At 46.6% G+C, this 72,089-nt stretch overlaps 1 protein-coding gene across 1 annotated transcript; it reads right to left on the reverse strand.

Annotated features, from left to right (window-relative positions):
• Window positions 1–32,610: 32,610 nt before the first annotated feature.
• Window positions 32,611–55,978, reverse strand: LOC134957802 (peroxiredoxin-6-like). Its single transcript, XM_063939973.1, has 5 exons — window positions 55,794–55,978; window positions 38,394–38,550; window positions 33,932–34,078; window positions 33,684–33,830; window positions 32,611–33,186 (listed from the first exon to the last, which is right to left on the reverse strand). The coding sequence occupies exons 1-5, from the start codon at window positions 55,883–55,885 to the stop codon at window positions 33,055–33,057; spliced, it is 675 nt and encodes a 224-aa protein (XP_063796043.1). The 5' UTR covers window positions 55,886–55,978; the 3' UTR covers window positions 32,611–33,054.
• Window positions 55,979–72,089: the final 16,111 nt, after the last annotated feature.

Raw genomic sequence — 72,089 nt, forward strand, 5'->3', positions numbered from 1 at the left:
ATCATCGGCCAAGGTGGCAAACCCATAAAGAAATAGCCAAACAGTTTGCTAAACAGCTGCTCGGCTAGGTTGCTATGCAGAGATCCCCCAGTTCACCGGCTCGGATGAGCTCAACTGTCCATCAGAATGGGCCATCACGTATTTCGGTAATGGCAATCATGCCGTGGGATGAGCAAGCTGAATCATACCACAGATCCAATGCGTATTGGTCTGCATGGAAGCAGAGCACCCAATCTTGTTGGGAGCCAACCGGACAACAGAGCCTGTGTTCCTAGATGGAGCCGTCTTGGCGTTTCAGAACTCTGACCTCCTGCAGAGACTTTTGACTCAGCAAAGGTATCAGTAGCCACAGGCACCACAATAGGTTGGTACATGTGGAAGAAAACCACCGTCGGTAGGAAGTGATAACGAGTTTCCAACTCTGCTCACTCTTCATGAGACATCAAATAAAGTCTCCCGTGAGACCAGGTCTCTAAGTCAGACACTCGCCTTGCGCATGCCAAGGCCAACTTGACGACCACTTTCCAAGTGATGAATGTCAACTCCACCTTCTGTAAAGGTACAAACCAATGTGATAGAAGGAACGGCAACACCACGCTAAGATTCCACGGTGCCACCGGGGCACAAATGGAGGTTTCACGAAAGCCTGAACTTCTGGAAAGGAGGACAATTTTTTAAATTTGTACTTTTAATTGATCCCAACTTTAGGCCGTCATCCACACTAGCTTGTAGAAAATGGAGAAACCGTCCTAGCTGAAATTCTTCCATAGAAGGCTTCTTGGATTCACATCAAGACTCATATATTCTCCAAACTCTGTGGTAACGTTTAGACTTTACTCATTTCCTAGACTGAAGAAGTGTGGGAAAGACTTTACTGGGAACACTCTTTAGGGCTAGGAATCCGGCATTCAACCGCCAATCCTTCAAACTCAGCCGCAGTAAAACTTGATACACGCACTGCTTTTGCTGCAACAGATCCTCTCGTAGATGAGGAGGCCCGGGATCTCCTATGAGTAATTCCCGAAGATCTGGATACCAAGCCCTCCTTGGCCAGTCTGGAACAAGGGGAAAAGGGCCCTAATTTGCACACCTTAATTAGGTAGTGAGGTGCTACTCTGCTTGAGACTTAGTAAAGTGTACAAAGAGGAAAAGTAGCAGGTGCACAATCTCACATTAGCTCTACCTGTAGTAACCAGAGGCATTTAGCATATTCCTGGCCAGGGCTATGAGCTTACCCACCGCATCAAGGTAGCCTCTCATTGGGTAAGTCCCTAACACTAACTATGGGGGTTCAGGTCCATAATGGGGGGAATTCTCTGGGGTGCGGGGCTCCCTGTGCCTGCCGTAGCTGGGTGTCCCTGGGGCATCGCAAGTGAACATTATTTCATCACTCCATGGCACTTAGTTTGTTTTATATATATGTAACACTAAGCCAAAAAATATATACATGTATAAAATTTATAAAAAAGGTTTTTTAATATATATGAGAGTAAAACAAGTTATTTTGCAAAAAAGCATAAAAAGCATAAAAACATACAAACATAAAAGTCAGGACCAAGTATTACAAGGATAAGGAGTTTAACTTAACTCAAAAACAGCAAGGGATTAGTGCAGGAAACCCAACGCGTTTCGTCTCATCAGACTTCTTCAAAGGGTAGGGGTAGAAGTCTGATGAGACGAAACGCGTTGGGTTTCCTGCACTAATCCCTTGCTGTTTTTGAGTTAAGTTAAACTCCTTATCCTTGTAATACTTGGTCCTGACTTTTATGTTTGTATGCTTTTATGCTTTTTATGCTTTTTTTGCAAAATAACTTGTTTTACTCTCATATATATTAAAAAACCTTTTTTATAAATTTTATACATGTATATATTTTTTGGCTTTTAAATTTATCATTTTTTAGCAACACTGAGCGCTGAACCCTATCTCTCCATTTTTCCATACGTCCAGCAGTGCGATACCGGCACTGCATACTTAGGGCTCGGCAGACACCTTTAATGAGGTTATGTGTATTTTATTATGGTAATGTTTAAACAATTGTAATCTTATTTTAGATTATTTTACTGAGATCATACTTCACAAGTGGCGCTATACCTCCCCCCTTGTTTATATATGTAACACCTTCACATAATTTTCTTTTACTGCTCACATTATTCACACATGCAGCAACAGCTGCTCCTATCACTTTAACCCTATAATTTTATCACTCCTGCGTTGCCCTGGGGTTGTCTGGCTGGGTGGCTCTGGGGTGTCCTGCCCCCCGGACCTGAACCCCCATAGTTAGTGTTAGGGACTTACCCAATGAGAGGCTACCTTGATGCGGTGGGTAAGCTCATAGCCCTGGCCAGGAATATGCTAAATGCCTATGGTTACTACAGGTAGAGCTAATGTGAGATTGTGCACCTGCTACTTTTCCTCTTTGTACACCAGTCTGGAACAATGAGGATCACCTGAACCTTTGTTCTTCCTATGATCTTTAGCCCTTTTGGAAAGAGTGAAAGCGGAGGGAATACATACACCGACTGAAACACCCATGGTGTCATTAGTGCGTCCACTGCTATTGCTTGGGGTTCTTTCGACCTGGAACCATATCTCTGAAGTTTCTTGTTGAGGCAAGACACCATCATGTCTATTTGAGGAATTCCTCAAAGACTTGTCCCTTCTGCAAAGACCTCTTGAAGCAGACTGCACTCTGCTGAATGAAGATCATGTCTGCCGAGGAAGTCTGCTTCCCAGTATTCCACTGTTGGAACGAACATTTTTGACAGAGCGCTTGTATGTTTTGCCGCCCAGCGGAAAATCCCTCTGGCTTCTGCCATTTTTCCTCCATTTTTCATTTGTAGAAAATCGCTGTAAATGGCCCTTAAATCTAGACCGTTATTGTGGTGACAAGTTTTCTAACTTGACCCTCTTTCTTGGAAGTTTTCCCCCTGTGTAACTGCTTCCCAGCCTCTGAGGCATGCAGCCGTGGTCACTAGGATCCAGGCCTGGATCCCGACCTTGTGCCCTTTAGGAAGTGAGAGCTGTGCAGCCATCACAGGAGTGATATTCTGGTCTTGAAAGCCAGGATTATCCTAGGTGGGAACCGGACCACTTGTCCAACTGGATCAGAACACCCTGGCATGGAACCTGCCAAACGAATGTCCACGTAGACCGCAACCATCTTTTCAAGCCACCGAATGTATTGATGGATTGACACTGTTGTAGGTCCGACCCGACTCTGGATCCACAGAGCCTTTTCCACCGAAAGAAAACCCAAACTATCATTAGTTCTGTATCTAGTGTTATCCCCAAAGCCGACAACCGCGTTGGTGGGACCAACAGGGATGTTTGAAGAACTGTCAGAGAGAATGCAACGTTTGCACCACTGTGTTACTTGAACTCGCCGTAATCAGGAGATCAGCCCAGTATGGAATAAATGTGACTCCTTACTATCCGAGGAGAACCATCATTACCGCCATCACCCTGGTGACATTGGCAATGACAATCCTGAATTGCAAACCTCAGGTAAGCCTAATGCAGAAGAACACCGTAATTAGACCTCCTTTATCCTTTTTCCAGATTGGAAATCACTGCCCTGAGTGACTCCATCTTGGATTTGAATTTCTTTAAGAAGAAATCTAGAAATTTCAGATATAGGACATGTATGACCGAGCCGTCCGGCCTCAGGAGCATGAAGAGGCTTGACTAACAGCTTTTTTCCCATTGAGACAGGGACACCAGGACAATGACCTGATCCTGACCCTTGCATTGCATCGCATACTACCTTCCCGTCCTGAGGAGAGTCGGTAAGGTCGATCTGACAAATCGGCGAGGGGAACTGTCTGGAAACTCCAGTATGCCCACTTAAGAAATTATTCTTAAAAACCATGGGTCCCAGTCCGTTCCAGGACTGACTGAAGAGTTTTTAGACGTGGACCCACCGGCAAGGGCTACCGCAAGAGAGACCCAGCGTCCTGCTGTGGACGTGGCAGAAACAGAGGATGATAACTGGTCCTGTGATCTTGAAGAGGTTGCTGACCTCTTCCCTCTTCTCCTTCCTCAACTTGCAAAGAAAGGGGGGCCTGTACCTATAATGCCGAAATGACTCCATCCTACAATGATGCGTCATCATCCGTTGTTAAGGAACATAGGGCAAGAAAAGGTAGACTTACCAGCGGCATCCACCGAGATCAAACTAACTCGGCCGTCACCAAACCAGGATTTACCTTCATAGGGAAGAAAACTAAATTTTCTTCTCGGAGTCAGCATTAGCATTCCATTGGTGACTCCATCACGGCCTCCTAGCCGAGACCGCCATGGAACTAGCCCACGAACTCCCTTGTAGTCGCTAAGCAGTAAGTTGCAGTGTCCCAGATATGACCCAACTTAAGGAATAGCCCATCTTTCCCCAGGGTATCTACGTCGGATGACAAGGTAACCGACCATTTCTGAATACTACCACTCCCTCATGCGCATGTAATGGCAGGTATAATTTACGCACGCGTGGACACCTAACTAGAATATAACGTAGAAAATAATAAACACTTGGAATCCTCTTGAGGATTTGAAAACATCTTGTCAGGGCTGACCCAGACTTTTTTCCCACAGAGTGCTCAGCACATGAGAAAGGAGGAGCTTTACCTCAGCATTCATCATAAATGTCTATATATATAAATATATATATCCATACACATACACACCTATACATATATCTATATCCATATATATCACATATATATATATATCTCCTTTTGTCAGGACCAGCAGGGTCCCTAGTGACGTTAGTACGTTCTTAATGTGTATGAACACGTACTGAATGCTGTACATTATATTGTGGATCAAAACAGGAAACATTACGGTCGACATAGGAAACAGTATTCGTGTCAACATCAGGGAGTAGTAATTGGGCAAAATAACCATTTTTGCGACCCCGAGGGGTCTGAGGGAAATATATTCTATGAACATGATCCCTTCCATAAATATTACCATGTCTGTGTCTGGGCCAAAGATTTTTGCAATCACATTATCATGCAAAATGTATATATATATTTTTTTTACCCAGTCAGATATTGTTGGTGCCGACATGGTCACCCACACGTCTGTGTCCCCCATATAGTTTTCTCTTGAGAAAAACATACATCTACCGACATGTTGACACTCTTTACATGTACCAAGTACCATCGGGAGTCGGCGGTGCCGACAGGGTAATTCCCACAGCCGTTTGTGGCAGAGCACTCAGCCTCAGACATGCCGACACACGTGTACCAAACACCCACTGACATTACACTTGCTATAAGAGATAGACCCCAGTAAATTCTGTCAGGGAACCACAGTTTTGCAGCTCAACACCTAGCGCCCATTCTGTATATATTGTGCTTTTTCATTAACTTATATTGCACCAATAAACTGTGCCCCTCCCCCCCCCCTCTTTTTAACCCTGTTATGAACAGTAGTGTGTTTTTGGAAGGACCAGCGTCTCTGTGTAGAGAAAATTGCGCTGATGTGAGCTGTGAGGGCTAAGCCCTGCCCCCTTTATTGGCGCGCTTCAGCCCGCTATTTTTTAGAATATAAATATTTTTTAGAATATTTATACTGGCAGGGGTTCGGATTTAGTGCATTGGCCTTTAAAAACCACAATGCCAGTCTTATATGAGGTTTTTCATGCTGCCCAGTGCCCCCCCCCCCCCCTCCACCCCCGTGCCCTGCACCATGTGGTGCCACTGTGTGTGGGAGCATGGCGTGCAGCGCGGCCGCTGTGCGGTACCTCAAAGTCGTCACTGAAGTCTTCTGATCTTCTTCTACTCACCTGTCTTCTGACTTCTGGCTCTGCAAGGGGGTTACGGCGTGATCTGGGAACGAGCATCTAGGCGTACCTAACATTCAAACCCTCAGGAGCTAATGGTATCCTGTAGCCAAAGAAGCAGAGCCTTGAAACTCACAATAGTAGGTCTGCTTCTCTACCCTCAGTTCCACAAAGCAGGGAGAGTGTTGCCAGCAGTTCTCCCTGAAAATAATAAACCTATCAAAAGTCTTTTTCTGAGAAACTCTGGAGAGCGCCTCAGTGTGCATCCAGTCTCACTGGGCACAGATTCTAAACTGGAGTCTGGAAGAGGGGCATAGAGGGAGGAGCCAGGTCACAACACTTTGAAAGTCTTAAAGTGCCCATGTCTCCTGCGGATCCCGTCTATACCCCATAGTTCTTGATGTTACCCCAGCATCCTCTAGGACGTATGAGAAAAGCCCACAGTGTCTCCAGGATCACAGGAGCAGAAATCAACCTCTTCTTCTGCCAAACCTGCAGCTTGACGCTGGGGCTCCCTTACGGGAGTCCGCTCAGGTGGGGGCATGTCTGAAACTTTTCAGTCACTTCTGGGTTCAATCGGGCCTAGACCCGTGGGTCGTACAACTAGTGTTCCAAGGGTACAAACTGGAGATTCAAGACGTCCCCCCCCCATGCCGGTTTTTCAAATCTTCCTTACCAGCTTCTGTCCTGGACAGGGAAGTGGTAGCAAAAAATTGTCAGGATCAGGTCATTGTCCTGGTTCCCTTGTTACAACAAGGAGAGGGGTTCTATTCAAGCCTATGTGTAGTTCCGAAGCTGGACGGCTCGGTCAGACCAATTCTAAACCTGAAAAATCTGAATCTCTACCTGCAAAGGTTCAAATTCAAGATGGAATCTCTGGAGGCAGTGATTTCCAGTCTGGAGGAATGGGAATTCATGGTGTCAGTGGACATAAAAGATGCCTACTTACATGTTCCCATTTATCCTCCGCATCAAGCTTATCTGAGATTCGCAGTGCAGGATTGTCATTACCAGTTTCAGACGTTGCCATTCGGACTCTCCATGGCACCGAGGGTGTTCACCAAGGTGATGGCGGAGATGATGGTCCTCCTTCGACAGCAAGGAGTCAATATAATTTCTTACCTGGACGATCTCCTGATAAAAGCGAGGTCCAGGGAAAAGTTGGTGCAGAACATTGCACTCTCCCTAACAGTACTCCAACATCACGGTTGGATCATAAATTTTCCAAAGTCACAATTGGAACTGACGACAAGATTGTCCTTTCTCGGGATGATACTGGACACAGAAGTACAGAGGGTATTTCTTCCAGTAGAAAAGGCTCTGGAAATCCAGAGAATGGTCAACCAAAATTCTAAAACCAACAAGAGTGTTGATTCATCAATGCATTCGGTTGTTGGGAACGATGGTAGCGGCCTACGAGGCCATACATTTTGGCCGATTCCATGCCAGAGTATTCCAGTGAGACCTATTGGACAAGTGGTCCGGATCCCATTTACACATGCATCAGAGGATAATCCTGTCTTCCAAAGCCAGAATTTTGCTCATGTCGTGGCTACACAGTTCTCACCTCCTAGAGGGACGCAGGTTCGGGATTCAAGACTGGATCCTGGTGACCACAGATGCAAGTCTCCGAGGCTGGGGAGCAGTCACACAAGGGGAAAGCTTCCAAGGAAGATGGTCAAGGCAAGAAACCTGTCTTCACATAAACGTTATGGAGTTGAAAGCCATTTACAACGGCCTTCTACAAGCGGTACATCTTCTTCAAGATCAACCCGTACAGATCCTGTCGGACAACGTAACAGCAGTTGCATACATAAACCGTCAGGGTGGAACGAAAAGCAGAGCGGCAAGGACAGAGGTGTCAAAGATCCTCCTCTGGGCAGAAAGACATGCAAAAGCTCTGTCGGCAATTTTCATTCCGGGCGTGGACAACTGGGAAGCAGACTTCCTCAGCAGACACGATCTCCATCCGGGAGAATAGGGTCTCCACCAAGAAGTCTTCGCAGAGTTGACGGGCCTTTGGAGAATTCCTCAAATAGACATGATGGCGTCTTGTCGCAACAAGAAGCTTCAGAGATAATGTTCCAGGTCAAGAGACCCTCAAGCAATAGCAAAGGATGTACTGGTGACCCCGTTGGTGTTCCGGTCGGTATATGTCTTCCCTCCACTTCCACTGATACCAAAAGTTCTCAAAATCATAAGAAGAACAGGAGTTTGAGCGATCCTCATTGTCCCAGACTGGCCAAGGAGGGCTTGGTATCCAGATATTCAAGAGTTGCTCATAGAAGTTCCTCAGCCTCTGCCTCTCTGCGAGGACCTGCTGCAGCAGGGGCCGTGCGTGTATCAAGACTTACCGTGGCTACGTTTGACGGCATGGCTGTTAAGCGCCAAATCCTAGCCCAAAAGGGAATTCCCAAAGAAGTAATTCCCACTCTTACTCAGGCCAGGAAAGGAGAAACGTCTAAACATTACCACCGTATTTGGAGAAAATATGTGTCTTGGTGTGAAACCAAGAAGGCTCCAATGGAAGAGTTTCAGTTAGGACGTTTTCTCCATTTTCTCCAGGCGGGTGTGGATGCGGGCCTACGATTGGGTTCCATCAAGGTCCAGATTTCGGCCTTGTCCGTTTTCTTTCAGAAACAATTGGCCTCCCTTCCAGAAGTTCAGACTTTCGTGAAAGGGGTTCTGCACATCCAACCTCCATTTGTGCCTCCTGTGGTACCATGGGATATTAACGTGGTGTTGCAGTACCTTAAATCAGACTGGTTTGAACCTCTCCAAGAGGTCGAGTTAAAGTTTCTCACTTGGAAAGTGGTCCTGCTGTTGGCCTTAGCATCTGCAAGGCGGGTGTCTGAGTTAGGGTCCTTGTCTCACAAGAGCCCTTATTTGATCTTCCATGAAGATAGGGCTGAGCTAAGAACTCATCAGCAATTTCTTCCAAAGATGGTTTATTCTTTCCATATAAACCAACCTATTGTGGTGTCAGTGGCTACTGACACCTTCGCTGCTTCAAAGTCTCTGGATGTGGTCAGAGCTTTGAGGATCTATGTCGCAAGAACAGCTCGGATAAGGAAAACAGAGGCTTTGTTTGTCCTGTATGCTCCCAACAAGATTGGGTGTCCTGCTTCTAAGCAGACTACTGTGCGCTGGATCAGAGGTACGATTCAGCACGCTCATTCTACGGCAGGATTGACGATGCCGAATTCGGTGAATGCCCATTCTACTAGGAAGGTGGGCTCATCTTGGGTGGCTGCCTGGGGGGGTCTTTGCATTACAGCTTTGCTGAGCAGCTACTTGGTCAGGGGCAAACACGTTTGCTAAGTTTTACAAGTTTGACACCTTGGCCGATGAGGACCTACAGTTTGGTCAATCGGTGCTGCAGGGTCATCCGCACTCTCCCTCCCGTACTGGAACTTTGGTATAACCCCATGGTACTGTAGTGGACCCCAGCATCCTCTAGGACTTATGAGAAAACAGGATTTTAATACCTACCGGTAAATCCTTTTCTCCTAGTCCGTAGAGGATGCTGGCCACCCAGCCCAGTGCGTACTTTAGCTGCAGTTGTTAATTTTGTTGAAAATGTTTTCAGCACGTTTGCGGTTATGTTTCATGCCTGTTGGCATGTGGTTTGTCGAATGCCATGTTGTGCGGCATGGTTGAGGTGTGAGTTGGTATGAATCTCACCATTAACTTAAAAGTAAATCCTTTCCTCGAAATGTCCGTCTCCCTGGTCACAGTTCCTATACTGAGGTCTGGAGGAGGGGCATAGAGGGAGAAGCCAGTTCACACTCTAAAAAAGTCTTAAAGTGCCCATGGCTCCTGCGGAACTGTCTATACCCCATGGTACTGAAGTGGACCCCAGCATCCTCTATGGACTAGGAGAAAATGATTTATCAGTAGGGATTAAAATCCTGTTTTTTGAGGAATCCTGGGCTAACCCGGAAAATAAATTTGCTATCCCTAAAAGGTTGCGGGTAGCATAACCTTTCCCTGAAGAGTATAGGCGTAAGTGGGAGTCACCCCCAATGATAGACACCTCAGTCTCTAGGTTGTCAAAGAAAATCATTTTACCTGCCCCGGGGTCAGCTTCATTAAAAGAACCTGCTGACCGCAAATTAGAGACGACTGTAGAGTCCATCTATGTTGCTACGGGTACATTACTCAGGCCCACAGTTGCTTCTGCATGGGTAGGTAACGCAGTTGAAAAGTGGGCAGATAACTTGATTGTTAATATTGACACAGTCGATAAAGATGACATGCTGCAAATTCTAGGTCATATCAAAGACTCTGCAGGTTACTTGGTTGAGGCTATGAAGGATGTAGGCTAACTGGGCTCACGGGCCTCTGCTATGGCGATTTCAGCCCTCAGGGCACTCTGGATCCGACAATGGAATGCTGATGCAGAATCCAAAAGAAATATTGAGGCGCTCCCTTACAATGGTGAGGCCCTCTTTGGAGAGAAACTAGATGCCATGATATCAACTACTACATCTGGCAAGTCAGCATTTCTGCCGTGGGCGGCTGCACCAGCTAAAAAAGTATATAATTCTCATACTATGCAGTCCTTTTCGGCCCAACAAGTACAAAAAGGCTAAAACTACCCCTTTTTTCACAGGAAAGTGGAGAGGAAAAGATAGAAAACCTACAACACCCTCAGGCTCCCAGGAGCAGAAGTCAGCAACTACTTCTGCAAAAGCCACAGCATGACGCTGGGGCTCCCCAGCGGGAGTGCGATTGGGTGGGGGCACGTCTACTATTTTTCAGCCACATCTGGCTTCGCTCAGATCTTGATCCTTGGATTTTACAGATAATATCCCAAGGTTACAAGTTGGAATTTCAGGACCTTCCCCATGCCGATTTTTCAAATCAGCCTTGCCAGTTTCTGCTCAAGACCGCACAAATGTCCTGAACACAATACACAAATTATATCAAGACAAAGTAATTGCCTTGGTTCCTGCCGAACAAAGGAACCAAGGCTTTTATTCAAGCCTGTTTGTGGTACCGAAGCCGGATGGCTCGGTCAGACTGATTTTAAACCTAAAATCTCTGAATCTTTTTTTGAAAAGATTCAAATTCAAGATGGAATCCTTGAGAACAGTGATTTCCAGCTTGGAAGAAAATAAATTTCTGGTGTCAGTGGACATCAAGGATGCTTACTTGCATGTCCCCATTTACCCGCCACATCAAGCATACCTGAGGTTTGCGGTTCAGTATTGCCACTACCAATTCCAGACATTACCGTTCGGGCTCTCCACGGCTCCGAGAATATTCACCAAGGTGATGGCGGAGATGAAACAAGGAGTCAAACAAGGAGTCAACATAATTCCATACTTGGACGATCTCATAAAAGCGAGATCTAGGAACAAGCTACTCCAGAACATAGCATTATCCCTGAAGGTGCTTCAACAGCACGGTTGGATCATCAACTTTCCAAAATCCCAGTTGGAACCAACAATTAGATTATCATTTTTGGGAATAATACTGGACACTGAGGTACAGAGAATATTTCTACCGGTGGAAAAGGCTCAGGAGATCCAGAGCATGGTCAAACAACTTTCGCCTGTTGGGGAAAATGGTAGCGGCTTAGGAGGCGCTACAATATGGCCGATTCCATGCCAGGGTCTTCCAGTGGGACCTACTGGACAAGTGGTCAGGGTCGCATCTCCACATGCATCAAAGGATAATCTTGTCAGCAAAAGCCAGAATTTCGCTCCTGTGGTGGCTACAAATTTCTCACCTCCTGGAGGGTCGCAGGTTCGGGATTCAGGCCTGGATCCTGGTGACCACGGATGCAAGGCTCCGAGGATTGGGAGCAGACACGCAAGGAGAAAGCTTCTAAGGAAGATGGTCAAGTAGAGAAACTTGCCTTCACATAAACATTCTGGAGTTGAGAGCTGTGTACAACAGCCTTCATCAAGCGGTACACCTTCTTCAAGGTCGTCCCATACAGATCCAGTCAGACAATGTAACGGAAGTAGCTTACATAAACCGTCAAGGCAGAACAAAAAGCAGGGCAGCAATGGCAGAGGTGACAAAGATACTCCTCTGGACAGAAAGACATGCAAAAGCTCTGTTGGCAACTTTCATTCCGGGAATGGAAAACTGGGAAGCAGACTTCCTCAGCAGACATGATCTCCATCCAGGAGATGGGGCCTCCACCCAGGAGTGTTTGCAGAGGTAGCAAGTCGTTGGGGCGTTCCTCAAGTGGACATGATGGCATCTCGTCTCAACAAGAAGCTTCAGACATATTGTTCCAGGTCGAGAGACCCACAAGCAATAGCAGTGGATGCACTGGTGACCCAGTGGGTGTTTCAGTCGGTGTATCTGTTCCCTCCACTTCCACTTGTTCCAAAGGTTCTCAAGATCATCAGAAGAACAAGAGTTCGAGCGATTCTCATTGCTCCAGACTGGCAAAGGGGGGTCTGGTATCCAGATCTTCAAGAGTTATTACTGGAAGATCCTCGGCCTCTTCCTTTTCGCAAAGACCTGCTTCAGCAGGGGCCGTTAGTTTATCCGGACTTACCGCTGCTGCGTTTGACGGCATGGCTGTAGAGCGCCAGATCCTAGCCCATAAGGGTATTCCCAATGAAGTCATTCCCACACTTATTCTGGCCAGGAAAGGGGTAACGTCCGAACATTACCATCGTATTTGGAGAAAATATGTATCTTGGTGTGAATCCAAGAAGTCTCCTGCAGTGGAGTTTCAATTAGGACGTCTTCTCTTATTTCTACAGGCGGGTGTGGATGCTGGATTGAGATTAGGATCTATCAAGTTTCAGATTTTGGCCGTGTCAATTTTCTTTCAAAAACAATTGGCTGCTCTTCCTGAGGTCCAGACGTTCGTAAAGGGGGTTCTGCGCACCCAACCTCCCTTTGTGCCTCCTGCGGCGCCATGGGATCTTAATGTGGTATTGCAGTTCCTTAAACCGGACTGGTTTGAGCCTCTACAAGACGTAGAGTTGAAGTTTCTCACTTGGAAAGTGGTCATGCTATTGGCCTTGGCCTCAGGCAGACGGGTTTCTGAGGTAGGAGCTCTCTCACACAAGAGCCCTTTCTTAATATTTCATGAAGATAGGGCTGAACTGAGAACACGACCGCACTTTCTTCCGAAGGTTGTGTCTTCTTTTCATATCAACCAGTTTTGGTGCCAGTGGCTTCTGACACCTCAGCCATCTCAAAATCCTTGGATGTCGTCAGAGCGTTGAGGATTTAAGTTGCAAGAACGGCTAGGATAAGGAAAACAGAATCTTTGTTTGTCCTCTATGACCCCAACAACATTGGGGGTCCTGCTTCTAAGCAGACTATTGCATGCTGGATCAGGGGTACCATTCAGCACGCTCACTCCACAGTAGGATTGCCGTTACCGACTTCAGTAAAATCCCACTCTACAAGGAAAGTGGGTTCGTCCTGGGTGGCTGCCCGGGGTGTCTCGGCTTTGCAAATCTGCCGAGCTGCTACTTGGTCAGGTGCAAACACATTTGCTAAGTTTTATAAGTTTGACACCTTGGCTGCTGACGACCTAAGATTTAGTCAGTCAGTTCTGCAGGAACATTAGCACTTTCCTGCCCGTACTGGGAGCTTTGGTACATCCCCATGGAACTAAAATGGACCACAGCATCCTCTAGGACGTAAGAGAAAATAGGATTTTAATTACCTACCTGTAAATCCTTTTCTCGTAGTCTGTAGAGGATGCTGGGCGCCCGCCCAGTGCTAATTTTTCCTGCTGATTACGTTTATCTTTTTGCACATTTTTCATGTGTTCAGATGTTAACAGCTGTTGCTGTTGCGTTATGCATGCTGGATGGCATGACTTATGTTAAAGGCCATGTTAGCCGACATGTTGTTTATGGATGGTGTGAGCTGGTGTGAATCTCGCCACAAGTTTATTAGTAATTCCTCTCTCGAGAGTGTCTGTCTCCTCGGGCATAGTTCCTATACTGAGGTCTGGAGGAGGGGCACAGAGGGAGGAGCCAGTTCAAACTGTTAAAAAGTCTTAAAGTGCCAAAGTCTCCTGCGGAACCGTCTATACCCCATGGTACCAAAATGGACCCCAGCATCCTCTATGGACTACGAGAAAAGGATTTACCGGCAAGTAATTAAAATCCTATTTTTGGTTTGTGAACCGAAGGAAACCCACACAAGTATGGGAAGAATATACAAACTCCACACAGGGCCATGGTGGTAATTGAACCCATGACCTCAGTGCTGTGAGGCAGCAAGGTAAGACACTGACATTATGTCTAATAGAGTTAGATATCAGAAAAATACATGTAATTTTTTTTCTCTTACGCTACTTCATAGCAGCCATTACTTCTGGGATTGTATCCCATTCCTAACTTTAGACAGGGAGTTTTTTTCAATGAATAGGAACTGCCCACTCTGGGTACATAGCACCGCTCCTTCCCATTCCCCATTAGTCTTTTTTTTCTGTGTCCTAGCTTGACAGGGTAGGAGTTTGTTATTTTATGTTCTGGGCTTACCTCTATATTCCCAGCAAATACGCCTCTTTGCAGCCGTGCTGGAAGAGGGTGGCTCCCTGGGGAGTTTTGGCAAAGTGTGCTTGGGGTGGTCAAGTAAGTCCCCGTTTTATCAGCTTAAGGTTTTCTGCCTGCTAAGTGAGGTGACAGGACTCTCACCCTTCCTTACCGCTGCCTGTAACCATCGCCCCGTGCAGATGCCGCTCCGTTAGCCGCATCGCTCTGTGCTCCTGCTTCCATGCTGGGACTGAAAGTAGGGGCTGGCAGCCGGAAGGTCTGTGGAGAGAAGGGGATGTGCGGCTAGCGGGTGGAAGCACTTGGGGAGGTCAGGATGCAGAGGCTGGCGGGCGGAAGTGCTGGATAGCGGCCGTCCCAGTTTTGCTGTGTGGGACGGTCTGCTCAAGCACCCGTCTTTTTCTATGGTATCAGGGATTTTTTTTAAACGAAAGGCGCGGGGGTGTGACTTGGCTGTTGGAGTGATCAGTCACGTTTGAGTTGAGCTCCGGTTCTCCCTGATTATAAATCACTGTATGTCCTGCACTGATTGTCTTTTCTCTCCCCCTGACCGTCTGTGACTTGCCTGAGCTCCCTTGTGAGATCAGGTACATGCCACAGAATCTGGGAGCACGTCCCGGAGCTCCCGTGGATTGTGGCCTACCTGAGACTCCCAGGCCGGGACCTCAATTTCCAGCTTGGTCCACCGGAGCCGCGGCCGCTGCTTCCTGACTGATCCTGCATCTGGCGGTGACCTAGCTGCCGCGGTGCGGGCGCTTCCTCTAGCTCCCTAGCTCTGCTTCTTCTGCTGGGAGCCGGAGGCACACGCTGGGAAGATTTGGCCGGGTGCACAGACGGAACTGCGGGACGCCCTGAGGCCATCTTCATTCCTCCTTTTACAAACAGCGGCGGCAGCAGCTATCATTAGAGCCAAAAAGCTCATAGCAGACCATCGGTGTTCTCCTTCTCCCAAGGCCTCATAGACGGACAGCTGCAATCCTCTTTGTGCTTCACAGGGTGCCAGTGTGCGGCAGCGTTGGAGTCTGATCCTCTGCACGGCGGCCATCTTCCCTCCTCACTCCATCAGGGCACGTGGAATACCATGAGGAGGGATATACAGGAAAATGTTAGTTCTTGTCCTCAGTGCACACAGCACAAAATTCCTCGTCTGCCTCCTGCCGGATTGCTTCGTCCTTTGTCCATTCCAAGGAAACCCTGGACCCATATTTCTATGGACTTCATTACCGAGTTGCCCCACTCCAAAGGTTACAATACCATCTGGGTGATTGTTGACCGTTTTTCAAAGATGGCATACTTTGTTCCGTTGACAGGTCTACCAACAGCTCCCAAACTGGCTCTGCTATTTATCCGGGAGCACTTTCGGTTACATGGTTTACCTCTGGAGGTGGTCTCAGATCGAGGGGTTCAGTTCACCGCCAGATTTTGGAGAGCTCTCTGTTCTGCCTTACAAATTAAACTCAAATTCTCATCTGCCTATCATCCCCAGACAAATGGGCAAACCAAACGAGTCAACCAGGATTTGGAGACTTTTCTCCGCGTTTATCTCTCTCCTTCACAGGACGACTGGGTGGAACTGTTGCCCTGGGCAGAGTTTGCCCAAACGAGTCAACCAGGATTTGTAGACTTTTCTCCGCGTTTATCTCACTCCTTCACAGGACGACTGGGTGGAACTGTTGCCCTGGGCAGAGTTTGCCCATAACCATTTGTTTCATACCTCCACTGGCGAATCTCCGTTCTTCATCAATTACGGGTTCCATCAACGGGTTCCGGAATTACCAATCCTTCCGTCGGAGGAAGTTCCAGCGGTAACCTCCACGTTACAACACTTCAGTCAAATTTGGAGTAGGGTTCATGCTAGTCTCAAGAAATTCTCAATCCGATACAAATTCTTTGCTGACAGGAAACGGCGGGCCGCTCCTCAATATTAAGTTGGCCATAGGGTATGGCTTTCCACCCGCAACCTTTGTCTAAAAGTTCCCACTATGAAGTTTGCTCCAAGGTTCATCTGCCCTTACCCTGTTTTACAAGTCCTGAATCCTGTGGTCTGCAAATTGGGTTTGCCTCCTCAATTTCGTATACCAAATTCTTTCCATGTCTCTCTCCTTTGTCCCCTCATACTAAATCGCTTCCATTCAGAGCCTTCTAGTTCAACCTCAGTAGAGACTGAAACTGGGACAGAATTTGAGATCAAAACTATTCTGGACTCTCGTTACTATCACAAGAATTTACAATATTTGGTGGAATGGAAGGGTTATGGACCTGAAGAAAGAAGTTGGATAAAGGCTTCTGAGGTCACCGCTCCCCGACTAATTTGGATCTTTCATTCCAGACACCCAACTAAACCAGGAAAGTGTTCTGAGGCCACTCCTAGAGGAGGGGGTACTGTCATGCTGCCACGGCCACCGCGCTTGCCCCTCCGGGTGCGCTGGGCATCCTGGCGGCCATCCCCGCTGGTGGTCCCCGGCTCCTGGTGCTGCGTTGGCACTGGTCCTGGCGGATGTCCGGGGGATGGGCGCCGCGGGTGCGCCCGGTGTCCACGGGGGTCCGATGGGCGGGTGACATCATCGGCGCTCTCCGCCATTCGGAGACAAGCGGAAGGTTAAATTCAGACGCCGGGCAGAGCTCCGGCGCCTGAGTATCATCAATTCTGCTGATAGAAGCTGTGATCTCCAGAGCTCCCGCGTTCCTGCGGTTTCCAAGCATCTCCGTGCCTCCAAGCATCTCCGTGCCTCCAATCACTTCCGTGAATCCAAGCACTTCCGTGCCTCCAAGCATCTCTGTGCCTCCAAGCACTTCCGTGCCTCCAAGCATCTCCGTGCCTCCAAGCACCTCTGTACCTCTAAACACCTCTGTACCTCCAAGCACATCGGTGCCTCCAAGCACCTCGGTGCCTCCAAGCGCCTCCGCGCCTCCAAGCACCTCCGCGCCTCCAAGCACCTCAGTGTCTCCAAGCACCTCAGTGTCTCCAAGTGCCTCCGTGCCTCCAAGCACCCATGTACCTCTAAACACCCATGTACCTCCAAGCACCTCGGTGCCTCCAAGCAACTCAGTGCCTCCATGTGCCTCCGTGCCTCCAAGCACCTCAGTGTCTCCAAGCACCTCAGTGTCTCCAAGCACCTCAGCGTCTCCAAGCACCTCAGTGTCTCCAAGCACCCAGTGCACTTTAGCACAGTTTGTGCCTCCAGCACCGGGTATTCTTCACTGATTTATCAGCGTCTTTCAAGTTTTGTCTTTCAGGAGACCTTCAACGTCCACACGTGCCTCCTGTCTGCCGATCTAATCCTGCATGAGGAAAACTTACATTTGGCCATCCCTGCTGCGGCCCAGTTGCGGTTCCTCTTCCCGGTCACCGGAAGAAACCCCGAGTCCACAACACTCCCAAACCAGGTCAGTGATAGTCTTCAGTAGAGGACGGGATGAGACTTCTTCAAAAGTGGAATCTAGGGGGGTCATGGGTCTGGCTCTCCTGATCGCCAACTCCAGCAGGACTGGTCGACAGTTGAGATATAGAGACCTACATGTGCTATGCTTGTTTGCCAAAACCGGCCTTGGTTAGGCTGGTGGTGCCTTGATAAGATATCCTGCTACGAAGTTTGCTATGGATACTGTGTGTGTTGACTAATGTCATTGAGTTATATATTTTTTATTTTTCTGTTTGTCCTTTTTCTCCAGTTTTGATCATTTACGGGTTATTTAGAGTTTTGTTTCAGGAGTTAAGGACGCGCAGCAGGTCTTACCCTGCTATTCCTGCTGTTGCCATTAGGTCAACCTGTTTATTCTAGAACTTAGAGATTCGCTTAAGATAGCATGTGTATGTAAACTTGCATTTATATGCTCTATATGCCGCATGGACATGTGAGTACCGAGATTCACAATTCTCTGTGGTCTGATTGCAGGGAGGTTGGTCACTAACCCCTCTACCTAGTAGTGTGAGGCGCTGGATGTTTTGGTGCCTTACTATGACTCTGTATCTTTACTGGGTCTGTTTCTATCTTTTCTTTCTGTTGTCTTATCTACTTTTTTCCCATTTGTTTCACTTGTGTGTCTTGTCTCCCCTATGATTTTGAATTTGCTATGTCGAAGATCTCAGGTTACGGTATTCTCCTTGGTTACATTTGTCAGTTTAAGTGGTCAATCTGCCTCCCGATTACTCCATTATGGTTACACTAGTGTCACTGAATGTTAAGGGATTGACCTCTCCACAGAAGCGTAAACTGGCTCTGTCCTCCTTTTATAAAATTAAGGCGGATGTTGTCTCAATTCAGGAAACTCACTTTAGGAAATTAGACCCCCCTAGATTTCATGATAACCGATCCCTACCTGTTACATGGCTAATGGCCCCACAAAAAAGGCCGGTGTAGCGATACTGTTCTCCCTGAACTGCTCTTTCACCCTAGAATCACAAATTGTAGACCCTGAAGGCCGGTACCTCATACTATTAGGACCACTTGAAAACACTATGGTCACTTTAGTCTCATGCTATGCTCCGAACTCTGGTCAACTTGCGTTCTGCAAGAAATGATGCTCTCTAGTACAGAAACATGCTAAAGGGGCCGTTATGATTTTGGGGGATTTCAGTCTGGTTGTTGATCCTCTTCTGGATAGATCTCACTCTACTAGATGCACCTTACCCAGGAATCAAAGCACCCCAGATAGGAAGGCTGGCCTCCGCCACCTACTTGGAGAATATGATCTTTATGATGCGTGGAGGACTAAACATCCCACGGTAAGGGACTATACATTTTACTCTCATGTCCATTCCTCGTATTCTAGAATTGACCTTGTTTTAACTAATAAAGAGACATTTCTGACTATTAGGGAAATACTGATATTACCAATGACTTGGTCCGATCATTCCCCACTACTTGTAGTATGGGACCCGGAGGCCTGTAAATTCTCACCAGGGCCCTGGAGATTGTGAAATTTCCTATTTAGTCACTCTGAAGCTTCCCTCGCCATACGACGTTCTATACAGCTTTATTTGGATACTAATAAGCCGGAGGACACCTCGATATTTAATAACTGGTGCTCCCTTAAGGCGGTAGTTCGGGGATCGGCCATTCAAACAGCCTCTCGGCTTAAACATTCTTAACAAACTGAGCGCTTGCTGGCTGAAAGTGAAGTTGCCAAATTGGAATTGACGCATAAAGCTGACCCCCAAAATTAATCTGTTTTTAAGCTTTTGCTAGTCACTAGGGAAAGGGTGAATGTTTTCTCTCTTCGGGACGTGCAACGTAATATTGCACGACTTAACCAGAGATTTTGTGTGCTTGGTAATAAGGTGGGTCGCCTCTTGGCCATGAAATTACGAGTCAGGCGAGCTAGGGCTTATGTTTGTTCCTCCACGAGATCCAGAGTTTCTGACCCCTATGATATTGCGAACACCTTTGCAGAGTATTATTCCCAACTCTATAGTTTACAGTCTGACCCGGCTACCCCCCAGCCCGTGGGGGCTGAAATTCAGTCTTTTCTGAGGAATACCTCTCTCCCGATGCTGGAACATAAAGGAATTGGAAGCGGCTATTGACGATCTTCCGAGAGAAAAAGCCCCTTGCCCTGACGGCTTCCCATCTAACTTCTATAAAACATTTCCAGACAGAGAGCTAACTTACCAGGGAGCCACCCCCAGGATCTCCCATTGGCACTACAAGGAACAGCATGCCTTCCAAATGCTGCTCCCATTCAATGCCTCATGCTCACAAGCAGACAAACAATTTGGAAGCTGCTCAATCATACCTGGAGATAATTATATATCAGGTGCTGGAAGGGGGAGGGGTCATAGACAGACAAACAAAGAGGAGGAAGGGGGGTGCAAATCCCCACCCCCAAATTCCCTTCCGCACACTGAAAATTACCTGTAACCATCCCTGAATCTATCTGGTAATAAAATTCAGAGAATTTGTCACAAATGTTTGCAAACACATGTTTAAGCTGCTGGCCACTTCACGGCTTCTCTGATACAGCAGTCCTAACTACTTAATAGCAGTGCCCACATTGGGCCATGTAATTTGTCACAGTACGCCTCATGATAAAGGTCAATACTAAAACATTTCCAGACAGAGAGCTAACTTACCAGGGAGCCACCCCCAGGATCTCCCATTGGCACTACAAGGAACAGCATGCCTTCCAAATGCTGCTCCCATTCAATGCCTCATGCTCACAAGCAGACAAACAATTTGGAAGCTGCTCAATCATACCTGGAGATAATTATATATCAGGTGCTGGAAGGGGGAGGGGTCATAGACAGACAAACAAAGAGGAGGAAGGGGGGTGCAAATCCCCACCCCCAAATTCCCTTCCGCACACTGAAAATTACCTGTAACCATCCCTGAATCTATCTGGTAATAAAATTCAGAGAATTTGTCACAAATGTTTGCAAACACATGTTTAAGCTGCTGGCCACTTCACGGCTTCTCTGATACAGCAGTCCTAACTACTTAATAGCAGTGCCCACATTGGGCCATGTAATTTGTCACAGTACGCCTCATGATAAAGGTCAATACTAAAACATTTCCAGACAGAGAGCTAACTTACCAGGGAGCCACCCCCAGGATCTCCCATTGGCACTACAAGGAACAGCATGCCTTCCAAATGCTGCTCCCATTCAATGCCTCATGCTCACAAGCAGACAAACAATTTGGAAGCTGCTCAATCATACCTGGAGATAATTATATATCAGGTGCTGGAAGGGGGAGGGGTCATAGACAGACAAACAAAGAGGAGGAAGGGGGGTGCAAATCCCCACCCCCAAATTCCCTTCCGCACACTGAAAATTACCTGTAACCATCCCTGAATCTATCTGGTAATAAAATTCAGAGAATTTGTCACAAATGTTTGCAAACACATGTTTAAGCTGCTGGCCACTTCACGGCTTCTCTGATACAGCAGTCCTAACTACTTAATAGCAGTGCCCACATTGGGCCATGTAATTTGTCACAGTACGCCTCATGATAAAGGTCAATACTAAAACATTTCCAGACAGAGAGCTAACTTACCAGGGAGCCACCCCCAGGATCTCCCATTGGCACTACAAGGAACAGCATGCCTTCCAAATGCTGCTCCCATTCAATGCCTCATGCTCACAAGCAGACAAACAATTTGGAAGCTGCTCAATCATACCTGGAGATAATTATATATCAGGTGCTGGAAGGGGGAGGGGTCATAGACAGACAAACAAAGAGGAGGAAGGGGGGTGCAAATCCCCACCCCCAAATTCCCTTCCGCACACTGAAAATTACCTGTAACCATCCCTGAATCTATCTGGTAATAAAATTCAGAGAATTTGTCACAAATGTTTGCAAACACATGTTTAAGCTGCTGGCCACTTCACGGCTTCTCTGATACAGCAGTCCTAACTACTTAATAGCAGTGCCCACATTGGGCCATGTAATTTGTCACAGTACGCCTCATGATAAAGGTCAATACTAAAACATTTCCAGACAGAGAGCTAACTTACCAGGGAGCCACCCCCAGGATCTCCCATTGGCACTACAAGGAACAGCATGCCTTCCAAATGCTGCTCCCATTCAATGCCTCATGCTCACAAGCAGACAAACAATTTGGAAGCTGCTCAATCATACCTGGAGATAATTATATATCAGGTGCTGGAAGGGGGAGGGGTCATAGACAGACAAACAAAGAGGAGGAAGGGGGGTGCAAATCCCCACCCCCAAATTCCCTTCCGCACACTGAAAATTACCTGTAACCATCCCTGAATCTATCTGGTAATAAAATTCAGAGAATTTGTCACAAATGTTTGCAAACACATGTTTAAGCTGCTGGCCACTTCACGGCTTCTCTGATACAGCAGTCCTAACTACTTAATAGCAGTGCCCACATTGGGCCATGTAATTTGTCACAGTACGCCTCATGATAAAGGTCAATACTAAAACATTTCCAGACAGAGAGCTAACTTACCAGGGAGCCACCCCCAGGATCTCCCATTGGCACTACAAGGAACAGCATGCCTTCCAAATGCTGCTCCCATTCAATGCCTCATGCTCACAAGCAGACAAACAATTTGGAAGCTGCTCAATCATACCTGGAGATAATTATATATCAGGTGCTGGAAGGGGGAGGGGTCATAGACAGACAAACAAAGAGGAGGAAGGGGGGTGCAAATCCCCACCCCCAAATTCCCTTCCGCACACTGAAAATTACCTGTAACCATCCCTGAATCTATCTGGTAATAAAATTCAGAGAATTTGTCACAAATGTTTGCAAACACATGTTTAAGCTGCTGGCCACTTCACGGCTTCTCTGATACAGCAGTCCTAACTACTTAATAGCAGTGCCCACATTGGGCCATGTAATTTGTCACAGTACGCCTCATGATAAAGGTCAATACTAAAACATTTCCAGACAGAGAGCTAACTTACCAGGGAGCCACCCCCAGGATCTCCCATTGGCACTACAAGGAACAGCATGCCTTCCAAATGCTGCTCCCATTCAATGCCTCATGCTCACAAGCAGACAAACAATTTGGAAGCTGCTCAATCATACCTGGAGATAATTATATATCAGGTGCTGGAAGGGGGAGGGGTCATAGACAGACAAACAAAGAGGAGGAAGGGGGGTGCAAATCCCCACCCCCAAATTCCCTTCCGCACACTGAAAATTACCTGTAACCATCCCTGAATCTATCTGGTAATAAAATTCAGAGAATTTGTCACAAATGTTTGCAAACACATGTTTAAGCTGCTGGCCACTTCACGGCTTCTCTGATACAGCAGTCCTAACTACTTAATAGCAGTGCCCACATTGGGCCATGTAATTTGTCACAGTACGCCTCATGATAAAGGTCAATACTAAAACATTTCCAGACAGAGAGCTAACTTACCAGGGAGCCACCCCCAGGATCTCCCATTGGCACTACAAGGAACAGCATGCCTTCCAAATGCTGCTCCCATTCAATGCCTCATGCTCACAAGCAGACAAACAATTTGGAAGCTGCTCAATCATACCTGGAGATAATTATATATCAGGTGCTGGAAGGGGGAGGGGTCATAGACAGACAAACAAAGAGGAGGAAGGGGGGTGCAAATCCCCACCCCCAAATTCCCTTCCGCACACTGAAAATTACCTGTAACCATCCCTGAATCTATCTGGTAATAAAATTCAGAGAATTTGTCACAAATGTTTGCAAACACATGTTTAAGCTGCTGGCCACTTCACGGCTTCTCTGATACAGCAGTCCTAACTACTTAATAGCAGTGCCCACATTGGGCCATGTAATTTGTCACAGTACGCCTCATGATAAAGGTCAATACTAAAACATTTCCAGACAGAGAGCTAACTTACCAGGGAGCCACCCCCAGGATCTCCCATTGGCACTACAAGGAACAGCATGCCTTCCAAATGCTGCTCCCATTCAATGCCTCATGCTCACAAGCAGACAAACAATTTGGAAGCTGCTCAATCATACCTGGAGATAATTATATATCAGGTGCTGCTTGTGAGCATGAGGCATTGAATGGGAGCAGCATTTGGAAGGCATGCTGTTCCTTGTAGTGCCAATGGGAGATCCTGGGGGTGGCTCCCTGGTAAGTTAGCTCTCTGTCTGGAAATGTTTTAGTATTGACCTTTATCATGAGGCGTACTGTGACAAATTACATGGCCCAATGTGGGCACTGCTATTAAGTAGTTAGGACTGCTGTATCAGAGAAGCCGTGAAGTGGCCAGCAGCTTAAACATGTGTTTGCAAACATTTGTGACAAATTCTCTGAATTTTATTACCAGATAGATTCAGGGATGGTTACAGGTAATTTTCAGTGTGCGGAAGGGAATTTGGGGGTGGGGATTTGCACCCCCCTTCCTCCTCTTTGTTTGTCTGTCTATGACCCCTCCCCCTTCCAGCACCTGATATATAATTATCTCCAGGTATGATTGAGCAGCTTCCAAATTGTTTGTCTGCTTGTGAGCATGAGGCATTGAATGGGAGCAGCATTTGGAAGGCATGCTGTTCCTTGTAGTGCCAATGGGAGATCCTGGGGGTGGCTCCCTGGTAAGTTAGCTCTCTGTCTGGAAATGTTTTAGTATTGACCTTTATCATGAGGCGTACTGTGACAAATTACATGGCCCAATGTGGGCACTGCTATTAAGTAGTTAGGACTGCTGTATCAGAGAAGCCGTGAAGTGGCCAGCAGCTTAAACATGTGTTTGCAAACATTTGTGACAAATTCTCTGAATTTTATTACCAGATAGATTCAGGGATGGTTACAGGTAATTTTCAGTGTGCGGAAGGGAATTTGGGGGTGGGGATTTGCACCCCCCTTCCTCCTCTTTGTTTGTCTGTCTATGACCCCTCCCCCTTCCAGCACCTGATATATAATTATCTCCAGGTATGATTGAGCAGCTTCCAAATTGTTTGTCTGCTTGTGAGCATGAGGCATTGAATGGGAGCAGCATTTGGAAGGCATGCTGTTCCTTGTAGTGCCAATGGGAGATCCTGGGGGTGGCTCCCTGGTAAGTTAGCTCTCTGTCTGGAAATGTTTTAGTATTGACCTTTATCATGAGGCGTACTGTGACAAATTACATGGCCCAATGTGGGCACTGCTATTAAGTAGTTAGGACTGCTGTATCAGAGAAGCCGTGAAGTGGCCAGCAGCTTAAACATGTGTTTGCAAACATTTGTGACAAATTCTCTGAATTTTATTACCAGATAGATTCAGGGATGGTTACAGGTAATTTTCAGTGTGCGGAAGGGAATTTGGGGGTGGGGATTTGCACCCCCCTTCCTCCTCTTTGTTTGTCTGTCTATGACCCCTCCCCCTTCCAGCACCTGATATATAATTATCTCCAGGTATGATTGAGCAGCTTCCAAATTGTTTGTCTGCTTGTGAGCATGAGGCATTGAATGGGAGCAGCATTTGGAAGGCATGCTGTTCCTTGTAGTGCCAATGGGAGATCCTGGGGGTGGCTCCCTGGTAAGTTAGCTCTCTGTCTGGAAATGTTTTAGTATTGACCTTTATCATGAGGCGTACTGTGACAAATTACATGGCCCAATGTGGGCACTGCTATTAAGTAGTTAGGACTGCTGTATCAGAGAAGCCGTGAAGTGGCCAGCAGCTTAAACATGTGTTTGCAAACATTTGTGACAAATTCTCTGAATTTTATTACCAGATAGATTCAGGGATGGTTACAGGTAATTTTCAGTGTGCGGAAGGGAATTTGGGGGTGGGGATTTGCACCCCCCTTCCTCCTCTTTGTTTGTCTGTCTATGACCCCTCCCCCTTCCAGCACCTGATATATAATTATCTCCAGGTATGATTGAGCAGCTTCCAAATTGTTTGTCTTCTATAAAACATATAAGGCGGACTTGGCCCCAGTGCTGTTGTCAGCTTTTAATGAGGCATCAGATGTAGGGCGGGTTCCGAGGGAAATGCTCGAAGTGCAAATACTTGCTATTCCTAAACCCGGTAAAACCCCCACATCTGTTCAAAATTACCGTTCGATAGCTCTGTTGAACACAGACATTAAGCTTTTTGCAAAATTTATCGCCAATCGCCTCTGTCCACTACTGCCATCCCTCATAGCTGCTGACTAGGTTGGTTTTGTCCCGGGCAGGCAGGCCCCAAACAACACCCGGAGAGTCTATACCATTATAGAATATTGCAATGCACATAAAACGTCCCTTTTAATTCTTTCGTTGGATGCAGAGAAGGCGTTCGACAGACTCCATTGGGGATATCTGAGGGCTGTTCCGAGTAAGTTTGGATTTATTGGGAGGTTTTTAGATTCTATATTTGCTTTGTATTCCACTCCCTCTGCAAGGGTGTTTGTTAATGGATGTCTGTCGGGGAGATTTGATATATTGAATGGCACTAGACAGGGCTGGCCCCTGTCGCCCCTCATATTTGCCTTAGCTATCGAACCTCTAGCTGAGACCATTAAGGCTGAGAAGGCAATTACGGGTACTGAGATAGGAGGTTTGACTCGCAAGATCAGCTTATTTGCTGATTACATTTTGCTCTGTTTGACCCACCCTGACACCTCCCTCCCCGCCCTCCATCATATCCTGAATCGCTTTACCGCTCCACATTCCACCACGCACTATAGCTTTACTTAAAATCAGACATAGGTATGCATGGGAGATCCATCAAGTATCTGGGTATTCATCTCTCTCTTGATAGCGATTTATATGACTGTACTTATATACCCTTATTAAGCGCATTTGAAGATTTAATTAAAGAATGGTCTTTTCATGAAATCTCCTGGCTAGGACGTATTTCTGCAACCAAAATAATCTTACTCCCTAAACTCTTATACCTGTTTAAGGCTATCCCTCGCAGCTTTCCCAAACCTCTTAATGTATGGGCTAACAAACTAATTTCTCAGTTTATTTGGAAGGGGTCTAGGCCCCGCATTACTAAGCAAGTCTTGATTTTGTCCAAGAATGTCGGAGATGTTGCTTACCCTAATCTTGAGGCGAACCACTCCGCCTGTCTTCTCAGTCAGGCCCAAGACTGGTTTACTATGCACAATCCCAAGCCATGGGTTCTTATTGAACGGTCTTTCTTGGGGTCGCTTGATATAAGTGATCTCTTCTTACTTCCCATCCATAGCGTCCCAAAATGGCAGGGCTCGGGGGAAGCGATTAGAAGTACCTTGAAGCTTTGGCATTCGGTGGTTGCTTCTGATCAGACTATTTCGCTGCCGTCGGCTGACTTACCAGTTAGAACTATTGCTTGTATTATACCTAATCTGGCGCTGGACGCTTGGGTGGATGCTGGGATTGTGCATTTGAAGGACATCTGCTCGGAAGGAGGCTTAGTGACCTTCTCTAGCTTAATAACCCACTGAAATATACCAAAACATTACTTCTTTAAATACTTACAAATACACCACTGGCTTTATTCCTGTGCTGGGGAGATGAGAGGTCCGGTTCCCTTCCCTGCTCCTATATACACTAGGTTATCCTTCCCTGCACATAGAGGTGGGTGTTCAAATTGGTATCAGTACATTGTCCTTTTGACCAAAAGGGGTAAGACTCCTTTGCAGTTGAAATGGGAAAGAGATCTTTCTATTGTTCTTAGAGAGGAGGAGTGGGACACCATTTCCTCGACGTGCTTCAGCGGCTTCATAGTATTTGGACCTCGGTTTCCCAGCTATGCTGGAGAAATTGCGGTTGTGTAGGCAATATTTTACATATCTTCTGTGAGTGCCCGACCCTGAGGCCGCTGTGGCCTGAGGTGTTCTCTCTCATACGAGAGGTGCTGGGTGTGGAGGTGCCTGTGAATCCCATGTTTGCTTTGTTTCATTACTCCACATATGATCTACTACAATCAGACAGATATGTCCTCATATCCACTAAGGCAGCAATCGGACAGATGTGGAAATCGCAGTCAATTCCCTCTATTCACACTATTGTCAATAATACCCACAAGCATTTCTTATTTGAGACGGCAGGAGGAGTGTACTCTATATCGCCTACCTCAGTGCAAAGAAAATGGATGAAATGGAAGGAATTTCGGAAGCGGCGGGGACTTCTCTTGGTTGTTAATGATTCTACTGCTTTGTCGCAATTATACTCCCCACATTCTGGTACTACCTGTTATAACTGACGTTTCACACTTACTTTCCTATACCACTACTTGATTTTGCCATTTCTGGGAACTCAGTTATAGTAGAGCTCTACCTTTGTTTTTCTGTCCCCCTGTGTGTCACGGTCTTGTCTCTCTCCTTCTTTCACTTTCCTATCTGCACTCTTTGTTCTGTTTCTGTTGTGTATTTTATTTGTATGTTACCAAGGTTCGTAATGCACGTTTGGTGAATTGAGCACTTCGTGCAAATTTCTGCTGTATGCTCATTTTCGCTATCTTTTATTGACATTTCATGTAATGTATACTATTGCTATTGATTTTCTGTTTCTGAAAAATGTAATAAAAAACTATTATATAAATAAAAACTAAAGGCGCTGCACACTAGGAGTGGAAATAATCTCCTACGGTGGCTAGGCAGGTTGTTATGTGCTTACCAACATTATGGAAAGAGAGCCTTCTCCGCAAAAGCCTGTCAGTGCCCAAAAGAGGTAAGTCCTCATAGAGGGCATGTTATTTTTTAAAGGAGCTTGGTCAGGGTAGGTTTTAAATATTATTGTTATTATTATTATTATTATTATAGTGTGTGTCTCCATCTAAGAAGAGGTTATGTAAGAAGAGGCATAAAGACATGCAGTGCGCAGCCTGTGATAAGATTTTTTTCTTCTGCTGAAAATGTGAAGTTCTGTGAGGACTGTACACAAAGTGATTCTCAGCATGCAAGCTAAGCAGATACAGAATTTGATGGATTTGATGAAAAGGTCTTTCGTTACCAAACAGCAGCTGGCTGAGTTGCAGGGAAATAAAGAGAACTAGATCGCTGGCTAGTATTGACTCTTTGGATGAATCAGTCTCACATGATTGCAGTTATGATAATTAATTATCAGGCCCTCTCTAGCGCGGAGTCATAGGAGATACAAGAAGATGATAGAAAGTTTAATCTGGCACTTATGGACAGGTCTTCTGAAAAATATATTTAAGACCATGAATTATAAAGAGGCTGAAGTTTTAGATTTTGCTGCAAAGTCTATGGCAGCAGGTGTGATGGCAAGAAGGGCATTGTGGCTTCGGTCATGCACTCCAAAAACAGACTGGTGTCCTTGCCATATGAGGGTTCTCTGTTATTTGTCAATAAATTGGAGGCCATTATACAAAAATGTCAGGAGGTAAGTCAGCAAAGTTACCTCAAGACAAAAGTAAGATTTCCAATTCTTTCTTCCAAGCAGCAGTTTAAGGAGGCTAGAGGATATTGACCAGACCGGGCTCATACAGGAAGATACTCCTCAGGGATAAATAGACAGTCCTTTCGTCAGTCCAACAGAAGAGGTGGACTAAGACAATGACTATTACAGGGTTCGAGTATCCTTTCCAGTAGGTAGCAGACTTCGGAGGTTCATCAGTCATTGGCAAATTTCAACTCAAGATACATGGGACTAGACGTGATATCTCGGGGATACCAGAGTTTTCAGAAGTCCCAGAATGGGACAAAATTTCTAATTTCAGAGACACCAACTATGTGTCTAGAGTTAAAAACTCTGGAAGACAATTTAAGGAAACTCGTGAAAGCAAGAGCAGTAGAGGCAGTCACCTTCTCAGAAATGAGGAGCGGATTCTATTCCAGAATATTCCTGGTAAAGAAAGCTTCTGGAGACTTCAGAATTATCTTAGATCTCAGACAGCTCAACAAATATACAAGAACAAGAATATTTTGTATGGAGACTCCGAAATTCATTCTGTCGGGTGTAAGGAAAGAAGATTTTATGGCATCCATAGACCTAAAGGATGCTTATTCCCATGTACCTGTAGACAGGCGGCACAGAAAGTACCTAAGATTCCGCGTCCTCGGCAAGCATTTTCAGTTTACGTGCCTTCCGTTCGGTCTGAAGACGTCTCCAAGGGTATTTACCAAGGTCCTGACGGCACTTGTAACTCTGATAATAGGACGACAAGTAGCAAATTGGTCATATCTAGACGACCTGCTAGTATGGAAGTGATGCTGCAGATCCTACAGAGTCATGGCTGGTTGATAAACTGGGGGAAGAAAAGAAAAAAAGCCAGTTGGTACCAAGGCAAAACATCCAGTTTCTGGGGGTACAGGTGGATACCCTCAGTTATGTGATAAGTCTCTCGGAAGGAAGGTGCACAAGAATTCGACACCTAGCTACTCTGGTAAGGGGGTGCAGCAGTGTAACACTGCGTCAGGGAATGTGTCTTTTAGATGGAGTCCTTTGGGTGAGATGGAGGATGAAAGATCTTCAGTTAGATATCCTGACTTTACTTCTGATGAGGGATCTGTTGCATCAGGGTCCGTTGTTGCACCCGAATCTGCTGCAGCTTCATTTGACGGTTTGTTACTGAGAAGAAAGAGTCTGTCTGAGCAAGTCATTAATTTGCTGATTCAGGCGAAGAAAAAAAAACCCCAAAATATGTATCCTCTAATATTTATTATAGGATCTGGAAAAACTTTAATTTCTTGGTCAGATTCAATATTTGACCCACAGAAAGCAGAGACGTCTCAAGTTTTACAATTTCAGTTTGATGGCCTTGAAAAGGGACTGGCAGTATCCACTATCAAGGTGCAGATAGTAGCTTTGAGTGTCCTGTTGGAGTGAAGATTGTCTGATGAAGACCTGGTGAAGAAGTTCTGTCAGGCAATTAAAAAGGATAAGACCTCAAGTTAGGTCAGTTCTCGCTCCGTGGGAATTGAATTTAGTTTTGAATTCTTTGATGTTGTATCCATTTGAACAGTTACAAGATATTTTGGTGAAATTATTAACTTGGAAAGTAGTGTTTTTAATAGCAATCACCTCAGGCAGAAGAGTTGGTGAATTACAGGCTCTGTGGTCGGAGGAGCCTTATCTTAATTTCTTTCCGGATAGAGTGGTTCTGCGAACCAATCCAGATTTTCTTCCTAAAGTGGTGTCAGAGTTTCAATTGAATCAAGACGTGTTACCTTCTTTCTATCCACAGAATGAGGAGGAGAAGGAAAGGATGCATAATCTAATAAGAGCAATCTCAATCTACTTTGAAAGCGTTAAAGAGTTTCGGAAGACAAAGCATCTTTTTTGTGTTACATTCAGGAGCGAAGAAGGGTGAGAAACCTACAAAAAACATTTCCAGATGAATTAGGGAACTCTTAACGTTTCTTTACGAAGAAAGTGGTCGTAGAGTTCCAGAAGAACTAAAGGCACACTCTACCAGGGCTGTGGCAGCTTCTTGGGCTGAGAAGGCTCGAGTGTCGGCGAAAGACATATGTGCAGCAGCTACATGGTCATCCATCCATACTTTCTCTAGTCATTATGCAGTGGATGGTGTAGACGCCCACTTTGGGAAGCATGTCCTTGATGTGGCATTAGCATAAATAATTATTACTAATCAGTATTGAAACATTGGGGCAGATGTATCAACCTGTAGACGGCATAAGGAAGTGATAAACCAGTGATATGTTCAAGGTGATAAAGGCACCAGCCAATCAGATCCTTACTGTTAATTTACATATTGGAGCTGATTGGCTGTTGTGTTTGTCACCTTGCACATATCACTGGTTTATCACTTCCTTATGCCTTCTCCAGGTTAACACATCTGCCCCAAGGTCTCGTGTGTGTTTATATTGCCCTCCCTATATTGAGCGTTGGTATATCCCAGAAGTAATGGCTGCCATGAAGTAGCGTAGGAGAAAAGAAAAAAAGCAAATTATACTTACTGATAATTTTGTTTCTTCAAGTTACTTCATGGCAGCCTACAATATACCCTCCCTTAGTAAGTTTTTTCATAGGGACCGGTCGTAGGAGACACTCCAATGACTAATAGGGGGTGGGGGGGGGGTGAAGCGGAGGAGCGGTGCTATATACCCAGAGTGGGCGGTCCCTATTCATTGAAAAAAAAAAAAAAAAAAACTCCCCATCTAAATTTAAGAATGGGATACAATCCCAGAAGTAATGGCTGCCATGAAGTATCTTGAAGAAACAAAAATTGTCGGGAAGCAGAATTTGCTTTTTTTGTGGCTATTAAAGCCCATTTTTAAATAGGAAGAGCAAAAATAAATATGTTTATTATTTAAAGTGATAATAGATATTTGTTTGATCTAGAACAGTGACTATTGGGAAGCGGTTCTGGTTTTACTGTTTGTTCCCGTTTAAGTATAATTGCACTAATTATTGTAGAATTGCTGATAAAAATGACTTTGTGTCATGAAGGCCAGCCCTCTGACAAAATGTTAGGTCACAAGGCTCTGCCCTAACTATTCCCTAGTGTCTCCTGCACTACATCAGTGGCTGGCGTGATCCGACCACACTGCAGCTTCTGATAGCAGCTAGTGGCGGGTGTGTTACTATTCTGATAAAGCCACGTGGCACTCAACCCACACTTACAGATATAGGGTAACAGTTTCTCTACAGACCATTTTTAGTATGAGTTGTAGGTTATGCACTATGGTGTGCCCCCTTGTTATTAATTATATACACACACACACACACACACACACACACACACACACACAAAATATGGTTTTAAGCAACCACTAGGTCATGCAGTATGGTTGTAACTGAGATTGAGGACCTTTATGACCCGCTCTGATGACTCTGTGACCATAAGGAGCGGTGTCCATGAAGTCTTTCTCCTACTCCGCAGTGAAAGAGCTCTGTCAGTCACTCAGTACAGTTCTGCGTGTGGTATTAGGCAACATAGTGCAAGGAGGATTATCCCAAGGAGTACTTCGTTCTTACTAGTTATTTTATACATACCATATATTGGTTTCTTTTTTAGCACAGACTAATGAACACACCTATACAATTTGAATCCACTTGTAAAATTTATTCAGAAATAATCCCACAGTATGTCCAAAAGTTTCAAAAATTAAAGGTTCATGGAACAAAGCAAAAATAGTAAAGGATGTTTGAGTATCAATGCATTGATTTGTCAGAAAGGCAGTATTGCTACTGTATATTATGGCTACCAGTATCCAGACATCAGGGAATCTTCCAGTCCCAATGCCAGCACAATAACTCAAGATAAACTACAGATCTGATGAGAGAGTTAAAGTCATATTTAAAGCATCAGTAAGGAAGTTAGCTGTAATCTTGAGAAGACCAAAGGTTTCAAGGATCCACTGTTCATATTACATTCTTCTACTTACTCAGTAACAGAACTAGATATGTGACTAATCAGATTTAGCATGCAAAAACCAGGTACTGTAGGATCATTTCTTCCTCGCCATCAAGCAGAAAGAGCTCTGATGTAGCATTATTTTGGCTGTGCGGTATATCGCAGGTATTTTTTACCAGAAGGCAGCTCTATGGTGAAGACGCCGGAAGGAAACATTTTGCAAGCATCTGCCTCAGGAACAGTCGGTGGGACCATAACTCTGTCACCAAGCTAGATAAAATAAATAAATATAGGAGTATTCAGTACACAGCGGATTACCTTGCACAATATTGAAGCTGTAAACAAGGGAACCCTGTGCCAGAGTTTGGCAAGTGCAATGGTAATGCTTTCAACAAGTCTAGTGAATACTTTGGTACACCAGACCAGTTTAAAATGATGTATATCCAAGTGTCTTCCTCACCTCAAACACACATAGGACTTTATAGATGTAACCAGCAAGTCTATAGATTGGATTCAAACTCCAATAGTGTACACCTGTAATTTCTTGCGGTGAACGTTCCGTAAAACAGCACACGGCACTTTGTTCCCTTACAGCCTCCCCTCCTCCTCCCAAGTACTCTGCTCAGGAAGCAGAGTTTCACAGAATGACGCAGTTGTGTTATGAGTTCTGCAAAACTCTGCCACCCGAACGGAGTACTTGGGAACTGAGTAATTACTCCCAACCAGTAATGCCCTCTTCAGTTTAGCCATAATCCCTGGCATCTCACCTTCCAGTCCACAGGAGTTGCAACATTGTGGTTTGAGGTTAATTGAAGCGAGTCCACTACTCTCAAGATCTCATCAAAATTTCTACCAGTGGTTGCTGGATACAGTATTGACAGCTTCATTTTCTTATCTGGGCCAATAATGAACACCTGAGACAATACAGAAGAGAAATCTGTTGGTCATTTAATTACTTACATTTTTTTTTCTTTTTTAAATCAACTCCTTTAAAATACTCATCTGAGATACCCACACATCGTGCAGTCACTGGCATCCCTTCATTGTCCTTCTCATCAGGATCCAGCATACCTAGTTGCACAGCAAGATCCCGTTTGGGATCTGCAATAATTGGAAAGGGTAGAGTCTCTGTGGGCTCATCGGAGTTGTATGCATTTATGTCCTGCAGGAGAGAAAGCATAAACTTATCTTTAATGGATTACCCCAAATCATACATGCTCTACACCATGAATGGGTGGAAGAAGAGTCATAGAATGTTCCTATACCCAGCACTTACATCATCACTAGCTCTAGTTAATGAGGTCTGCTAATGTCTGGCATTGGGATCATAGGGGGATACTTAGCAAATTGTATAGCTATGATAAGTTTTATGTAATAACATGCCCTATGAAGTCCAATTTAATAGGATATAGTCAATATCCACAGGGTCATAAGGTTGATCGTCAAAATTTCAACATGAACAAAATAAAATCCAGCCACTGCTGCTAAGAGCAGGCGGCATTTTGAACCTGTTGACATTTTGTGTTGACCTTAGTTTGTTTATAAAGGTTGATATGACAGTCATAAGTGGGTACTCCATTACAAGTGCTACTATTCTGGACAAGAACAAAAAATACCCAACCAAAAAATGGGCTATTATCACAATTTTACCCTGATAGTCATTATCGAGATATGCAATTACAGCCTGTTTATCGGCCAAAAAATTACCAGTTTTTGGGCAGTTACACATGGGATCCTGGACCCATGTGTTATCATGGTTCTGAGGGCTAGTTATTGTGGATTATGCATAATCCCTAAAAAATGTCAGGTATCTGGGTTGATTGTATAGTCCCCAGCTAATCCACTAGCTGTGGTAAAATTACCAAAGTTAATTGGATACTGCCTGAGGCCTGGCTTTCCACTGGCGAAATGTGATGCAAGTGAAATCACCCTTGAAATAAACAGGTCTACTGTCTCAAGAAGTAGAGGACAGATAGAACACTTGACAGAATTAAAGATAAACATAACATATGTAATATACGTCTCTATTATACAAATCACAGTATAACAATAATTTTTGCTGGTGTAAGTATGTTATTTGTTTCTTGTATGAATAAAAAAAAAAAAAATTCTGTACTGTTAATACAGCCAAGTTAAAGGTAACAAAACGCAGAGGTTATTAATGTGTGTGTGATGGACTATTTTAGCTACAATTAAGGCCAGACAATATGAGTGAGTGAGTGAGTGCAGCAGTTTTCCAACCAGAAAAGCACTACATCCTGTGACTTAACGATTACGTCACCAAGGCTTAATCATCTTCCTCCATTCGTTACTATGTTGTGCCGTCTGACAGACACTGTTTTTGTGCTGATGAAACTGGAACATTCTGAAATACCCATGTGTCTAAAATACTTACTCCTGAACATTTAAAAATACAGAACCCACAATCAGCATTGTTTTGGAATCCTAAAGGGTCCTACACACTGGCCGATTCGCCTCCGAGCTGCCCGATGGCGGATTCGGCCGAGGAGCGACTTGACGGCGGGGGGGCAGTGAAGTTTCTTCACTCCCCCCCGTCACGCGGCTCCATTGAAGTGCAGGCAAATATGGACGATCTCGTCTATATTGGCCTGCATGCACAGCCGACGGGGGACCAGCGATGAACGAGCGCGGGGCCGCGCATCGTTCATCGCTGGAGCCTCCACACTGAAAGATATGAACGAGTTCTCTTCATTTATGAACGAGATCGTTCATATCTTTCAAACAAATCGGCCAGTGTGTAGGGCCTTGTCAAAGTCGAAAAATATCATGATTCACTATTGCCTTGTACTAACCCCAATGCACGTGCCCGCTGCTCGTGCACCGACTCCCCCGTGCGTACGCATCCCCTCAGGTTGCGTAAGGGACGCTCCGACGTCTCCTGCGCACGGAGATGTGTATTTACGGCAGTGTTTGTGTGCGACTAGCGAGCGACTCGATCGCTACATATTTAACCAATATAATGTGTTTTATAGGTAATAGTCCCCTTAATAATATCTGTAAGTATGTTTAGTGTAACTAGTTCGTGGACAAAGGAATTCCTCTTTGCATGATATGAAGGGTTAGACAAAGGTTGACCGATGATGTCTAGTATCCAACGGAAGAGTATTTTATTAGAAATATTCCGGTGTTGGTTAGGAAGAGATCGTTCGCTGCTGCGTATAGTTATGCACAAAAGTATATTTGGAACATTAAATGTATTTGCAGTTCATTATCCATGCGGCGGGAATCTTGTGGATACCTCCCACCTGAGCAGTTTGAAATAGTCGCAGCCCACCTGTTCGAATCCACCTATGACCTTTTGTTATAATGCAAAGACAGGTTCCTGTGTCCAATGAACAATGAGATTGTAGGGACCATTGTATTGTTACTGTATGTTGTGTATATAAGGCAGCCAGCCTGGGCCAGCTCACTCACTTCTCTCTACAAGGTTTTCTCTGTGATGACTGAGAGCTGGTTTCCAGGACTGCGCTTGCGATCATTCCCACGTGTGTAAGTTTCTCTGTGACCATTTTGTTCTCCTTCTGTGTTAGCCATTTACTCTTTCTCTCTGTTATTATTTGCGATTGTGCCGCTATTGTATATTTATGTCTAGTTACTCTGTTTAGGTATTAATGTTAGTTTTGTAGTGTATAAGCTGTACGGTTTTCTTTTTGCATTGAACGTATCTCTCATAAAGGTGTTGGAACCTCACTAGGTATTGTGTGTTTACCATTATATTGCAAAGGGTATTCTGAGTGTCTCAATCGCTCACACAGCTTTTATATTATCAAGGTCTATAAGCATTATATCATTACAGTATTACAGTACTAAGGTTTACAGTATAAGCGTATCCTTTCAGTGTGTTGCTAACAAGGTTTAATGTGTCATTTTGAGAGTGTCTGCGCCGCTCGTGTTCTTCTCGTGGGCACAGCGTCCGCTACGCTAACAGCGTAGCATTACGGTAGTCGGCCACCTATAGCGTGCTCGATACCAAGCGTAAACCCACGAGCGTACGTGTCGCTTGTGCATCGCGCTCGCGGTCTAACGTCTGCTACGCTAAGAGCATACCATTATGGCACTGCGTACGCCAATTGCGTACTGAGTCTCTTACAAATATATAGTGAATGTTTAAAGGTAAAGAATAGGCTTTATCAGCCTATAAGAAAACTCCTCATAATTGAAGCACCAGGACTACAATTAGCAGATTTTTGCATTCACTCAACAAGAGGCAAAGAATATGGAGGGTGCGAGAATCAGAAAGTGAGAACTTTTGTTAGAGCTCTGTGTTTTTTTTAGAGTGCAAATCATTTACATGTCAAAATTAATCAGCTTATGCCATGTAAATAACTGCAAGGAAAAAAAAAAAAAGATTTATTTTTTAAATTTATATTACACACACGTATACATACATACATATCCAACAGGAGAACTCTCACATTCTGATTCTCACATCCTATTAGATTCCCTTTGGGTATTTCACTTTTAAAGCTCACTGTGACCCAAGGAATGCTTCTTGCATATCCCCTACAATGTGAAGTTAAACAGTTTTTTTTTTTTTTTTTTTTATCCCTATGGTCACTACAGGTGTAGATTTATGTTTTTGCTGGTGGGTGCAGGGTGCTCAAGCCTGTTGAATGCCCCACCCCCACGATAAGCATTCTGCAGTAGCTTTCATGACTTGCTGCTAAGTGTGGTCCCCGTCACCCCCATTCCATGGCCCTCACACTACCCTGCACTCCCCTCCTTCCCACATTGCTCCTTATCACCCCCTCCCCAGCTGCCTTGTCACTACTCCTCCTGAGCCTTTGGCCTCGATCCAGGCAGGTCTGTCTCATAATCCCTGTCCTCACTGATGGGAAGTCAGCCATGACATGCGCCGGAGACACTCCGCCTGCTCACCTGCCGGCCCCAGGACACTCACCATCCAGCAAGCTGTGTGTTCCGCTCTCCGCACCTGCCTCCTTGCTGCTGTCCTCGCACAGCCCATCCCCAGTTGTTGAGTAGATGTGACTGGCCTGGTCCCTCCCAGTCAGCTTGGGTTCTGCTGCACTGCATCCCTGCCACCCTCCCAACAGTATAACTGCTCCTGTTATCTGTGCCGCGGGCGCAGAGAGGAGGCAGCACTACAGTCCACTGTGCTAGCTCTGACAGATGCTGGCAGACCCTTGACACCTGGTGGACGCTAAGCAGCAGGCGTGGCATGTGTGAGAGGGTGCTGTGCTCACGCCTATGGGTGCTCAGGCCCAGGAGCACCCACGGAATCGGCATCTATGGATCACTTTATATTGCAAGCAGCAAGTTGTAGGCAAATTAGTCCAGAACACTGCTCCACTCTAGAATATTCAGATGTAAAGCCTATTGTCATACATCATGCCAACATTCTAGTGCAAAGACCAGTGAAACCGGTAAGATCTTATAATTCATTGCCTACCATTTTCTGCCAGCTCGTCTTTTCCAATAGCCAATGTAATATTTACCTTGCTCCAGGAAAGATGGTCAGGCACAGAGTCTATGGACAGAGCGATCATGCGAACGTTTCGTTTCTTAAATTCTGGTGCTAGTTTTACTGCCCGTCCCAGCTCTGTGGTGCACACTGGCGTATAATCCCTCGGGTGTGAGAAAAGGATACCCCATCTGAAACAAAAAGTATAAGCAACATGTTAGGGGTAATCTGCACCCGAGACAGGTCCTACATGTCAACAAGTGATCAGTGTTTGGTCTTATGGGGAAGAGTGTTCACAATTGCAGGGTTTTTCCCTTCCTCCCCAGGCCACAACTTATAAAATGCCGACATGCCCGAGCACTGCAGCTGCTAAACACTGTAACCGAGCACTGCATCGAAAGCCAGGAATTTCTATGTTGAGAGTTCAGAGTGTGGCAATACTGAGCAGGAGACTATGGGGGTGATTCAGACCTGATCATAGATCAGCTTCCCTGACATGCGGGGGGATGCTCAGCACAGGGCTAGTCCGCCCCGCATGTCAGGCCCTGCCCCGCTGCACAAGTACAAACGCATCACACAGCGGCGATGCTTTTGTACTGGTAGAGTAGCTTCCCACCAGCGCTGGCAGGGAGCTACTCGTCGCTGCTTGGCCTGCGTTGCACAGACGGTGCTCCATAACCGGCAGCCAAATGCCGCTGGCCCGCCCTCTCAGTCGGGGAGAGGCGATCGCAGGGCTAAGACAGCCGACACATGCGCAGTTCAGATCTGATCAGGTCTGAATTAGCCCCTATATTTGCCCCCATTACAATTTATAGTGTGCACAGCTTGGCAAGGCATGCGTGTGCCATTCTGCAAGGGTCGCTTATTTTTGTACATTAGTTTTGTTGTTGAAAGTTCTCATATCTGCAGAGGCACAAGGTACACTTTTGTATGCAGTACCCACACAAATACAAATATTGTTCTGAAAAAAAAAACAAAAAAACTTTTTGGTTCTTGTTTTGCCAATAATCTTTCTTGTAATGCATGGTTATATTCCATCCGCTGGTATGTCACCAGGTGTCAGAATTCCGGAGCCTTTATCCTGACAGCCGGGATCATTACTGCATACCTTTAATCCCAATCGGTCAACATCAATGGGCTCCATAGACATCATAAATAAACATGATATTTGTGGCAAGGTGTTCGGAACAGGCGGCACCCAGATATCAATGAGAGGGAGAAGACACATTTAGCAGATTCTAGGAATAATAAAATAAAGTCCCGCCTCTGCCTTTATGGGGGGGGGGGGGAAGGGTTGCTGAGAAAACACCAAATAGGACAAATGTGCCTCTTGAAAAAAGGAGATTTTTTTTTTTAAATGTTTTCTTTTATCAGACACTCAACCCTGGTGCAAGATGCCAGCTGACGGTGATGTCAGCAAGTGGCCATGTGTAATTTGCCTTCTGTCCCTGAAGCTGCGTACACACGGTGTGATATTTCTTTCGATTTTTACCATATAGTCAAAATCGTAAGGATAGTGCATATAGTCCTTGCAATGCTAATGCGCAGTCCCGCAGGATCGTCATCGCAAGGAGAAAAAAATAATAATAGGATTTTAATTACCTACTGGTATATCTTTTTCTCGTAGTCCGTAGAGGATGCTGGGGTCCACATCAGTAGCGTTCCCTCTAGGCAGGGGGCCAGAGTTTAGGGGCACACTGGCGTGCGCGGTGAAATGGGGGCATGGCCATGCCCCTGTCATTTTAGTGGGCGGTGCAGCCCACAGACGCTGCTATAGAGGGCGTCTGTGGCTGTCAACGTCAGCTCTCCCAATGCGTGAATGGATGCCGCTCGCATGCGCACGGCATCTTTACACGCGAAAGGGGGCAGGAAGTGGGCGGCTGTTTTACATTAGTACCATGGGGTATAAACGGGTCCACCAGAGCCATTGGCACTTTAAGAGTTGAGAGTGTGGGCTGGCTCCTCCCTTATGCTCCTCCTACCAGACTCAGTCTAGAAACTGTGCCCGAGGAGACTGACATCTTCGAGAGAAGGATTATACACAGATAGTGGCGCGATTAATACCAGCTCACACATCAAGCTAACAAGCTTGAAAAACTTCGGCAACAGCTAAAACATTACTTGCCTAGTAATAATGCAGTACATAACAAAGTTGTAGTGAACCAGATAACAACGGCAGGAAAACGAAGCGCTGGGTGGGCACCCAGCATCCTCTACGGACTACGAGAAAAGGATTTACTGGTAGGTAATTAAAATCCTATTTTCTCTTACGTCCTAGAGGATGCTGGGGTCCACATTAGTACCATGGGGATGTACCAAAACTCCCAGAATGGGAGGGAGAGCGCGGGGGCTCCTGTAAAACTGTTTGGCCTCTGATGATCTGAAGTTCAGTCAAAGTATCAAACTTGCAGAACTTTGCAAACGTGTTCTACCCAGACCAAGTTGCTGCTTGTAATGCCGAGACACCCGGGCAGCTGCCCAGGAAGACCCCACCTTACGAGTAGAGTGGGCCTTAACAGACTTAGGACACGGCAATCCCGCCGTAGTATACGCATGCTGGATAGTGAACCTGATCTAGCGAGAAATAGTCTGCTTAGAAGCAGGACACACAATTTTCTTGCGATCATAGAGTCCGATTTTCTGTGACGTGCCGTCCTCTTCACATAGACCTTCAGAGCCCTTACCACATCTAAGGACATAGATGAAAATGAGGAGTCAGTAGCCACTGGCACCACAATAGGTTGGTTGATATGAAATGCCGACAACCTTCGGAAGAAACTGCTGACGTGTCCGGAGCTCGGCTCTATCTTCATGGAAGATCAAGTAAGGGCTCTTACAAGACAAAGCCTACAACTCTGACACACGTCTAGCAGAAGCTAAGTCCAACAAAGTGACAGCCTTCCACGTAAGACACTTGACCTCTACCACTTGCAGAGGCTCAAACCAGTCAGACTGGAGAAACTTCAACTCCACATTAAGATCTCATGGCGCCATAGACGTACAAAGGGAGGCTGGATGTGCAGAACTCCCTTCAAAAGGGTCTGAACCTCAGGGAGGGCAGCCAATTGTTTCTGGAAGAAAATGGATAGGGCCGAAATCTGAACCTTCACAGATCTCAACCTCAGGCCCATATCCACTCCTGCCTGCAGGAAGAGGAGAAACCATTCCAGTTGAAACTCCACCGTAGGAAACCTCTTGGACTCGCACCAAGACACATTTTTTCCAAATACGATGGTAATGTTTAGATGTTACTCCTTTCCTAGCCTGTATCAGGGTAGAAATAACTTTGTTCAGAATGCCCTTCCGAGCTAGCATCAGGCGTTCAACCTCCATGCCATCAAACATAGCCATGGTAAGTCCTGATAGGCGAACGGCCCCTGCTGCAGCAGGTCCTCTCGAAGAGTAAGGGGCCTCTGCTTTTCTTGTAGTAGATCCAGAAGGTCCACGTACCAAGCCCTTCTCGGCCAGTCTGGAGCAATGAGGTTCGCTTGAACCCTTGTTCTCCTTATGAGCTTTACGATTTTGAAACTCCAGCCTGTACCCCTGGGACACAATATCTTGCACCCAGGGATCCCGGCCGGATGACCCAGACGTGACTGAACTGCCCGAGTCTCGCTCCCACCAGCCCCATCTCTGGGACCAGCAGTCCACCGTCATGCGGTGGACTTTGGTGTACCTGAAATAGGTTTCTGTTCTTGGGAACCTGCCGTAGCGGGTCTCTTGGACTTAGGCCTACCTCCCCGAAATAAGGTGTTGGACAGCCTGGCCTTTCTGGGCTTCGTAGTCCAAAAGGGCTGTGATGTAGGTGAAGAAGACTGTTTCTTTGGAGCAGGAGCAGCTGAGTGAAGAAAGGGAGAGACTTTCCCGATGTAGCCGTGGAAATCCACGCATCTAGCGCTTCCCCAAAGAGAGCCTGACCTGTATACAGTAGGGACTCCATACTTTTCCTGGATTCCGTGTCAGCAGACCACTGACGTAGCCACAGTCCTCGCTGAGACTGACATGGAAGAAATTCCTGCAGCCATGGAACCCAGATCTTTCATGGATTCCACCAAAAATCCCACTGAATCCTGAATGTTGTGCAAAAAGAAGCCAACATCATCCTTACCCATATTATCCAAGTCTTCAAGGAAGGTGCCAGGACCACTTTACTATAGCTATGGCAATCCAAGCACTGGCAATAGTGGGACGCAGTATAACCCCTGAAGCCGTGTACGTGGATTTGAGCGTATTATCAATCTTACGATCATCCGGCTCTTTCAAGGTGGTAGATCCCTGGAACAGGCAACACCACCTTTTTTGAAAGTCTGGACGCGTCAACAATAGGCGAGTTTTCCCATTTTTTCTATCCTCAACAGGGAAAGGAAATGCCAGCAGAACCCTCTTAGGGATCTGGAATTTTTTCTCAGGTTTTTCCCAAGCCTTTTCAAAAACAGCATTTAATTATTTTGACGCGGGGAAGGTTAGCGAGGCTTTCTTATTCTCAGTGAAGTAAGCCTCCTCAACCTGCTCAGGTGGTGTATCATTAATATTCAACACATCCCTAATAGCCTCTATCATCAACTGCACCCCTTTAGCAAGAGATGCTGTCCCCTGTACCCCATCATCAACGTCAGAATCTGTATCAGTGTCATCCTGCATAATTTGTGCTAAAGGACGCTTATGGGAGTACACAGCGGGTATCAGAAGTGGGCCAGACTGCCATATTCTGCAGCACCTGGGTAGCAGATTCATTTTGTGCAACCCTCTGTGAAATCATATTTTTGATAGAGGATAACCATTCTGGCTCCCATGCTGGAATCTGTGCTAAGTCAGTGCAATCCTGATTACATGGAATGGGATCATCTTGAGAAAACAAATCCTCTGCAGCATATGACACAGAGTCCCTGGACATTGCTATTGGAGACTACAAACACTCCACGCACACACGGGATACAGACAGAGTTTCTCCCCAAGAATGGCAAGAGAGACACAGAGATTGGAGCCAACCCACACACAGCGCTTTTATACATATAAGGGAGACTCCTTATGAGCACTCACTGTGTACCTTAATAGGTTACACCGCCGTTTTGCAGCCTTCCATCCCCCCCCCCCCCCCCCTTCTACAACCCCCTGGTACCGTGAGATAGCTGGAGATTGCTGTGGCGGGACTTGCTTCTTTCCTGGACAGCGCTGTGCAGGCAGGAAAATGGCGCTGAACGCTGCTGGGTCCACTCTGAGGAGACGCTCCGCCCCCAAAATGGTGCTGTCTTCCCGCTCTTCATAGGATTATACTGGCCTGAGGATTGATGCTGGCTGAGATCCGGGGACCCCGACAGGCTGAGTGACCAGTGTAGGGTGCAGGCGCTGGCTCAGTGCGCCCCACAATGTACTGCTGAGCCTCCCGGAGCGCAGTTAATACTGCGCTCCTACCCTGATGCCACCATCTTCACACCGGCCCCCCGCTCTGCAAGGGGGTGGACCCGTCTATACCCCATGGTACTAATGGGGACCCCAGCATCCTCTAGGACGTAAGAGAAATAGACACTGCAGGCAGCCCAACATAAATTATATTGGCGGGGCCAGCAACACTGAATAGTCAATGGCGGGCTGTACGGCGCATCGTGCCGTGTGTACACAGCCTAAGACTCTCCCAGTTATGCAAAAATCTAAGCAACATCAGGCTAAAAGAAAGCAACATATTTGTGGATGGCTTCATGATTAGACCGGAAAGGGAAAGGAGACCTATTGTTTCAGATTTATCAAGAAGGAAAAAGGAAGGTTTTAGCCTGCATCTGTTGACTGGGAATAAACTACAAACAAAGTTTAATCACCACTAAGGGGAACATTCCCTTATTGGAATAGAATATACATCAGTGGACTTTGGAGGTTATTTAGACCTGATCGCTGCTGTGCGTTTTCGCACAGCGGGCGATCAGGTCTGAACTGCACAGCGCCGGGATGGTGTGAAATAGGCGATCGCACCGGCAAACGCACTGAGTGACAGGAAGAGGGCGTTCATGGGTGGCAACTGACCGTTTCTAGGGAATGTCTGGAAAAACGCAGGAGGGCCCCACCGTTTTGTGGGAGCATTCCAGACGTCAGTTCTGGTCCCGATCATTGCAGTGGGCTGTGCAGAGACTGCATAAACTGTTTGTGCAGCTCACCAGCACAAGCGGTCGCACACCTACACACATCTAATAAACTCCCCTATAGGCGGCAACTACCTGTTCGCAGGGATGCAAAAAAAAAAAAAGATGCACCCTAGCGATCAGGTCTGAATTACCCCCTTTGATAAGGGGGTAATTATTCCCATTTTACCTGTTGTTGGTGTGAAGTGCATTATCCGCGTTTTATTTCACTTCTGTGCATATCAAGTTCACGCAAGACGTGTCATCAAGGAAGGCACTTGCATACATGTGTTTTGGATGAACACTTCTTTAAGCAATTTTAGCTACATTCCTTGATTTTATTGCGCATCTTTCAAAGTACTATTTGCTATACAATAAACATAGGGGGTCATTCCGAGTTGTTCGCTCGGTGCCGATTTTCGTTATTTTGCGATTTACCGCTTACTGCGCATGCGAAATGTCCGCAGTGCGACTGCGCCAAGTAAATTTGCTATGCAGTTAGGTAATTTACTCACGGCATTACGAGGTTTTTCCTTCGTTCTGGTGATCGTAATGTGATTGACAGGAAGTGGGTGTTTCTGGGCGGAAACTGGCCGTTTTATGGGTGTGTGCGAAAAAACGCTACAGTTTCTGGGAAAAACGCGGGAGTGGCCGGAGAAACGGGGGAGTGTCTGGGCGAACGCTGGGTGTGTTTGTGACGTCAAACCAGGAACGACAAGCACTGAACTGATCGCAATGGCAGAGTAAGTCTGGAGCTACTCAGAAACTGCTAAGATTGCGAATCCGTCGGTCACAATTTTAAGAAGCTAAGATTCACTCCCAGTAGGCGGCGGCTTAGCGTGCGCAATGCTGCTAAAAACAGCTTGCGGGCGAACAACTCGGAATGAGGGCCATAGCTCCGTCCAGAAGCAGTTATTCAATGCGAATAAAGAACACTACAAGACAGCAAATTTATTATATGTATAATAATTACACTATATAGGCACACAATCTTAACAACTCAGTGTGAGCAAGGCTACATTCGCACAATGCATGTCTACAGAAGCGGGTGCATACACACATGCTCTCGCACATCCACAGGCAAACTATTTGCAGCAAACAAATCTTTTGCTTTGAATAGCCTCACAGATGAGCCAGAACTCATCTCGAAGTCAACATCATCAATACTAAACTTGCCTCTTCTGGCATTTTGACATGTGCATTTAAAACAGAATTAAAAGCATTTTGCCTTTAGTAAATCAAAAAAAGGTTTCCAAACCACACCAAAATTGCAAAATAACATTCTGTTTCACAAAAACATAGGTAAGTAAATTTGCCTAGATATTTGACTGGGTCGGATAACAAGGGCTGTGGCACATACAAAGGGCTGCGGGCCAAATCAAGTACCTCTCCCTCATTAGACAGACTGGATTACATTTTTACATTCCATACCCATGCTAGTCTCATGGGCTCCAGATAAATTAGACCAAACCTTTAACAATAAGGGAGTTAAGAGTTTAATTTTTAATTTTAGCCTTCTCATCTTGCACAACTAAATGCCAATGGAACATTTCCACTTATCACACAAGAAGCCATATTCAGGTCCAGTACTGGTGATAGGGCGAAGTACCAATGTTTGAGTCCAGCGTCATACTGCACCCTGGATGGGTCCTGTATCGTTGGGATGCATTATGGCTGCAGACGCATATGCTACAGTGCATAGATGAACATTTCTCAGTAGTAAAGCCGTCAATATAACAAGCCGGTCAGTTACTTGTCCAAGTCACAAACAGATTTCAGAACAATGGTGGAGATGTATCGAAGCCTATAAAGACCAGCGAAGCAACCAATCAACCTCTTAAGGTGCATATACAGTGAGATTTTGACTATGTGCCAATTCTGACTTTGCTATTTTCCTTGAACTTCCCGAAGCCCAGACCCACCGATACGGACTATCTTTACTTGAGATTTTGACTATACTATGTACTAGATTGTGCAGGCAAGGCAATTTTGACTATATAGTGTACAGTTTATCTTTTCTTGCAATACCAGCCCCACGGGAGTGCGCACTTCAGTATCGCAAGCTGTGTACATGCAGTGCGATTTGCACTAACTTTCCTTACGATTTTGGCGATATAGTCAAAATCGTACGGTTACATCGCACAGTGTGTATGCATATTGGCCCTCATTCAGAGTTGATCGCTCGCTAGCTGCTTTTCTCTATCGTCCTAAGTGGATGCTGGGGTTCCTGAAAGGACCATGGGGAATAGCGGCTCCGCAGGAGACAGGGCACAAAAAAGTAAAGCTTTTACCAGATCAGGTGGTGTGCACTGGCTCCTCCCCCTATGACCCTCCTCCAGACTCCAGTTAGATTTTGTGCCCGAACGAGAAGGGTGCAATCTAGGTGGCTCTCCTAAAGAGCTGCTTAGAGAAAGTTTAGCTTAGGTTTTTTACTTTACAGTGAGTCCTGCTGGCAACAGGATCACTGCAACGAGGGACTTAGGGGAGAAGTAGTGAACTCACCTGCGTGCAGAGTGGATTTGCTGCTTGGCTACTGGACACTAGCTCCAGAGGGACGATCACAGGTACAGCCTGGATGGTCACCGGAGCCGCGCCGCCGGCCCCCTTGCAGACGCTGAAGAGAGAAGAGGTCCAAAATCGGCGGCTGAAGACTCCTGAGTCTTCATAAAGGTAGCGCACAGCACTGCAGCTGTGCGCCATTTTCCTCTCAGCACACTTCACACAACAGTCACTGAGGGTGCAGAGCGCTGGGGGGGGCGCTCTGAGAGGCAAATAAAAACCTTATTAGAGGCAAAAAAATACCTCACATATAGCCCACAGAGGCTATATGGAGATATTTAACCCCTGCCTAACTTCAAAAATAGCGGGAGACGAGCCCGCCGTAAAAGGGGCGGGGCCTATCTCCTCAGCACACAGCGCCATTTTCTCTCACAGAAAAGCTGGAGAGAAGGCTCCCAGGCTCTCCCCTGCACTGCACTACAGAAACAGGGTTAAAACAGAGAGGGGGGGCACTGATTTTGGCGATATTGTATATATATATAAAAGATGCTATAAGGGAGAAACACTTATATAAGGTTGTCCCTATATAATTATAGCGTTTTTGGTGTGTGCTGGCAGACTCTCCCTCTGTCTCCCCAAAGGGCTAGTGGGTCCTGTCCTCTGTCAGAGCATTCCCGGTGTGTGTGCTGTGTGTCGGCACGTGTGTGTCGACATGTATGAGGACGATGTTGGTGAGGAGGCGGAGAAATTGCCTGTAATGGTGATGTCACTCTCTAGGGAGTCGACACCGGAATGGATGGCTTATTTAGAGAATTACGTGAGAATGTCAACACGCTGCAAGGTCGGTTGACGACATGAGACGGCCGACAATCTATTAGGACCGGTCCAGGCGTCTCAGAAACACCGTCAGGGGTTTTAAAAACGCCCATTTACCTCAGTCGGTCGACACAGACACAGACACGGACACTGAATACAGTGTCGACGGTGAATAAACAAACGTATTTCTCATTAGGGCCACACGTTAAGGGCAATGAAGGAGGTGTTACGTGTTTCTGATACTACAAGTACCACAAGAAAGGGTATTATGTGGGAGTGGAAAAAACTACCGGTAGTTTTTCCTGAATCAGATAAAATAAAATGAAGTGTGTGATGATGCGTAGGGTTACCCCGATAGCAAATATTGGCGTTATACCCTTTCCCGCCAGAAATTAGGGTACGTTGGGAAACACCCCTTAGGGTGATAAGGCGCTCACACGCTTATCAAGTGGCGTTACCGTCTCCAGATACGGCCGCCCTCAAGGAGCCAGCTGATAGGAAGCTGGAAAAATATCCTAAAAAGTATATACACACATACGGTGGTTATACTGCGACCAGCGATCGCCATCAGCCTGGAGATGCAGTGCTGGGTTGGCTTGGTCGGATTCCCTGACTGAAAATATTTTATTCATGTAGAGCATTTAATAGGATGCATTCTATATATATGTATGTGAGATGCACAGAGGGATATTTGCTCTCTGGCATCAAGATAAGTGCGTTGTCCATATCTCCCAGAAGATGTCAGGGACACGACAGTGGTCAGGTGATACAGATCCCATACGGCAGATGGAAGTATTGCTGTATAAAGGGAAGGAGTTATTTGGGGGTCGGTCCATCGGACCTGGGGACCACAGCAACAGCTGGGAAATCCAACCTTTTTTACCCCAAGTTACATCTCAGCTAAAAAAGACACCGTCTTTTCAGCCTCAATCTTTCCTTTCCCATGAGGGCATGCAGGCAAAAGGCCAGTCATATCTGCCCAGACATAGAGGTAAGGGAAGTAGACTGCAGCAGGCAGCCCTTTCCCAGGAAAAGAAGCCCTCCACCGCGTCTGCCAAGTCCTCAGCATGACGCTGGGGCCGTGCAAGCGGACTCAAGGTGGGGGGGTAGTCTCAAGAGTCTCAGGGCGCAGTGGGATCACTCGCAAGTTGACCCCTAGATCGTACGAGTATTATCCCAGGGGTAAAGATTGGAGAGTCGAGACATCTTCTCCTCGCAGGTTCCTGAAGTCTGCTTTACCAACGGCTCCCTCCGACAGGGAGGCAGCATTGGAAACAATTCACAAGCTGTATATCCAGCAGGTGATAATCAAAGTACCCCTCCTACGACAAGGAAAAGGGTATTATTTTTCCACACTATATTGTGGTACTGAAGCCAGACGGCTTGGTGACACATAGTCTAAATCTAAAATGTTTTGAACACTTACATAAAAGGTTCAAATCGAGATAAAGTCACTCAGAGCAGTGATAGCGAACCGGAAAAAAGGGGACTATATGGTGTCCCTGGACATCAAGGATTACCTCCATGTCCAAATTTTGTCCTTCTCATCAAGGGTACCTCTGGTTCGTGGTACAGAACTGTCAATATCAGTTTCAGACGATGCCGTTTGAATTATCCACGGCACCCCGGGCCTTTTTACCAAGGTAATGGCCGAAAAGATGTTTCTTCAAAGAAAAAAGGCATCTAAATTATCCCTTACTTGCACGACCTAAAAAGGGCAAGTTCCAGAGAACAGTTGGAGGTCGGAAGAGCACTATCTAAAGTAGTTCTTCGACGGCACGACTGGATTCTAAATATTCCAAGAATCGCAGCTGTTTTCCGACGATACGTCTGCTGTTCCTAGGGATGATTCTGGACACGGTTCAGAAAAAGGTTTTTCTTCCCGAGGAAAAAGCCAAGGAGTTATCCGACCTGTCAGGAACCTCCTAAAACCAGGAAAGGTGTCTGTACATCAATGCACAAGAGTCCTGGGAAAAATGGTGGCTTTTTACGAAGCAATTCCATTCGGCAGATTCCATGCAAGAATTTTCCAAAGGGATCTGTTGGACAAATGGTCAGGGTCGCATCCTCAGATGCACCTGCGAATAACCCTGTCGCCAAGGACAAGGGTATATCTTCTGTGGTGGTTGCAAAAGGCTCATCTATTGGAGGGCCGCAGATTCGGCATACAGGATTTGATCCTGGTGACCTCGGACGCCAGCCTGAGAGGTTGGGGAGCAGTCACACAAGGAAGAAACTTCCAGGGGGTATGGACGAACCTGGAAAAGTCTCTTCACATAAACATTCTGGTACTAAGAGCAATCTAAAATGCTCTAAGCCAGGCGGAACCACTCCTGCAAGGAAAACCGGTGTTGATTCAGTCGGACAACATCACGGCGGTCGCCCATGTAAACAGACAGGGCGGCACAAGAAGCAGGAGTGCAATGGCAGAAGCTGCCAAGATTCTTCGCTGGGCGGAGAATCACGTAATAGCACTGTCAGCAGTGTTCTTCCCGGGCGTGGACAACTGGGAAGCAGACTTCCTCAGCAGACACGATATTCACCCGGGAGAGGGGGGTCTTCATCCAGAAGTCTTCCACATGCTAATAAACTGTTGGGAAAGACCAATGGTAGACATGATGGCGTCTCGCCTCAACAAGAAACTGGACAAGTATTGCGCCAGGTCAAGAGATCCACAGGCAATAGCTGTGGACGCACTGGTAACACCTTGGGTGTACAAATCAGTATATGTGTTTCCTCCTCTGCCTCTCATACCAAAGGTATTGAAGATTATACGGTGAGGAGGAGTAAGAACAATACTAGTGGCTCCGGATTGGCCAAGAAGGACTTGGTACCCGGAACTTCAAGAGTTGGTCACGGACGACCCGTGCCCTCTACTTCTGAGAAGGGACCTGCTACAACAGGGTCCCTGTCTCTTTCAAGACTTACCGCGGCTGCGTTTGACGGCATGGCGGTTGAACGCCAGATCCTAAAAGGGAAAGGCATTCCAGAAGAAGTCATTCCTACCTTGATTAAGGCAAGGAAGGAAGTCACCGCGAAACATTATCACCGCATTTGGCGAAAATATGTCGCGTGGTGCGAGGATCGGAGTGTTCCGACGGAGGAATTTCAACTGGGTCGTTTCCTACATTTCCTACAATCAGGATTGTCTATGGGTCTCAAATTGAGATCTATTAAGGTTCAAATTTCGGCCCTGTCAATATTCTTCCAAAAAGAATTGGCCTCAGTTCCTGAGGTACAGACTTTTGTTAAAGGAGTACTGCATATACAGCCTCCTGTGGTGCCTCCGGTGGCACCGTGGGATCTAAATGTAGTTTTAGATTTCCTCAAATCCCATTGGTTTGAACCATTGAAAAAGGTGGATTTTAAATATCTCACATGGAAAGTGACTATGTTACTGGCCCTGGCTTCCGCCAGGAGAGTATCTAAATTGGCGGCTTTATCTTATAAAAGCCCTTATCTAATCTTCCATTCGGATAGGGCAGAACTGAGGACTCGTCCGCATTTTCTCCCTAAGGTGGTATCAGCGTTTCACCTGAACCAACCTATTGTGGTGCCTGCGGCCACTGGCGACTTGGAGGACTCCAAGTTGTTGGACGTTGTCAGAGCCTTAAAAATATACATTTCAAGGACGGCTGAAGTCAGAAAATCTGACTCGCTGTTGATACTATATGCACCCAACAAGTTGGGTGCCCCTGCTTCTAAGCAGACGATTGCTCGTTGGATTTGTAACACAATTCAACTTGCTCATTCTGTGGCAGGCCTGCCACAGCCTAAATCTGTTAAGGCCCATTCCACAAGGAAGGTGGGCTCATCTTGGGCGGCTGCCCGAGGGGTCTCGACATTACAATTCTGTCGAGCAGCTACGTGGTCGGGGGAAAACACGTTTGTAAAATTCTACAAATTTGATACCCTGGCAAAAGAGGACTTGGAATTCTCTCATTCGGTGCTGCAGAGTCATCCGCACTCTCCCGCCCGTTTGGGAGCTTTGGTATAATCCCCATGGTCCTTTCAGGAACCCCAGCATCCACTTAGGACGATAGAGAAAATAAGAATTTACTTACCGATAATTCTATTTCTCGGAGTCCGTAGTGGATGCTGGGCGCCCATCCCAAGTGCGGATTATCTGCAATACTGTACATAGTTATTGTTAACAAATTCGGGTTATATTGTTAAGGAGCCATCTTTAAGAGGCTCTTTCTGTTATCATACTGTTAACTGGGTTTAGATCACAAGTTGTACGGTGTGATTGGTGTGGCTGGTATGAGTCTTACCCGGGATTCAAATTGCCTCCCTTATTGTGTACGCTCGTCCGGGCACAGTACCTAACTGGAGTCTGGAGGAGGGTCATAGGGGGAGGAGCCAGTGCACACCACCTGATCTGGTAAAAGCTTTACTTTTTTGTGCCCTGTCTCCTGCGGAGCCGCTATTCCCCATGGTCCTTTCAGGAACCCCAGCATCCACTACGGACTCCGAGAAATAGAATTATCGGTAAGTAAATTCTTATTTTAGCAGCAGTGCAAACGCTAGGCCGCCGCCCTCTGGGAGTGTATCTTAGCAGAAGTGCTAATGAAAGGATCGCAGAACTGCTCCAAAAAAAGATTGTGCAGTTTCTGAGTAGCTCCAGACTTACTCCTAGCTAGCGCCACTTCAGACTGTTTGGTTCCTGTTTTGACGTCACAAACACGCCCTCCGTTCGGCCAGCCACGCCTCGGTTTTCCCAGCACGCCAGTTTTTATCTGGCACGCCTGTGTTTTTACACACACTCCCCAAAAACGGTAAGTTACCACCCAGAAACACCCACTTCCTGTCAATCACTCTGCGGCCAGCAGTGCGACTGAAAAGCATCGCTAGACCTTGTGTGAAACTGCATCGGCCATTGTGAAAGTACGTCATGCGTGCGCACTGCACCCCATACGCATGTGCAGAAGTGTCGCTTTTTTTACCTAATCTCCGGGCTGCGATCGAAAGCAGCTAGCGATCAACTCGGAATGAGGGCCATTAACATTTATCAAGTACATTCTATAAAATGATTTATTTCTCCACTTTTTAGACTCTCCACCAATGTATTCAGCGGTACCCGGACTCCAGGTCGACAACAAAAAGGTTGACACACCTTAGGTCGACACCAATTGGTCGAAACACCTTATGCCGACATTGACAAAAGGTTGACAGGAACAAGGTCGGCATGGAAAAAGGTCGACATGAGTTTTTCACAATTTTTTTCTTTTTTGGAACCTTTTCATACTTAACGATCCACATGGACTACGATTGGAACGGTAATCTGTGCCGAGCGAAGGCACCATGCACGAAGCATGGTGAGCGAGCGAGCCATGCGAGGGGACGCGGTGCACTAATTGGGGTTCTCGGTCACTCTACGAAGAAAACGACACAAAAAAACAACCTCATGTCGACTTTTTCCCATGTCGATCTTGTTCCTGTCGACCTTTTGTCCATGTTGACCTTTTGTCCACGTCGACCTAAGGTGTGTCGACCAATTGGCGGCTACCTAAGGTGTGTCGACCTTTTTGTTGTCGACCTGGAGTCCCAGACCCATATCCAGCATTCCTGGCTCTTTAGCTTATGCCATTTTGAGTCCTATTGGAGAAAGCGCTATATAAAATGATCATCTTAGTTAGTATTTCTTAAGTTAAACATAAATGCAGAATAGTTACCAATGTTCTGGCGACCTACCTTTCCCCTTTCTGTATGCAGCAGGCTGTGACTGTATAGTGTGATAAATAATCCAGATCAGCAGGAGATAAGAACCAGAATTTAGTTGATACACCTTAGCAAGCCTTGTTTCATGCAGGTACAGATTACATACTGCCAGCAGGAGCTACTGTAGGTGAAACAGGGTCGCTACAGTCAGGCATGGCTAACTCGGATAGATCACCAGACCACAGGTAATGCTCTCCATTTATAGTTCGTTAGAAGAGGAAACTGAATATATATGGGAGACCGGCAGACGGGATGCCGGCTGTCACTATACCGAATCCCAGCTGAGAGGTGGTGGTGTATACCCACCATCCGAGTGGAAATTCGGGGCTGCGGTCGGTATTCCGACTGACAGCATTTCACTGGCTGTCGGGATTACGGATTCTGTGAATTGAATGCCGGATCCCAACAGCCGCTTTATTAGCTGCATCCCATGGGAACACACGGGACTTTTTTTGGACTGTAGTATGGTACCACTAGAGCTGCAGTCATGACTGTCTGGAAAACGTGCATTGCTTAGTACTGTGCACACTGAGTTTCCCAAAAGCCTGACAGACCATGGACACAAGCAGCAGCATTCATGTCCCACCAAGTGGAAATTGGCAGTGTACTTTACACATCAATTAGCTATTGTGCCAGCCATTTACACAACATGACAGGCATATTCTGTAAAGCACTGCTGAATGTGTGCGCTATATAAATAACAGACAATATAGTACGCACACCAGCCACATGGTGCTCTCCCTAAACTGGACTCACTTTCTGGTGGTCCTCAACTGCTCAGCAGCTAAAGCACAGATATTTTGTTGTAGCACACCTGTAATCTCTGCTCACATGGAGCAAGATGCACCGAGCCTTGGAAGGTGGATAAAGTGGAGAGAGATAAAGTACCAACCAATCAGCTCCTGGCTGTCATTTTTCAAACACAGCCTGTAACATGGCAGTAAAGAGCTGGTACTTATAACTCTCCAAGGCTTAGTACATCTTGCCCATAAACTCATAATATTAACTTTTGAAATTACCATAACACACGGCATACCTACAGTATGTGGCAATACTGGCAAGTCACAGAAGGCACTATACAAATGTAATACTTCGGTCACCAGTTATCAGAGAACAATTATGTTATGTAAAAGTTAAACAATGTAAACAATACTATTCATCCAACTGAAATGAATTGTAAACACTTGCCTGTATACAGAGCATTCAGCAAAGGAGTGTTGCTGTAAGCTCGAATCAGTATTTTCTGACACATTCTCAAAAATCATTATGTTTAAAATGAATAATTCTGCCTTGGCTCCAATTATCCCTTATGCTGCATTTAGATCGCAAATGCCGGATCCTACCCGGTAAGAGAAACGTGTCCTTACCGGGTGGGATCCGGCATTTGCGCTCCGTTGCAGGCTTTCTGACCTGGCAATATACCGGGTCGGTTGCCATAACAACGGAGCGCGCAGCAGCAGCAGGGGCGGGGGTGGAGGCGGCGTCGGGAGATGAGCTCATCTCCTGCGCCGCCTCTCCCTATCTTCTGAATGGGAACCGTGTCGCATCGACACGGCTCCCATTCACACTGCACCTGACCCGGTAATCAACCCGGGTAAAACCCTTCTTTTTTACCGGGTTGATTTACCGGGTCAGGCGACCCGCTAAATCGCCCAGTGTGCTTTCACATCGCACACTGACCCGGGTCGACACGGCAATATGCCGTGTCGATACCGGGTTATTTGTGCGATGTGAAAGGGGTATTAGTAAGCGGAGCACAGTACACAGAGGAGGACAGGGCTAGTACTGGGCAAGACAAATCAGGAAGTAGTTAGCTAGTTAGTAACACTGGGACTTGGCTGGGAGGTGGCAGGTCAGCTACAAGCGAGTGATTTACAGAAATTATATAATATTATATATATATATATATATATATATATATATATATATATATATATATTTTTATTATTATTATCTATTTATTTTATTAGTAGGTGCTTGATGCTAGATATTATGTTAGTAGATCGGTAACTACCTTGCGTATCGCCTACTGCTGTATACATATACAAATACCACCAGCATGCTTTGATAGACAAGGGCTGACATTACATGCTGTGCTGAAGACTGCAGAGCAGCTAGGCAATTGCCTATGTGCGCTTAAATATATATGGAACGCGGAAAGTACAGCACATTATATCTCGCAGCACAGACGCGCAGGGAGCCGCAATAGGTCTCGTCCTTGGTGCGACTGTCGTGAATGACGTGCAGCATAGTGATTATATGGATCATAGTAATCTATAAGGACTCACTCGTTTCCCAGGAACTCATGGAATTTGATCCTACCGATCGTGGTGTCTGCCTCGAAGTCCGGGAAGCAGTCCCCCAGCAATAGCCCAGGCATGCCTGCTGTCAGATGGAACACACCACGGATAAGCAGAGTAGACTAGTCTGCTCTGCTACAAAGCTGACATGTCCCGCTGCTTAATAAGTTACTCCAGTAGGCGTGGCTGACAGGAAAGGGGAGGAGTCTCAGTGGTGCCTCTGAGAAGGATGGAGTTATGCAGATTAGTATGAGTGAGGAGGATATAGCTGGAAACGGAGAGATCATGGCTCCCCCTACAGGTAGCTGCTGCTGCTGCTCTCATTCAGTGATTTCAGTGATTTCCTTTTACTATTTGTTGAAGTTTTACTGTTTGTTGAAGTAACAGATCTTGAGCGTCACTAATGTGACTGAGAACGCAAGCTGCTGGATGCCAAATATTCCTGATGATGGGGAAGTCATGTGCTGAAGGGAAATACGCTGTCAGAGTAACCATGCACTTACCTAATCATCCTATCATGGGTAGATCAAAATTTGCATTGTTAGTTTTGACCGAAATAACCTTAATTTCTCTTACGTACTATAGGATGCTGGGGTCAACATTAGTACCATGGGGTATAGATGGGTCCACCAGGAGCCATTGGCACTTTAAGAGTTTGAGAGTGTGGGCTGGCGCCTCCCGCTATGCCCCTCCTACCAGACTCAGTTTTGAAAATGTGCTCGGAGGAGCCCGTAACAGCTAGGTGATTTCTACAGAGCTTCTTTAGTAAAGTTTTTTTTTTAGAGTTTATTATTTTACAGGGAGGCTGCTGGCAACAGCGTCACTGCTTCGTGGGACTAAGGGGGGGAGTAGTGTCCACCCTGTGGGGACTGAGCCACTCTCTCCTCTGACAGGACACTGAGCTCCTGAGGGGATAGATCGTTCCCCGCCACAGGGGATCGCTCACCCCAGCAGCATGCCGCCACCCCCTTACAGAGCTGAAGATCAGTGGCGAGTGAGTCACCGACCCCCCTAACAAGCGGGGGGCCAGTGTAAAGATGGTGGGAACAGGGTAGGAGCGCAGTACTAACTGCGCTCCGGAGGCTCAGCGGTAGTTAGTGCGGCGCTGTGAGGGGTGCACTGAGCCAGTGCCTGATCCCTGCCTGCACTGGTCAGCAAGCCTATGGGGGTCCATGGATCTCAGCCAGCATTTTACCTCAGGCCAGTATAATCCTTGAGAAGAGCGGGAAGACAGCGCCATTTTGGGGGCAGAGCTTCTCGGAGCGGACCCAGCAGCATTCAGCACCATTTTCCTGCCTGCACAGCGCTGTCCAGGAAGAGCAAGTCCCTCCACAGCAACTCCAGCTATCTGTCACAGTACCAGGGGGTTGTAGAAGTGGGGGGAAGGGGGGGGGGGGAGGCTGCATTAAGACTGTGTAAGCTATTAAGGTGCACAGTTAGCGCTAGTAGGGGTTTCCCTTTACATTAAAAGCGCTGTGTGTGGGTTGGCTCCAATCTTTGTGTCTCTCTTCCCATTCTTGGGGGTGAAACCCTGTCTGTCCTCCCGTGTGTGTGTGTGTGTGTGTGTGTGTGTGTGTGTGTGTGTGTGTGTGTGTGTGTGTGTGTGTGTGTGTGTGTGTGTGGAGTGTCTGTGGTTTCCATTAAGCAATGTCCAGGGACTCTGTATCATATGCTGCAGAGGATATGTCCTCTCACAATGATCCCATTCCATGTAATCAGGATTGCACTGGTTTAGCACAGATACCAGCAAGGGAGCCTGAGTGGTTATCATCTATCAAATCTATGATTTCTCAGATTTCAAACAGGGTTGCACAAAATGAATCTGCAACTCAGGCTTTACAGAACTCTTTGGCAGTCTGGCCCAGTTCTGGTACCTCAGGGTTCCCCGCCAGAGCTGACCATAGGCATAGGCAAACTAGGGAATTGCCTAGGGCATTTGATATGCCTAGGAGCATCATCAGCTTCTGCTGATTAAAATGATATGCGGCATGCCTATATTCTGTATGTAGCATTTCATATGCAGATACAGCCACAGTCTCACACGGTATATTAGCATGCTTCATATCATTTTAATCAGCAGAAGCTGCTTGTGCATCCTAGCCACATAGCAATGCAAATAAGATGCATTGTCATAAAAAAAGGTGCCCGATGTTAGCATTGATGCAAGATTTGTGAGGACGGGTTCACTACGGCTGGCCGGCGGTCGGGCTCCCGGCGACCAGCATGCCGGCGCCGGGAGCCCAACCGCCGGCTGACCGACAGTGTGGCGAGCGCAAATGAGCCCCTTGCGGGCTCGCTGCGCTCGCCACGCTACGGGCACGGTGGCGCGCTACGCGCGCCACACTATTTTATTCTCCCTCTATGGGGGTCGTGGACCCCCACGAGGGAAAATAAGTGTCGGTATGCCGGCGGTCGGGCTCCCGGCGCCGGTATACTGAGCGCCGGGAGCCCGACCGCCGGCATACAGAAGACCACCCGTGAGGACACATCTGTATCCAAGCAGAGGCAAAGGTCACAGTGTTAGTGGAAGTGTGAGTGCTGTGTGCATGTGAGTGGGTTGGTTGTGCAGTAGAGTTCAGAATATGTGTAAGGAGCATTAAAGGTGTCATGTAAAAATGTATTAATAATGTGCAACATATGTGTAAAGGGCCACTATGTGTGTCATTATGTGTATAAGGGCATTAATAATGTGTGTAATATGTGTAACAGGGTACTACTGTATGTGTGTCATGTGTATAGGGGCACTAATAATGTGCAGCAAATGTGTAGGGGGCACTATGTGTGTCATAATGTGTATAAGGGCATTAATAATGTGTGGCATATGTGTAAGGGACATTATGTGTAAAAGGGCATTAATAAAGGTTGTCATAATGTGTAAGGTGCATTATGTTTATAAGGACATTAATGTGTCTCATATGTGTAAGGGGCATTACTGTGTGGAATTGTGTATAAATGCATTACTAATGTGTGGCATTATGTGTATAAGGTGCTCTACTATGTGGCGTTGCATATAGAAAGGGCACTACTGTGTCATCTAATGTGAATAAAGAGCAATAAGGTGGGGTGTAATGTGAATAAGGAGCAATTCAGTGTGATGTAATGTGAAGAGTAACGTTTATAAGGTAAAGTGATACTACTGTGGGATGTAATATGAATTATGGACACTATCGCAAGATAAAATGTGAATAAAGTTGCAGTACTGTGTGGCGTAATTGGAATTGGGGTTACTATTGTGTGGCCATGCCCCTTCCCAGCAAGAAGATGCCCCTTTTTGGACTGTGCGTCAAATGTGCGAACTCTTCCTATTTAAAAATAAGAATTTACTTACCGATAATTCTATTTCTCGTAGTCCGTAGTGGATGCTGGGAACTCCGTAAGGACCATGGGGAATAGCGGCTCCGCAGGAGACTGGGCACAAAAGTAAAGCTTTAGGACTACCTGGTGTGCACTGGCTCCTCCCCCCATGACCCTCCTACAAGCCTCAGTTAGGATACTGTGCCCGGACGAGCGTACACAATAAGGAAGGATTTATGAATCCCGGGTAAGACTCATACCAGCCACACCAATCACACCGTACAACTTGTGATCTGAACCCAGTTAACAGCATGATAACAGAGGAGCCTCTGGATAGATGGCTCACAACAACAATAACCCGATTTAGTTAACAATAACTATGTACAAGTATTGCAGACAATCCGCACTTGGGATGGGCGCCCAGCATCCACTACGGACTACGAGAAATAGAATTATCGGTAAGTAAATTCTTATTTTCTCTGACGTCCTAGTGGATGCTGGGAACTCCGTAAGGACCATGGGGATTATACCAAAGCTCCCAAACGGGTGGGAGAGTGCGGATGACTCTGCAGCACCGAATGAGAGAGCTCCAGGTCCTCCTCAGCCAGGGTATCAAATTTGTAGAATTTAGCAAACGTGTTTGCCCCTGACCAAGTAGCTGCTCGGCAAAGTTGTAAAGCCGAGACCCCTCGGGCAGCCGCCCAAGATGAGCCCACCTTCCTTGTGGAATGGGCTTTTACAGATTTTGGCTGTGGCAGGCCTGCCACAGAATGTGCAAGCTGAATTGTATTACAAATCCAACGAGCAATAGTCTGCTTAGAAGCAGGAGCACCCAGCTTGTTGGGTGCATACAGGATAAACAGCGAGTCAGATTTTCTGACTCCAGCCGTCCTGGAAACATATATTTTCAGGGCCCTGACTACGTCCAACAACTTGGAGTCCTCCAAGTCACTAGTAGCCGCAGGTACCACAATAGGTTGGTTCAGATGAAACGCTGAAACCACCTTAGGGAGAAAATGAGGACGAGTCCTCAATTCCGCCCTGTCTGAATGGAAGATCAGATAAGGGCTTTTACAGGATAAAGCCGCCAATTCTGACACGCGCCTGGCCGAGGCCAGGGCCAACAGCATGACCACTTTCCATGTGAGATATTTTAACTCCACAGATTCAAGTGGTTCAAACCAATGTGACTTTAGGAACCCCAAAACTACATTGAGATCCCAAGGTGCCACTGGAGGCACAAAAGGAGGCTGTATATGCAGTACCCCTTTTACAAACGTCTGAACTTCAGGAACTGAAGCTAGTTCTTTCTGGAAGAAAATTGACAGGGCCGAAATTTGAACCTTAATGGACCCCAATTTTAGGCCCATAGACACTCCTGTTTGCAGGAAATGCAGGAATCGACCTAGTTGAAATTCCTCCATCGGGGCCTTACTGGCCTCGCACCGCGCAACATATTTTCGCCAAATGCGGTGATAATGCTTTGCGGTTACATCCTTCCTGGCTTTGATCAGGGTAGGGATGACTTCATCCGGAATGCCTTTTTCCTTCAGGATCCGGCGTTCAACTGCCCTGCCGTCAAACGCAGCCGCGGTAAGTCTTGGAATAGACAGGGTCCTTGCTGGAGCAGGTCCCTTCTTAGAGGTAGAGGCCACGGGTCCTCCGTGAGCATCTCTTGAAATTCCGGGTACCAAGACCTTCTTGGCCAATCCGGAACCACGAGTATAGTTCTTACTCCCCTCCGTCTTATAATTCTCAGTACTTTTGGTATGAGAGGAAGAGGAGGGAACACCTACACTGACTGGTACACCCACGGTGTTACCAGAGCGTCCACAGCTATTGCCTGAGGGTCCCTTGACCTTGCGCAATACCTGTCCAATTTTTTGTTTAGGCGGGACGCCATCATGTCCACCTTTGGTTTTTCCCAACGGTTTACAATCATGTGGAAGACTTCTGGGTGAAGTCCCCACTCTCCCGGGTGGAGGTCGTGCCTGCTGAGGAAGTCTGCTTCCCAGTTGTCCACTCCCGGAATGAACACTGCTGACAATGCTATCACATGATTTTCCGCCCAGCGAAAAATCCTTGCAGCTTCTGCCATTGCCCTCCTGCTTCTTGTGCCGCCCTGTCTGTATACGTAGGCGACTGCCGTGATGTTGTCCGACTGGATCAGCACCGGCTGACCTTGAAGCAGAGGTCTTGCTTGGCTTAGGGCATTGTAAATGGCCCTTAGCTCTAAGATATTTATGTGAAGTGATGTCTCCAGGCTTGACCACAAGCCCTGGAAATTTCTTTCCTGTGTGACTGCTCCCCAGCCTCGCAGGCTGGCATCCGTGGTCACCAGGACCCAGTCCTGAATGCCGAATCTGCGGCCCTCTAGAAGATGAGCACTCTGCAACCACCACAGGAGAGACACCCTTGTCTTTGGTGACAGGGTTATCCGCTGATGCATCTGAAGATGCGATCCGGACCATTTGTGCAGCATTCTTGCGTGGAATCTGCCGAATGGAATTGCTTCATAGGAAGCCACCATTTTTCCCAGGACCCTTGTGCACTGATGCACTGACACTTGGCCTGGTTTTAGGAGGTTTCTGACTAGTTCGGATAACTCCCTGGCTTTCTCCTCCGGGAGAAACACCTTTTTCTGGACTGTGTCCAGGATCATCCCTAGGAATAGAAGACGTGTCGTAGGGATCAGCTGCGATTTTGGAATATTGAGGATCCAACCGTGCTGCCGCAACACTACTTGAGATAGTGCTACCCCGACTACCAACTGTTCCCTGGATCTTGCCCTTATCAGGAGATCGTCCAAGTAAGGGATAACTAAAACTCCCTTCGAAGGAGTATCATCATTTCGGCCATTACTTTGGTAAAGACCCGAGGTGCCGTGGACAAACCAAACAGCAGCGTCTGAAACTGATAGTGACAGTTCTGTACCACAAACCTGAGGTACCCTTGGTGTGAAGGGTAAATTGGGACATGGAGATAAGCATCCTTGATGTCCCGAGACACCATATAATCCCCTTCTTCCAGGTTCGCAATCACCGCTCTGAGTGACTCCATCTTGAATTTGAACCTTTGTATGTAAGTGTTCAAGGATTTCAGATTTTAAATAGGTCTCACCGAGCCGTCCGGCTTCGGTACCACAAAAAGCGTGGAATAATACCCCTTTCCCTGTTGTAGGAGGGGTACCTTGATTATCACCTGCTGGGAATACAGCTTGTGAATGGCTTCCAATACCGCCTCCCTGTCAGAGGGAGACGTCGGTAAAGCAGACTTTAGGAAACGGCGAAGGGGAGACGTCTCGAATTCCAATTTGTACCCCTGAGATACCACCTGAAGGATCCAGGGGTCCACCTGTGAGTGAGCCCACTGCACGCTGAAATTTTTGAGACGGGCCCCCACCGTGACTGAGTCCGCTTGTAAAGCCCCAGCGTCATGCTGAGGACTTGGCAGAAACGGGAGAGGGCTTCTGTTCCTGGGAACTGGCTGTTTGCTGCAGCCTTTTTCCTCTCCCTCTGCCACGGGGCAGAAATGAGGAGCCTTTTGCCCGCTTGCCCTTATGGGGCCGAAAGGACTGCGCCTGATAATACGGCGTCTTCTTATGTTGAGAGGCTACCTGGGTTAAAAATGTGGATTTCCCAGCCGTTGCCGTGGCCACCAGGTCTGTTAGACCTACCCCAAATAACTCCTCCCTTTTATAAGGCGATACTTCCATATGCCTTTTGGAATCAGCATCACCTGACCACTGTCTTGTCCATAACCCTCTTCTGGCAGAAATGGACAGCGCACTTACTCTTGATGCCAGTCGGCAAATATCCCTCTGTGCATCACGCATATATAGAAATGCATCTTTTAAATGCTCTATAGTCAGTAATATACTGTCCCTATCTAGGGTATCAATATTGTCAGTCAGGGATTCCGACCAAGCCACCCCAGCACTGCACATCCAGGCTGAGGCGATTGCTGGTCGCAGTATCACACCCGTGTGAGTGTATATACATTTTAGGATATTTTCCTGCTTTCTGTCAGCAGGTTCCTTAAGGGCGGCCGTATCCGGGGACGGTAGTGCCACCTGTTTAGACAAGCATGTGAGCGCTTTATCCACCCTAAGGGGTGTTTCCCAACGTGCCCTATCCTCTGGCGGGAAGGGGTATGATGCTAATAACTTTTTAGGAATTAACAGTTTTTATTGGGGGAAACCCACGCATCATCACACACTTCATTTAATTCCTCAGATGCAGGAAAAACTACAGGCAGTTTTTTCTCACCCAACATAATACCCTTTTTAGTGGTACTGGTATTATCAGAAATATGTAAAACATTTTCCATAGCCTCAATCATGTAACGTGTGGCCCTACTGGAAGTCACATTCGTCTCTTAATCGTCGACACTGGAGTCAGTATCCGTGTCGGCGTCTGTATCTGCCATCTGAGGTAACGGGCGTTTTAGAGCCCATGATGGCTTTTGAGACACCTGGACAGGCACAGGCTGAGTAGCCGGCTGTCTCATGTCATCAATCTTTTGTAAAGAGCTGACACTGTCACGTAATTCCTTCCATAAGCTCAGCCACTCAGGTGTCGACTCCCTAGGGGGTGACATCTCCATTACAGGCAATTGCTCCGCCTCCACACCATTTTCCTCCTCATACATGTCGACACAATCGTACCGACACACAGCACACACACAGGGAATGCTCTGATAGAGGACAGGACCCCACTAGCCCTTTGGGGAGACAGAGGGAGAGTATGCCAGCACACACCAGAGCGCTATATATATACAGGGATAACCTTATAGAAGTGTTTTTCCCCTTATAGCTGCTGTTTTATTAATACTGCGCCTAATTAGTGCCCCCCTCTCTTTTTTAACCCCTTTCTGTAATGTAGTAACTGCAGGGGAGAGCCAGGGAGCTTCCCTCCAACGGAGCTGTGAGAGAAAATGGCGCCAGTGTGCTGAGGAGATAGGCTCCGCCCCTTTTTCGCGGACTTTTCTCCTGCATTTTTATGGATTCTGGCAGGGGTTAAAATACATCCATATAGCCCTGGGGGTTATATGTGATGTATGTTTGCCAGCCAAGGTGTTTTTATTGCTGCTCAGGGCGCCCCCCCCCCAGCGCCCTGCACCCTCAGTGACCGCAGTGTGAGGTGTGTATGAGGAGCAATGGCGCACAGCTGCAGTGCTGTGCGCTACCTTGGTGAAGACTGATGTCTTCTGCCGCCGATTTTCTGGACCTCTTCTTGCTTCTGGCTCTGTAAGGGGGCCGGCGGCGCGGCTCTGGGACCGGACTCCGAGGCTGGGCCTGTGTTTGGTCCCTCTGGAGCTAATGGTGTCCAGTAGCCAAGAAGCCCAAGCTGGCTGCAAGCAGGCAGGTTCGCTTCTTCTCCCCTTAGTCCCTCGATGCAGTGAGCCTGTTGCCAGCAGGTCTCACTGAAAATAAAAAACCTAAAACTAAACTTTCACTAAGAAGCTCAGGAGAGCCCCTAGTGTGCACCCTTCTCGGCCGGGCACAAAAATCTAACTGAGGCTTGGAGGAGGGTCACGGGGGGAGGAGCCAGTGCACACCAGGTAGTCCTAAAGCTTTACTTTTGTGCCCAGTCTCCTGCGGAGCCGCTATTCCCCATGGTCCTTACGGAGTTCCCAGCATCCACTAGGACGTCAGAGAAATATAGGGGGTACAAGGACTGCTATGGGTGAGGGGTAATGGTGCTGGGAAAGAGGTGCAAGGTCAGAGGCAGAACCAGCGGTGGTGCTAGAGGGCACCAGCCAAAATCTTGCCTAGGGCATCATATTGGTTAGGACCGGCTCTGCTCCCCGCTGTATATTCACATAAACGTGCTCTTGCGCAGATCATGCAGGATTTTACAGATACCGATTCTGACACTGCAGACGGTGACGGGGATGTGTTGCGGGGGGCAGAATATCTTGCTAAAGGGGTGCAGTTGATAATAGAGGCTATTAGAGATGTGTTGAATATTGCTGATACAACACCTGAGCAGGATGAGGAGGCTTACTTCACTGAAAATAAGAAAGCCTTGCTAACCTTCCCTGCGTCAAAGGAATTAGATGCTATTTTTGAAAAGGCTTGGTAAAACCCAGATAAAAAATTCCAGATACCTAAAAGGGTTCTGGTGGCATTTACTTTCCCGGTAGAGGATAGGAAAAAATGGGAAAACCCGCCTATTGTTGACGCGTCAGTATCCAGACTCTTAAAAAAGGTGGTTTTACCTGTTCCAGGATCTACCGTCTTGAAAGAGCCGACTGATCATAAGATTGATAATGCACTCAAATCCATGTACACTGATTCTGGGGCAATACTAGGTCCCACTATTGTCAGTGCTTTGATTGCCAAAGCTATAGTAAAGTGGCACGTTACTTGAAGACTTGGATACTATGGAGAAATGTGATGTTGAATTGTTTTTACGTAACATTCAGGATTCGGCAGGATTTCTGGTAGAATCCATGAAAGACCTGGGTTCCATGGCTGTGGGAATTTCTTCCATGTCTGTATCAGCTCATCAAGGACTGTGGTTGCGCCAGTGGTCTGCCAACGCCGAATCCAGGTGAAGTGTGGAGACCCTACCCTACACAGGTCAGGCTCTCTTTGGGGAAGAGTTAGATGCGTGGATCTCCATGGCTACGGCTGGTAAGTCACATTTTCTTCCCTAAGCTACACCTACTCCGAAGAAACCCTTTTCTTCAGCTACATCAAAGCCCTTTCGGTCTACCAAGCCCAGAAAGGCCAAGCCGTCCAACACCTTCTTTCGGGGAGGTCGGCCGAAGTCCAAGAAAACTGCAGCTGCAGGTTCCCAGGAAGAGTAACCTACTTCAGGTACACCAAAGTCCTCCACATGACGGTGGACTGCACATCGCGGAGGTGGGGCAAGTGGGAGCAAAACTCAGGCATTTCAGTCACGTCTGGGTGTCATCCAGCCTGGACCCCTGCGTGCAAGATATTGTGTCTCAGGGGTACAAGCTGAAATTTCAAAATCTCCCTCCTCAACGATTTTTCAAATCAGGCTTGCCAGCTCTGCTGGCAGACAGGACTGTCCAGCAAGAAGCCATCCAGAAATTGGTAGAGGCACAGGTCATTGTGCCAGTACCACCTCATATGGAAAACAAAGGTTACTATTCGAACCTTTTCCTGGTACTGAAACCGGACAGTTCGGTCAGGCCCATTCTGAACCTAAAGTCACTAATCCACTTTCGGAGGGAGTTCAAGTACAAAATGGAGTCTCTAAGGGCAGTGATATCAGGTCTGGAGGAGGGGGAATTCCTGGTATCCCTGGATATCAAGGATGCGTACCACAACATTCCAATTTGGCTGCCGCATCAAGCTTATCTTCGATTCGCACTGATGGACTGTCATTTTCAGTTCAAGGCCCTACCATTTGGCCACTCCGTAGCACCGAGGGAATTCAACAAGGTGATGGCGGAAATGATGATTCTTCTCCACAGACAGGGGGTGAACATAATTCTGTATCTGAACTATCTGTTGATAAAGGCATCGTCCAAGAAGAAGCTGTTACGGTCCATAGCTCTAATGACCCAGCTTTTCAGGGAAATGGTTGGATCCTGTATCTTCCAAAATCTCATTTGGAACCAACCAGGAGGTTGTCCTTTCTGGGAATGATCCTCGATACGGAAGTGCAGAGGGTGTTCCTTCCAGAGGAAATAGTGCTGGTGATACAAACTATGGTCCGGGATGTCTTGAAGCCAACCCGGGTGTCGGTTCATCAGTAGATTCGCCTTCTGGGGAAGATGGTGGCCTCTTACGAGTCTCTGTATTACGGGAGGTTTCACGCTCGGTCCTTCCAACTGGATCTCCTGGACAAGTGGTCGGGTCCCATCTACACATGCACCAGAGAATACGTCTGCCGCCAAAGGCCAGGATTTCACTCCTCTGGTGCCTGTAATTACCTTACTTTCTGAAGTGCCGCAGGTTCGGGATTCAGGACTGGATCCTTCTAACTATGGATGCAAGTCTCCGGGTTGGGGCGCAGTCACTCAAGGGGAAACCTTCCAAGGAAGGTGGTCAAGTCTGGAAGCCAGGCTGCTGATAAATATTCTGGAGCTAAGAGCCATCTACAATGGTCTTCTCCAAGTGGCCCATCTTCTGAGAAATCGGGCGGTTCAAGTTCAGTCGGACAATGTGACAACAGTGGCTTACATAAACCGACAGGGCGGAACGAAGAGCAGAGCTGCAATGTCAGAGATAACAAGAGTCATCCTTTGGGCAGAAAAACCCGTGTTGGCGCTGTCAGCAATCTTCATTCCGGGAGTAGACAACTGGGAAGCATACTTCCTCAGCAGACACGATCTCCAATCCAGGAGAGTGGGGGTCTCCATCCGGAGGTGTTCAAGTAGGTAACAGATATTTGGGGCGTACCCCAGATCGACATGATGGCCTCTCATCTCAACAAGAAGCTTCGTAGGTATTGTTCCAGGTTGAGGGACCCGCAAGCAGTGGCGGTGGACGCCCTAGTGACTCCATGGGTGTTCCAGTCGGTGTACATGTTTTCTCCACTTCCACTCATCCCAAGGGTTCTAAAGCTCATAATTAGAACAAGGGTTCAAGCGATCCTCATTGCTCCAGACTGGCTAAGAAGGGCTTGATACATGGATCTTCTGGATCTACTGCAAGAAGAGCTCAGGCCTCTTCCTCTTCAGGATGACCTGCTACAGCAGGGGCCATTCGCCTATCAAGACTTAACACTGCTACGTTTGATGGCATGGTGGTTGAACGCCTGAAATTAACTCAAAAGGGCATTCTGAACAAGGTAATTCCTACCCTGATACAGGCTAGGAAAGGAGTACCGTCTAAACATTACCATCGAATTTGGAAAAAATATGTATCTTGGGGTGAGTCCAAGAAATTTCCTGCGGTGGAGATTCAACTGGGACGGTTTTCTCCTCTTCCTACAAGCCGATGTGGATATGGGCCTGATGTTGGGATCTGTGAAGGTCCAGATTTCGGCCCTATCCATTTTCTTCCAGAAACAGTTGGCTGCCCTCCCTTAGGTTCAGACCTTTTTGAAGGGAGTTCTGCACATCCAACCTTCCTTTGTACTGCCTACGGCACCTTGTGACCTTAACGTGGTGTTGCAGTTCCTCCAATCGGACTGGTTCCAGCCTCTACAGGAGGTTGAGGTCAAATTTTTTACATGTAAGGCTGTCACGTTGTTTGCCTTAGCTTCTGCTAGACGTGTGTCGGAGTTGGGGGCTTTGTCCTGTAAAAGCCCATACTTGATCTTCCACAAAGATAGAGCTGAGCTCCGGACATGTCAGCAGTTTCTTCCGAAGGTTGTGTTGGCATTTCATATCAACCAACCTATTGTGGTGCCAGTGGCTACTGACGCCTCAATTTCATCAAAGTCCTTGGATGTTGTAAGGGATCTGAAAATCTATGTGAAGAGGACTGCTCGTCACAGAAAATTGGACTCTCTGTTTGTCCTGTATCATCCCAAGAAAATTGGGTGTCCTGCTTCTAAGCAGACGATCTCTCGCTGGATCAGGTTCACTATCCATCATGCGTATTCTACGGCAGGATTGCCGTGTCCTACGACTGTCAAGGCCCACTCTACTCATAAGGTGGGGTCTTCCTTTGCGGCTGCCTGGGGTGTCTTGGCGTTACAACTTTGCCGAGCTGCAACTTGGTCTGGGTCAGACACGTTTGCAAAGTTCTACACGTTCGATACTTTGGCCTCTGATGATCTGAAGTTCAGTCAATCAGTTCTGCAGGAGCCTCCATGCTCTCCCTCCCATTCTGGGAGCTTTGGTACATCCCCATGGTACTAATGTGGACCCCAGCATCCTCTAGGACTCAAGAGAAAATAGGATTTTGGTTACCTACCGGTAAATCCTTTTCTCGTAGTCCGTAGAGGATGCTGGGCACCCTCCCAGCCCTTCGTTTTCCTGCTATCGTTATTTGGTTCAGTACAACTTTGTTTTAGTTGAGTACTGTATTGTTACATGGTAAGTAATGTTTCAACGGTTGCTGAGTTTTCAAGCTAAGTTAGCTTGATGTGCCGTGTATGTGTGAGCTGGTATGAATCTCGCCACTATCTGTGTTAAATCCTTCTCTCTAAGATGTCCGTCTTCTTGGGAATAGTTTCTAGACTGAGTCTGGAAGGAAGGGCATAGAGGGAGGAGCCAGCCCACACTCTCAAATTCTTAAAGTGCCAATGGCTCCTGGTGGACCCATCTATACCCCATGGTACTAATCTGGACCCCAGCATCCTCTATGGACTACGAGAACGGGATGTACTGGTATGTAACCAAAATCCTATTTTCTGATTTAAACAATTTTTTTTTATTGCAAGTAGGATTTTACCCTGAGTGCATATTGGAATAGTGATGACCATTGATGGCTCTGGTCTAGACCATCGATAGTTGCTATCAATGGATGGTCGATGGCCACCCCTATACTGGATTAAAAACATTTTATTTATAGAAAACAGGACAGTCATAAACAAATACAGTCAATGTTTTCAATGTCACATCAGCTTGATCAATTAGGGTAAAAATCTGTGAACTTGGGGCAGCTGTAACTGCTGTACAGCCGTGGCCAAAAGTTTTGAGAATGGAACAAATATTGATTTTCACAGTTTGCTACTTCAGTGTTTTTAGACCTTTTTGTCAGATGTTACTATGGTACACTGAAATAAAAATAGGATTTTAATTACCTATCGGTAAATCCTTTTCTCGTAGTCCGTAGAGGATACTGGGCTTCCATTTAGTACCATGGGGCATAGACGGGTCCTTTGGGAGCCACTGGCATGTTAAGACTTTAACAGTGTGGGCTGGCTCCTTCGTCTATGCCCCTCCTACTAGACTCAGTCTAGAAACTGTGCCGGAGGAGATGGACATACTTCGAGAGAAGGAAATACAGATAGTGGTGAGATTCACACCAGCTCACACCGAATGGAAAAAAACGTGCAGACCAGCATGCAACATGGAGACACCAGGACAAGAAAGTATACTGGTGCTGGCTAAATTTCAAATAATGAACGGATATGAGTTTTTCAATAAAAAGTTATTCATACATTTATTAAGAATTATGCTAGAAATAATTACATCGAATCTGATAGTCAAAAGGGTAAGATTAGTGTTAAAAGAATTGTGAGTCTCTCAAATTAACATGTGACCATATCTCCACTTAAACAATATGCACTTGTTTTCTGGCTAGGACTCATTCCTCCAAAGTGTCCTCAATACGCTTTGGATATAGGTATTTCCATGGCCTCAGGAAAAAAGTCCCCTTGGTTCTCAATTGCAGATCGAGGTCCAATGGCAACAGGGGAATGTCAAGAGATTCCAAATGGACAGCGCTGATGAGGATCCTGTGGGAGTTTGTAAGTCCAATAGTTGCCGGATGGTTAAGAATAGTAAGTGCAGTGCCTGTTGTTAGGAGGAGAAGGGCTCAACGCGTTTTGCTGGTCTTAGTCACCGTCAGCTTCCTCAGGAGCATATGGAGAAACCATGCTAACCAGCATGCACTATTAAGAAATCATGCAAAACCGCATGAAACATGAAGAAACCATGTCAACCAGCACGTAACATGAAGAAACCATACTAACCAGCAGGTAACATGAAGAAATCATGTCAACCATCATGCAACACGAAGAAAACATGTTATCTAGCATGAAACAGGAAGCAACCATGCCAATCAGCATGTAATCTGAAGAAACTATGCTAACCATGCATGAAGGAGGAACAGCAACAGCTGAACCAATACTTAACCAAGTAGCAACGCAGGAAAACAAAGCACTGGGCTGGCACCCAGCATCCTCCATGGACTACGAAAAAAACATTTATCGGTAGGTAATTAAAATCTTATTTTCTCTTACGTCCTAGAGGATGCTGGAGTTCCATTTAGTAACATGGGGATGTACCAAAGCTCCCAGTACGGGAGGGAGAGTGCTGAGGATCCTGCAGAATGGAGTGACCAAACTTTAGGTCCTCAGATGCCTAAGTATCGAACTTGTAGAACTTCAGCAAATGTGTTTGACCCCGACCAAGCAGTTGGTCGGCAAAGCTGTAAAGCCAAGACACCCCGTGCAGCTGCCCAGGAACAACCCACTGTACGAGTAGAGTGAGCCTTAAAAGATCTTGGACACGGCAGGCCTGCCATAGAATAAGCATGCTGGATTGTAAATCCGATCCAATGAGCAAATGTCTGCTTAGAAACAGGACACTCAATCATGTTGGGACCATAAAGGACAAACAGAGCGTCCGACTACCTGTGACTAGAAGTCCTCTTCACAAGTTAGAAATTTGACGTCCACCTCCTGTAAAGGCTCAAACCAATCGGACTGCAGGAACTGCAGCACCACATTAAAATCCCAAGGTGCCGTATGAGGCACAAAGGCTGGCTGGATGGGCAGAATCCCTATCAAGAAAGTCTGAATCTCAGGGAGTGCAGCCAATTGTTTCTGGAAGAAAATGGACAAGGCCAAAATCTGGACCTTATATGGAGCGGAAGCATAGGCCCAGAACCACACCTGCTTGCAGAAAGAGGGGAAACCATCCTAGTTGAAACTCCACCATAGGAAACTTCTTGGATTCACACCAAGACATGTACGTTTTCTAAATGCGATAGTAATGTTTAGACGTTACCCCGTTCCTAGTCTGTAGGAATGACTTTGTTCGGAATGCCCTTTCGATCTAAGATCTGGCGTTCAACCTCCATGCCATCAACATAGCCATGTAAGTCTTGATAAGTGCACGGCCCCTGTTGCAGAAGGTCCTCGTGAAGAGGAAGAGGCCTCGGATCTTCCAGCAGTAATTCCTCTGGATATGTCCGCATTCAAAGAATTAGCTACCAGCGGCCGGGAGGACTTTTTATATTTATAAGACTGTGCTCGGGTTGTAAGGATCCCATTTAGGTGATACTAATCATCTGCATTTGGACACTCTAAGCTCTTATAAAGAACACCTATATTGTAGTTCTATTGTGAACTCCCTAAATGTGCTTTTTTAAAGTAGGGTAAAAAA

This window comes from Pseudophryne corroboree, chromosome 9 (assembly GCF_028390025.1).
Source record: "Pseudophryne corroboree isolate aPseCor3 chromosome 9, aPseCor3.hap2, whole genome shotgun sequence".
In the NCBI taxonomy this organism is placed as follows: domain Eukaryota; kingdom Metazoa; phylum Chordata; class Amphibia; order Anura; family Myobatrachidae; genus Pseudophryne; species Pseudophryne corroboree.

Coding starts and splice junctions, on each gene's coding strand:
- LOC134957802 (XM_063939973.1), bottom strand. CDS start 55,885: ATGCCTGGGCTATTGCTGGGGGACTGCTTCCCGGACTTCGAGGCAGAC. Junction 34,079..38,393: donor ACCATCTTTCCTGGAGCAAG/GTAAATATTACA, acceptor TCTCTCCTGCAG/GACATAAATGCATACAACTC. Junction 33,187..33,683: donor CAACTCCTGTGGACTGGAAG/GTGAGATGCCAG, acceptor TATTTTATCTAG/CTTGGTGACAGAGTTATGGT.